The following is a 55,924-nucleotide window of genomic DNA, read 5'->3' as shown; positions in this document are numbered from 1 at the left end:
ATAGTAAAGTTTGAAATAAATGCAAAATTTGATTGTTGTTTAGGCCGCTTAGATATCAAACTGAAAACGTATTGGATTTTATTATGGCGTTCGTCATATGAATATTGTATGATTTAAACTTATTTTTTAATCTGAAATTCTGGCATTCAAAATAGGAATATTTACATAAAGTATTCCAATACGCGAAAATTATAAAAAATCAAATGCAAAACAAACATGAAAACATTTATTTATATCCACAGATAAAATTAAAGATTTTTGTATAAAAACAGAAGGTAAAGGAAAATTGAGTTTTACCTGAACGATTGTTTTACCTAAAAAGTTTTTACCCAAACGTCGACAGCAAAACGACAGATGCCAAAAAGATGCCCCCAACCGCCTTTACCTTGTCCCTAAAGATTTGGACGTTATTTTGACCATTCACATCTTATCAGTCAAATTTAGGATTTATTTGGACAGATGTATGTCTTATATAAACGATTTTGGATGTTATTCCCTCTTGGTTATTACTGCGTATTTGTCTTTACTATGTGTTGGTCTTAACAGCCTATAGCATTATAGAATATTGTGATTTAGATGTTATTTATGGGAAAATCATTAAAGGCCTATATACTTTTTTTTGGTAAAAAAGGTTATGAAACACCGTACTACGTTCTATTGCTGCAGCTAGAATAGTGGCCTTCAGTTGTATGTTTTTATGTTTAGTGTTGCAAAGCTATCATTTGTATTTAGAACACCAAATTAATGAAAAGTTATTGAAAGAATTTACCTTTGGTTAATTAACCTGTTAAAGAGTTAGCCACTTGCTCATCGCATGTTGAACAGTAAAGTGCTTTTATCGTTTACTACGCCGAGTAATGACGACGAGTTTTGTATTTGTTACTTTTCCGAGTATGTATTATTTAATTACTTCAAAAAAAATAACAAGTATTTCATCAGAACCGAACTAGCAGATCGAGATTGATTTTGTCATTAATTAAACAACAGTTTCAATAGCGAGATTAAAACCATACATATATTCAGCCTTGCAACTGATTTCAAATAGATCTACAAATATGGGTCAGCGTTATTAGTAGCAACTAATTCTTTAATGTCGACGCAAATGCCGAGTTTTATAAATCAACGAACAGTGAAGACTGATGGAAGCAAAATCAATAAGAAAAATTCACTTTGAGTAGAATCTGAGCACGACCCAAAATTTAGCTCTATTTTAAACGTAAGACAATGCCCAGCAACATGGACACCGTGTTAAAAAAAGTTATATATTCAACAGTGAACAATTTATTTTTTGAGGTTGCTCTGCTAGATCTATGCGTTTACCGAAAACCAAAAAGTATTTTTTACCTGGCATCATTGCCTTGTAGGCTATAATAAAGCGTAATGGCGATTATTTTACTAATGCTAAATCAGATGTTAAGCATTTATGATTTTAGGCCTGCGTTATGTGTTGAGAACAATTTTCAGTAACGGTACTTGATAAGAAGGTCCTATGAATGTGCATAGTAAATATCGTTGTTAGCTTAATGCCGCGCTTATATAACTGTGGTGATTTGGCAGTACGGTAGTAGTGACCATCGCTTATTATCCACGTCGTGAGCACGTGAGTACGACAACCAATCACAGCGCAGTGTGCGGTCAAGCGGAACGAATCACGTAACTTTGGTACTAACGGCACTTTATGACGAAACAACATTATCGGACGCAAATACGTGTGAAAATGGCGTATATACCTTTTTAAATTACTTGCTGTGACGTCATTTATACGACTTTATTTATTATGACGTCACCGATTTGACAAGCGTTTTCAATAAATTTCAAGCCTCACGCTATTTGTTGTGCTATTGTTGCAGGGAATAATTTATCGTTTGTGTGTGCGTTATTGTTTCTATATTTTTATCGTCTGTTGTTCTTTTTACTCTTTTGTTTCTCACGAAAATGATATCGCTTTTCCACTTGTGCACCTCACCGTTCACGTTTTATCTTAATCGCACCACGTTTTATGTTGGCACCTAAGTTAGTTACCGGCGCTTACACCATTTTCCCCTCGTTGTGGTGGTCGGGTTTTGGTTAGGCTAATGTACGTTTCGAAATTATTGCAATTGACGTTTGGTTTTATTAGATGTTGGCCTTTTATTTTTCATGCCTGCTGTTATTTTATTTAGGTTTCCTCTATTGAATACACTTTTTGTATCGCTTGGCATCCGACAGGCCGTTAAGTAGGGCTCCTGAAATTGAAAAAAAGGGCGTGGTAAGAGACTATCAGTGTGTTCAGGAGGCTTGTGTTAACCTTTCATGATATATAGTTTGCTGTCGGATCGCTAGCCTTTTTCGAGATGCAACAATTCAGCACCGGGGGGAACTCAACGCCCCTGAGGGGAAGTCCAGGACCTCCAGGCCGAAGAGGCCCGAGGGGCTTAGCTGGCCCGATTGGCCCCACAGGACCACAACCAACTGTTCATTGGAACAGAATCGAACAAAAAATTGCCAAAAAATTAAAGGTTAGATTTTTAGTCAAAGTTATTTGGATAATCTAAAATGTATATTAATATAATTTTGCCTCATTAAGTATACCTTTCATGGTTTAGAAATATCGCTGTGTCCTGGCGTAGTATTCAACGGATCTTGCTTCTGGCTTCCACAAACTGTTGTATCCTACAAGTACGGCAAAGTCAAAGTTGCAGCAGAAAATCTTTGTCAGTTTCACAACGGAACTCTGGTTGATATTGAGAGCGAGGAAATGTACGAGGCGCTGTATTCGTACATTCAGCGTGCATGGAACTTGCATGTGGAATACCCAAATCGAAACTTCGTGGACGTTTGGTTGGCGTCAACATACGAGGTGGGTGGCTTTTACTTTGTTCGGCAATACATAAATTTACATTTAACTAGCGCAAAAATACATATCCGTAATGTTTTTGCTTTTCATTTTGTTCTAAAGCAAACAGCAGTTTTAAATACCCTACAACAGTGGTCTCCAACCTTTTTAATTAGCGATCCAAGTTTAACAAAAATAAAATCGGAATTTACATTGCGACCCCATATTGTTTTCAGATATCAATGTAAAAATATTTTAAATAGTTCCAACAAAGTAACACGAGCGAATATGCGTGAATTATTCAATTCCAGAGAACTGTGGGTACACATTTGCAAAAAAAAGATTACTTTGGGGAAGTTATATTTAACAAATGAATTTGTATTTAACACAAGAAAAAATTGTTTCAACAATATATCCACTGATGTTTTGCAAACGCGGCTTCGCTTTGTATAAGCTTAACCGCATGTCATGCTCTACTTCCAAGCGATTACGATGTTTCTTTTTTTAATACGCTTATTGCGTTGAATCCCACTTCACAAACCATGTGGTTAAAAACAGACGGATCAGTATCATTTAATAATCTAATTCAAGGGATGTCCAACGGAAACATGCCGACGTGCCAATTTTTAACTTATTACTTTTTCCAGTGCCAAAGTTTAGCAACTAATTTTTTTCTAATACCAAAAGCGCTTTTATACAAAAAAACAAAACAGTATAATGTTACAATATCAGAAGTAATTGTTTGTTATCGTAATTGCTGGAATTGTTTTATATTTGTGAATAAACAATGACAATTGGCTGTTTAACAAATTTAGCTTTTTTGACAATTTGCCATTTTTTATTAGGTCGCGTGCCTTATGATGGACACCCTTGATCTAATTAGACAGAGTCTGAAGTCGGGACGTTGATTGTATCGAAGTCCAAAAGTAAATATTCGCTGAAACCGTTGAATATTTTACTTTAAACGAGTTATACGAAATGCGTTTTGCTGCATCCACTTTCATAATTAGGAATCTAAAGGCTAATTCTTATATATGCAAACCACGATGCCTAATGTTAATAACAAGATTTGACGATTTGAAAATCCAGTCCTTTTAAAACTCAATACAAGAATGTAGCAATAAAACAATTTGCGAAAGTGTGACACTCGCTGCGCTTAATCTTAGAAACTAATTTTTCTTAAATGTCAAGTTATCTGATTGAGCAGCTCTTAAGAGCCTAAAATCATTTTTATGTAGAAGATGCACTCAGTCACGTTTATTAGTGTGACGTCATTGTAAAGAAATGCGTAAATAGTAAAAGAGCACGAATATGGTGAGTTATGGCGACCCCACAAAAATTTTAGGCGACCCCAACAGGTTGGAGACCACTGCCCTACAATACACTGAATGTAAAAGACACAAGCCATAAAAATCGGAATTCTACATTTTATCTGCACAGAATGGAGAGCTACGAAGTTCAACTGGTGGAAGTGTTTACGTGCGTTGGTATCCGAGTCGTCCATCAGGTTCGGGTCAAGCAATGTTTTGGAGTATTGCAACAAATCCATCACAAGGATCTATCATTGGCATGTTTAATATCGGAGATCTCAACGACAAATGGCCCGTCCCACTTTGTCGCATTAAAACATCAAACTAACACCGACGATCAAAGAACATTATGCTTTGTAACACTATTAAAAATGTGTCATTTATTAGCCACTTGCTCATCGCATGTTGAGCATTGAAGTGTATTGATCATTTTAAGCGTTTGCGTTATTATATGAATTATACAATGTAAATAAACAATTAACGACGTTTGTTTGAGTTGTAGTAATACTAAAGTTCCATCCGCCTAAACATGCTCAGAGCAGTTTAGAATATTACCCTAAGCACAGCTATTGGTTGCGTGGAACCGCATCTCCTCTTAAAATGCTGATTCAAGCTCTTGAAGGTTTGTATACGTTCCTTTCCCTTACGGAACTTCACCCCATGGACATTCGCGCACGTTATTCTATACGAATATTAATAAGAGAAAATTTAAACTTGACGAAATCGTTATGACCTTTACACAATATATGGCGAATCAATTTAGGTACTTCGGTAAATGTTACAAAACATTAAAAAATATTAGCAATTGTGCAGAAAAAATACTTGCACATTAATAACAATGAGTTATACTTCAACAATAAAACTGAAAGTTCAAAAACCAGAGTAAAACCAGGATCAGACTTTTGTGAAAGGAATGTATATTTCAACTCTTTCTGGCATCGTCAGTTCCTATAAGTAAAATACATGGGCTATACAAGAAAATTAGTAGTATAATTATTAAAAAAATCTTTAAAACAAAGTTAATCTAAACAGAGTTATATAAAAAGTCTTAAAATAAAGTTATACTTGTCACATGTTCGAGTATAATCCATTTACTAGACAAGTTACAACTTAAGTAGACAAGTTACAACTTAAGTAGACAAGTTACAACTTAAGTGAAATTTATTTACAAATCTAAAGAAAATTTTTGCAAGTAATAACCTCATACAAATGTTTTTTAAGAAATCACATAATCGGCTGTAAAATAACCTTAAATAAATACTAATTATTCATGTATAAATGTTTATAAAATCGTAATATTAAAAAAAATCGAACTTTAACATGGAATATGTTACTTATAGTTAGAAATGACTTTTAAATAATTCAGTTTGCAATTTTAATATTTTATTTTCAGTAAATTATACTATTGTAGAAAGAATATTATTAAATGCAAATATTTGATGGAAAATTGATTTGTTATTGCCAGTGGTAAATATGGTTACTTTTGGAAATAACATTACCAAGCATTTTGATTTTCCTTACAAAGTCGCATTTGTTGAAAAGGGATGAATGAAGTTCAACTGAGTAAAGTAATTTGATAAGATTGTGATCTTCAATATCCACCAAATTCACGTAGTAAAAATTTGTAAACACTGCAAAACAGAAAACATCTTAAAACAACAAAAAAATAAAAAGCTAAAGTTTTTCAAGAAAATAAAGTTTTTTAATTGAAACAAGCATCACTGAAATGTTTTTTTAACCCAAATAAAACAACTTCTAATTTTCATTTGTGGTGCAAAACATATAGTGGTGGTGTTCTAGAATCCTACAACTCATTCGTCCAGGGGTTTATATTGCTAACAATATTTGTATTGGTTAAGGTGCAAGTTAGCGTTTGGGTTTGGATTGGTCAAGTATTAATATTATATTTATTTCTTCCTTGCAATTTCAATTTTGACAACTTATTTGGTTTCTGTAAAAAAGGGATATAATTTTAGACCAGTGCCAACAGATTAACATAAACTATTTTAACTTGCTACAGAAAATTTTGAGAATACTTGTTTGTACTTAATATGATAACATTTAGACAAGGTGTAAATTATTTGCATACATTAAAAATATGTTAAACAAACAGAGCTAACATTCTTAATATGTTTAAAACTGAAACGTACATATACACAATGTGTTCTATGTGAAGTCCATCTGAAGAAGTATCTGCCAAGAAAACAGCACCCATATATGTAGTACACAAGTTGCCTTTGGAAATGCTCAATAAAATCAGTTATCCTGATCGGGATTGGCAATCTTTCTAAATGAAAAATATGTTTACCTTTAATTTGCAAAATAATAAAAATATTAAAAGTACAATAATAACCTGATTTTTTATATAGTTTTTTACTTGTTATAGTAGAGGCATGGCAACATTCCTGTTTCTTATCAATCTATTGTTTTTCTTATTTTATTGAAAAAACAGCATGGTCGTATTTAATTGTAAAATAGCCATATTTGTCAAATATTATTTATGAAGCTAAACAGTGTTTCTAAATTTGTGTAATACTTACCGTTTGGATGTATTTTTATTACACAAATGACACATGACGCTGGTGTAGAACAGTGCTTTTCAATATGATGCATTGAACACCTCAGGATGCCAATCTACACTCTGTGGAAGGTGCACACCCGATATTTTTCTAAAGGAATTTGTGTGCACGTTTGTTGGATACGGGAAGGTCAAGTGTTGTATTTATTATCTTTATAATTTTAATTTTGATAAAGTAGTTTGTCATACAATCACTATCACTTTGCTGAGTTGTGTTTTTGTTCTTCTTTTACTTGTTTTCCTTTCCACAATTTATAAAAGATTAACGAAAACATTTTCAAAACAGAAACTCTACGAAGCTACAGATCGGTGACTCAGCATTTTGTTTCGGCAGCCATTGTCAATTTTATGGGGATTTCCCATAAACTTTTTTATTTGACGATAACTTTGCAAGATCTAGTTACGGGAGTTATAATGTAAGACAAATCACAAATCAACAAAATTCTCTTTGGACAAATGCAGCAATTTTATTAATGTTACACCCAATAGGCAACACTGAGCGGCAAATTGAAGTACACTTAAGCTTTTAATACTGAATAAACAACACAAGGTAAACAAATTCGTTCGGATATTTGAGCTTCTGAAATAGAGCGACCTCACAACGCAACAATTAAAGTCAGCGCAGCTCTTCATGACATTGTGAAATGCTTGAGCGAGTTAAGTCTTTTTTATTCACATCCCTGTTTTCCTTATTATGTCCGTATATATACCAGGGGCGCTGTGCGGCTTGCAAGAAGAACCCCAACTTGTGACACCTACTAGTTGCCACTTGAATTTGATATCTGATGTAAAATGATATGTTCACCATTCTTTTCATACTAGGGTGGTAGTAATGCCAAATTAACTTGTGTATGTTACCCACGGTTCGCGACCCAATGCAGTCCTTGTAGCGATCTACTTACCCACACCATCTACACATCTCTTAAACGCTAAAGCCTTTTCAATCTAGATAGGATTTTGTATCAAGCATAGAAAAAGGATCGAACAAAACTACAAAAAACACATTTCATTAAGCACAAACAATAAAATTCGCTAGTTACAATTTCAAATATCGTCCAGTTGTTGATACGCGCATTTTGAAGTAATTGATAAATAGACACATATTTTGAGTCAGGAAGTTAGGATAAAAAAGTAAAAATTATACAATCGCTTTAAATAAAAATAATTAAAAAAAAAATCACCCAGAATTAATAAGCCGCAATGGGCAACAACCATACGCAGCTTGACTTTTAAAACGTACTTAAAGTACTTAATTAAAAGGAAATGAGAGAAAACATATTGTTTGTTAAATGCAAATAATGAAAGTGCTGAGAAAGGCATATGTTGGTATTGGGGGAAATTTGTGTTACAGAAGAAAGTTGTTGTATCAGTAATGAGCATGACGACGAAAAACATAATTGACGAAAACATAAAAGCATCAATTTTTGGGAGGAGCCCGTTAAGCGAAGGAGAAGGCTCGTATACAGAAGTGTATCCGCTATAGCTTTGTAGGTGCTCCTAGCAGGTTTTTTTTTATTTTTTGCCTGGCGCGTTTCAGATCGAAACTTTATCTAAAATCTCGCTGCTCACTTTAAACCGTAATGTTTTATATTATTTTTATTAATTTGCTATGCTGGAATAAAATTCTGCGGAACGTTTGATTACTTTTGCTGCTTTTTTGTGATTCTTTCCTAGCGAAAACATAAAGCTACTGATATAAAAGAGGATTTTAGTCCGGGAAAATTGCTTACACAAAATTCGGGATAAATATTGCTTTCTTAAGAGATAACACGAGCAAACAGTTTATCGTTATACAGTAGATAAAGATAGGCCAAAGCACTACACGCGATTGAGTAAATGGAATTGGTACATAGGCGAAGTAGACAAGCATTCACAGATTGAACTTTGGCAACTTCAGAGGATGGCATCAGGACAGAAATAAAGGTGTATTTTAAAAGCAAATGATGCGCGAACACCTTTTCTGTGCAGCCCAAACATGTTATATATGCATAACGATGCTTGTGCAATGTGTATAAATATTTGCGCGCTTTAAAAAAAATGCAAGATTGCCTCAGGTTATATTAAAGCCACAACCTATAGAACTGCAAACAAGCCAACCTGGATGCAAGAATGCGTTTCGACTTACGCAACTGAACATTCCGAAACCTTGTAAGAGAAAGCCGAGTCACATCAGGCGCAATGACCGAGTAGATGGAAGAACCATACAAGGAGAGTTCGCCAAATATGGCTGCGCTTACCAACGGAACGAGTCGTTTCAAATGCTACATAAGAACGACAATTCACAGCATCTACACACAAATTCAAAGGTATCTCAAGAAAGATGATGAACTACAAAAACAGGAAAATGCTTCAAGTTAGCGTTTCAATTTTAGTTTTGCTGCAAGTTTGCAATTCATTCGCCTACGGACAAGTTCAGTCCAACGACTTCTTGGTGTGCAAACCAATTGGAAGCTTGTTCAAGATGCAACAATCCACCACCGGAGGGATTTTAACACCCATGAGGGGAAGTCCAGGACCCCCAGGCCGAAGAGGCCCAAGGGGCTTAACTGGCCCGATTGGCCCAACAGTACCACAACCATCTGTTGATTGGAACAGAATTGAACGAAAAATCGACGAGAAAAATAAAGGTTAGAATTTTTAGTCAAAGTTATTTGGATAAACTAAAATATATATTCATATAATTTTTGCTTTAGCAAGTTTTCTTTTTATGTTTAAGGATTGTCGCAATGCCCTGGCGTTCTTTTCAACGGATCTTGCTTCTGGCTTCCACAAACCGTGGCATCTTACAAGGACGGAAAAGGCAAAGTTGCAGCAGAAAATCTTTGTCAGTTTCACAACGGAACTCTGGTTGATATTGAAAGTGAGGAAATGTACGAGGCGCTGTATTCGTACATTCAGCGTGCATGGAAGTTGTACGTGGACCGCCCAGATATAAACTACGTGGAAGTGTGGTTGGCGTCAAGATACGAGGTGGGTGGCTTTTAACTCGTTGGTTGTAAAATGCGTCATTCATACTAAAAAAATATTTGTTTTTAAAATTGATAAAATGATTGTTGTTTTGTTAAATCAATACAATAAATGTCTTGTTGTTTCAGTTATTTTAAAGAAATAGCTATTTTAGCATAGGTTAAAATCTAATATGCCTAGGCCTAACTGTTTAAAATTTTACAAAAAAATTTCTCACTTAAGAAAAAAAAAACTGTACTACTATTGTTCCTGGTATTTTCGTTGGACGCAGCTTAAATTAATAGTTTGTACAGAATGGAGAGCTACGAAGTTCAACTCGTGGAAGTGTTTATGTGCGTTGGTATCCGGGATTTCCATCAGGTTCGGGTCATGCAGTCTTTCGGTACATTCCAACAAATCCATCAAGAGGATCTAGTATTGGCATGTATAATTATGACAATTTCGACTACAAGGGCCCAATACCGATTTCCCGTATCAAAAGATCAAACTAACAATGTTGAGCCAACCATGCATGACAAACAAATGCAAGCCACCTTTGCCCCAATATTTTCACGGCATTTTTTGTTAACTTTAGTATATTAATTCTAAAAGAAGAGCGTTTTCCAAATAGATAGTTTTTCAGATTACTGCCGTCATGTTTTAATGGCTGTAAAACAATATTTGTATTGTTTGTTTATTTTTAACCAACTCACTTATAGGTTTTGTTAGTACTGGTTTTCTATGAAGCCAATTGCATATTCTAAACGTTCGACCGCCTGGGAAAATTAAAATAATATTATTACGTGTAAACAGTTTTAGTGCATTGTGCTACATTGAGCTTTTATCAGATAACACTTAACGTGAACAAATATTTAAGACATCTTTCCAAGTTGAAAACTAAAACAAATACAAAAGTTTTGCATTATTTTTAAAATTAATGTCTGAAAGCAGATTTCAGCAGTAAAAACAAAACTAGAACAATATTAACGTTGGAATAAGATCGAAAAAGGACCAATAGCTATAAGTTGAAATAAGACCTAAACGACCAAAATAAGACTTTAACAAAAACAACGGTTTACATAATCCCTAGGCCCACCTAACTTTACCACTTACTGCCAAAAAAATTCCACTCTGAACCACCTACATTCCACGCATACCCAGTTCCTACCCACACTCCTGTTAAGGGCAAACAGTCCGGTGTCAAAACCGTCCACGAACGACGCCGTCACATATAGACCTACGTCGACATTAGAACGGCCGCGACGAAAAACATGGCACTTATAAACCTACGTCGAAAAAACCCGAAAAAAACAACGGCAGCGGCGGCGCTTTATTATCCTACATCAATTCCTGGCGAATTTGTTTGTTTTGAGTCACTTATATATAAACTGAAAACGTATTGGGTTTTATTATGGCGCTAGTCGTATTAATATTGTGTGATTTAAACTTATTTTTTAATCTGAAATTCTGGATTTCAAAACGGGTATATTTACACGAACTCTTCCAACACTCGAATAGTTCAAACTTTTCAATGCAGAACAAAAATGAAAACATTTATTCATCACAGATAACGTTAAAGATTTTCGTTAGAAAATAGGGAAAAGGAAAAATCGAGTTTTACTTAACCCAAAAACCCACCCACAACTTTATCTTTAACCCCCCTAATAATTTCAACCCTAACCCACACTTTAATTCTAGCCATTACCTGGGCCCAACTCCAAACAAAGACAAATAATTCGGTGCCAAAACAGCTGCGCCCAAACGTCGACACCAAAATGACAGATGCCAAAAAGATGCCCCCAACCGCCCTTACCCTGTCCCTAAAGATTTGGGCGTTATTTTGACCATTTACATCTTATCCGTCAATTTTAGGACTAATTTCGACAGATTCATGTCTTATTCAAACGATTTTGGATCTTATTCCGTCTTGGTTATTACTGCGTATTTGGCTTTACTATGTGTTGGTCTTAACACTATATGGCATTATAGATTATTCTGATTTAGATGTTGTTGCTTTATGGGTGTTAGTGTGTGTTTCCATCCAGCTCTAACTAACATACTGTGTGTTTTTATAATTTAAATCATTAAAGGGCCATATAAGTTTTTTTGTAATAAATCTTGTTTGCAATCCAGGAGATATAACAAGACACTCAAACAAAGTTTGCGCTCGCTTTGCTAGCCATTTTTAAAGATTTACAAGTGCGACCCTGGGTAAAATTGGTTAAGAAACGCTGTACTAAGTCCTATTGCTACTGCTAGAATAATAGTATTAAGCGACGTGTTCATCGTATGTTGCATAGTAAAGTGCTGATCGTTTTACGTGCTTGCGTTGTCATGTTGATTATACAATGTAAATAAACTATTAATGGCTTCCGATTATTATAGTATTACCAAAGTTCCATCCGCCTAAACATGCTCAGATCAGTTTAGAATCTCACCCTGAACACGGCCATTGGTTGCGTGGAGCCGCATCTTCGCTTGAAGTGCTGATTCAAGCTCTTAAATGTTTGCTGGATGAGCGAGAGGCGGCACCTTTCCACGTGCAGCTGAAGGTCGATGATCTGCGACGTGCGTATACTCTCCGTACCCTTGCGGAACTTCGCACCACGGACCTTTGCGCACGTTATCGTAGATAAATGTTACTAAAGAGAAAATTTGTGGAATTAAACTTGACGAAACCGTTATGACCTTTACACAATATATGGCGAATTACATTACGTGCTTCAATAATTGTTGCAACACATTAAAAATAATAGGCAATTGTGCAGAAAAGAAAACTTGCACAATAATAACAAGGAGTTATACTTCAACAATAAAACTCATAGTTTAAAAACCAGAGGATCAGACATTTGTTAAAGGAATGTATATTTCATCTTTTTCTGGCATTATCAGTTCCTATAAGTAAAATACAAATACAACGAAAATTAGTAACATAAAAAAGTCAAAAACATATAAAATCAGTATAGATTAAGTAAAAAGCTTAAAAACAGAGTTATACTTGTTACATGTTCGAGTATTACCCAGTTACTAGTATGGACATTTAAAAATCAACAATAAATCGTTTAGAACTGAGATAAATAAGGAATATTTTTCTGTCGTGAAATTAGCAGCTGTTTTCAGGGGTAATGTCAAAATCGCACCTAGACAGAGTTATAACTGAAGTGAAATTTATTTACAAATCAAAAGAAAAACAAAAAGAAAAACTTTGAGTAGTAACCTAATAAAGATTGTTTTTAAGAAATCACACAATCGGCTGTGAAATAAAATAAATAACCTTGATAATGTTTATAAAATTCAAATATTAAAAAATCGAACTTTAAAATGAAATATGTTACTTATAGTTAAAATGACTTTTAAATAATTCAGTTTGCAATTTTAATATTTTATTTTCAGTAAATTATACTAGTGTAGAAAGAATATTATTAAATGCAAATATTTGATGGAAAGTTGATTTGTTATTGCCAGTGGTAAAAATATGGTAACTTTTGCTGCTTTTGTAAACAGCATTACCAAGCATTTTGATTTACCTTACAAAGTCGCATTTGTTAAAAAGGATGAATGAATTTCAACTGGGTAAAGTAATTAGATAAGATTGTGATCTTCAAGATCCATCAGAATCAGGAAATGAAAATTTCTATAACCTGCAAAACAGAAAACATCTTAAAACAACCAAAAAAATAAAAAGCTAAAGTATAACAAGAAAATAAAGTTTTTTAATTAAAACGAGCATCAAGAGATGTTTTTTTAACCCAAATAAAACAACTTCAAATTTCATTTGTGGTGCAAAACATATATTGGTGGTGGTCTAGAATCCTACCACTCTTTCGGTCGGGGATTTATATTGCTAACAATATTTGTATTGGTTAGGGTGCAAGTTAGCGTTTGGGTGGGTCAAGTATTATGATAAAATTTATTCTTCCGTATTTATTTATTTATTGAAATTTCAGTTTTGACAACTCATTTTATTACTGTAAAAAAGTGATAGCATTCCAGACCAGCACTAATAGATTAAAGTCGGAAGTTTGGTTGGCGTCAATATACGAGGTGGGTGAGTTTTACGTTCGTTTCGACAGTAGATCAAGTTGCGCTTCGATTAGAAGAAGAATACATATCCGTAGTGCATTTGCTTTTGATTTTATTTTAAAGCAAACAGCAGTTGAAAACCCTACAACACAAAAATCGGAATTTTACTTTTTATCTGCATAGAATGGAGAGCTACGAAGTTCAACTGGTGGAAGTGTTTACGAGCGTTGGTATCCGGGATGGCCATCAGGCTCGGGTCAATTGGTCTATTGCAACAATTCCATCAAGGGGATCTAATATTGGCATGTATAATTATAATGATCCAAACTACAAATGGCCCGTCCCACTTTGTCGTGTTGAAACATCATAACACCGACGATCAAAGGACATTTTGCTTTGTAATATATAACATCACAAAAAATATGGCATTTACCACTTGCTTATCGCATGTTGAGCAGTAAAGTGCTTTGATCGTTTTAAGTGCTTGCGCTGTTGTGTTGATTATATATAAATAAACAATTAACGACGTTCGTTTGGGTTTTAGTAATACCAAAGTTCCATCAGCCTAAACATGCTCGGAGCAGTCTCACGCTTTGCATCAGTTGTGTGTAGTAGGGTGGGGTGTTAGTTCTGTGGGTCGGGCCGCATCTCCTCTTAAAGTGCTGATTTAAGTTCTTGAAGGTTTGCTGGATGAGCGAGAGGCGGCACCTCTCCACGTGCAGCTGAAGGTCGACGGTCTGCGACGTGCGTATACGCTCCGTACCCTTGCGGAACTTCGCCTCAGTAACGCACTCTGTGGCGAATTTCGATTGTATATGTTATAATTATTAATAAAAAATATTTAGCAATACTGCTGGTCAAACATAGAATAAGTACTATGCAGAGTAGTGAAGAGTTTTATATTTCACTTGTGCACGTTATGGTGCACAAATGTTATTCAAGGATAAAATTATACAGTCAAACTGTTTTCCCAATGACTGTTACAATACAATAAAAATATTATGCAATTAAGCAGAAAAAAAATTCGTGTACATTAATAATAATGAGTTATACTTGCTACATGTTTGAGTATTACTCAGTTACGAACATTTAAAAATCAACAATAAATCGATCAGAACTGAGATAAATATGGAATATTTTTCTGTCGTGAAAAGGGCAATGTGAAAATCGTACCTAGACAGGTTTACAACTGAAGTGAAAATTATTTACTAAACGAAAGAAAAAAAGTTGAGTAATAACCTCATACAGATTTTTTTAAGAAATCACATATTCAACTGTAAAATAACCTTGGTTAAATACTAAGTATGCAAGTATAAATATTCATAAAATACAAATAATGAAAAAATCGATCTTTAGCATGAAATATGTTACTTATAGTTAAAAATGACTTAAATAATATAGTTTGCAATTTTAATATTATATGGGCCGAAAATTTATTTTCGGGACATATCTTGTTTTTGCCGCTATCTTTTTTGGTTTCCTATGGTATGTTTCAGACCGATTTTTGTCCGAAGCTTTATAGAAAAAGTATACATCGTAGAACCTTCAAATTTTCAGACATGGCGTAGAGTGGTATGTAGGTGCTTTGTCGAAGTTTATGAGGCTGCACCCCCAGGGGTCTTTGCTTGGGGGGCAAAAACCTGAAATATTGCGTTTTAGCTCTTTCTAGCTAACGACTGCCATCTAGCAGCAGAAAAACTTTCATACAGAATTCGTTCATATTCGCTTGTTTTGTCCAGCTTGTGAAGTGACGAAGCGACTTACCGCCTGCTGCGCTTTATTGTCCCGCGCGTGAGACTTTCATTGTGCGAAGATGCACGTCCAACTGGGCTCGTGCGACTTGCATTTTAAAACGAGGCTTCTCTTTAGTAAAATTACTTAATGCTGTTAAGAAACAACTTATTTTACCGCCGCAAATTTAAATGCGAAATCTGGTGGCAACTCTAATCCAACATATCAACACCAGGCCTACACAACTTAAAATTGTGTGTTGATATGTTGGATTGGAGTAACATACTATACAGGTGCAAATAGCAAATATTCTCCAAATACGATTTTTTCAAATATTCTTCAAATCGTATTTCATCGTATTGTCGCGGTAATACACAAAGAGGTAAGGCCGTGAATAAAGTTTCACCCACCGTACAATTAACGCAGGGAAGCACTTCGAGTAGGGATGTTCAAAGCAGAATATCAGCGACTCATTTATAATGCTTTCTTTCAATGCGGCGTCAGTTTTTTTGGGGGCGACCAATTACTTCGTGATAATCTTCGCCTAATAATTAAGTGTCAATAGGGTGTATTTACCGCCGCAAGTTTAAATGCGAAATCTTAAGGCAGTCTATACGCCTTTCTGTTAGCACCTGTCGTGCATCTTGCTTCAACCAGCATACTACCAACATCAGGCCTAAACAACTAGCAAAACTTTCGATTTAATAGTTTGCGTATTAGGCACATAATAGTGTGTTTCATATTGTTTGAAACTACAGATTTAAAGTCTGTTTTAACAGTGATTGCTCGGACCAAGCCATGGTAAAAATTTACCGAGTAAAAGTTTGCAAAAGTATAGCAAACCATAGGCGTTAAACCATTTTTAGTCTTTAAGAGAATAATAATATTTGCTTTTCAACCACGTAAGCTGGTCAAAATTTAATAAAATGACCATACGCATTATATACGTAAATTCTATTTATCAAATATATGTTTCGATCATTCCCCAAATTCTACGCCATATTTGAACCCCTTTCGCATCAAAAGCATAAGTTAAGGTGGGAAGTTTTCGGCCCATATCTGTTTTTGCTTGCAGAAACAAGTTAAGGAAAATAAAAAACAAAATATATAATATAAAGTACACAATACAAAATATTAAAAAAAAATAAATAAATAAAATAAAAAAAATAAAATAAAGTAAAAATTGAAAATAAACACTAAGCCTTGAAAATATACCCCCTGACAAAATATACAACAACCGCACCCCCGTCTAGTTTTATTTTGTTTTCAATTATACCAGTGTAGAATGAAAATTATTAAATGCAAATATTTGATAGAAATTTAATATGTTATTGACAGGGGTAAATATGGTTATTATTGTTGCTTTTGTAACTAACCTAACAAAGCATTTTGATTTCCCGTACAAAGTAGCATTTGTTAAAAGGGGGTGAAGCCCAACTGAAGAAAGTAGTTAAACAAGATTGTGATCTTCAATGTCCATCAGAATCAGGTAGTGAAAATTTGTATAAACTGCAAAACAGAAAACATCTTGAAATAATTAAAAAAACTATAGTGTACCAGAAAATAAAGCTTTTTAATTAAAACAAGCATCTATGAAATGTTTAAATCTAAATAAAAGATTTGCCAAATTTCACTTGTGGTGTAAAACATAGATTGGTGCTGGTCTAAAATCCTAACACTCTTTCGTCCAGGGGTTTGAATTGCTAACAATATTTGTATTGTACACGTCTGGACAAGTCTGGATATACACAAAGCAAGTGATGTATGATATTATTGGATTGAAGTTGATATCTGATGTAAAATTATATGTTCACTATTCTTTTCATACTAGGGCTGTAGCCTGTAGTAATGCCAAATTAACTTGTGTATGTTACCCACGGTTTGCGATCCACTACTTACTCACACCAACTAGACATCTCTTAGTCGCTAAAGCCTTTTTCAATCTAGGAAGGTTTTTGTATCAAGCATAGAAAAATGATCGAACAAAACTACAAAAAACACATTTCGTTGAGCCCAAAAATAAAATTCACTAGTTACAATTTTAAATATTGTTCAGTTGATACGCGCATTTTGAAGTAACAGATAAATAGACACATATTTTGAGTCCGGAAATTGGGATGAAAAAGTAAAAATTATACAATCGCTTTAAATAAAATTAAAAATAATTTTAAGACAGAAAATCACCCAGAAATTAATAAGACGCAATTGTACAATAACCATACGCTGCTTTACTTAAAAATGTACTTAATTAAATAGAAATGGGAGAAAACATATTGTTTTATTAAATGCAAATAATGAAAGTGCTGAGAAAGGCATGTTGGTTCGGGGGAAATTTGATCTCCAAAAAAATTTGTTGTATCAGTTATGGCAAAGAAAAACATAAAAATCAATTTGGTTTGCAATCTTCGAAATGCAACATGCCCCAAAATACACTAACATTCCGCAATTCAAATTGCACCACCCCACCTCCTCTACTTGTCTGCTCCTTGAACAGTTAAGTGCTTTGAGTCTAGTGTTAGCGTTTTTATGCGGTTCATACAATGTAAATATACAATTAACGACGTTTGTTTGATTTGTAGTAAAACTAAAGTTCCATCCGCCTAGACATGCTCAGAGCACTTTGATCTCACCCTGAGCACAGCCATTGGTTGCGTGGAGCCGCATCTCCTCTTAAAATGCTGATTCAAGCTCTTGAAGGTTTGCATACGCTCCGTTCCCTCGCGGAACTTCACCCCATGGACATTCGCGCACGTTATCCTACACAAATTTTAATAAGAGAAAATTTGTACAATCAAACTTGACGGAATCGTGATGACCTTTACACAATATATTGCGAATTACTTTAGGCATTTAAGTAAATGTTACAACACATTAAAAAATATTAGCAATTGTGCAGAAAAAATACTTTTAATAACAATGAGTTATACTTCAACAATAAAACTCAAAGTTTAAAAACCTGAGTAAAACCAGGATCAGACTTTTGTAAAAGAAATGTATATTTCATCCTTTTCTGGCATTGTCAGTTGCTATAAGTAAAATACATGGGCTATACAAAAAAATTAGTAGTATAATTATTAAAAAAATCTTAAAAACAAAGTTAATCTAAACAGAGTTATATAAAAAGTCTTAAAATAAAGTTATACTTGTCACATGTTCGAGTATAATCCAGTTACTGATACGGGCATTTAAAAAAACAACAATAAATAAGATTAGAACTGAGACAAATATGAAATATTTTGCTGTTGTGAAATTAGCAGCTGTTTTCAGGGGGAATGTCAAAATCGTACCTAGACAAGTTACAACTTAAGTGAAATTTATTTACAAATCTAAAGAAAACTTTTGCAAGTAATAACCTCATACAAATGATTTTTAAGAAATCACATAATCGGCTGTAAAATAACCTTAAATAAATACTAATTATTCATGTATAAATGTTTATAAAATTCTAATATTAAAAAAAATCGAACTTTAACATGGAATATGTTACTTATAGTTAAAAATGACTTTTAAAAAATTCAGTTTGCAATTTTAATATTTTATTTTCAGTAAATAATACTAGTGTAGAAAGAATATTATTAAATGCAAATGTTTGAACGAAAGTTGATTTGTTATTGCCAGTGGTAAATATGGTTACTTTTGGAAATAACATTACCAAGAATTTTGATTTCCCTTACAAAGTCGCGTTCGTTAAAAGGGATGAATGAAGTTCAACTGAGGAAAGTAATTAGATAAAATTGTGATCTTCAACATCCACCAGAATCAGGTAATGAAAATTTGTATAAACTGCAAAACAGAAAACATCTTAAAACAACAAAAAAATAACTAAAATCTATAGTTTTACCAAAAAATAAAGTTTTTTAAATAAAAAAAGCATCTATGAAATGTTTTTTTTAACCCAACTAAACCAACTTTTAAATTTTATTTGGGTGTAAACCAGGGCTTTGGAGAAGGCGTAAATGTTAAATGGCTTCGGCTCCAGCTCCAGAGCTTATTGCTACCACTGCTCCGGCTCCATTAGGTCAACAACTGAGGTTTAAGGATGAACGCTTAATTTGCAATATCTAGCATTTCAAAATATTCCCAAACAAAACACCTAAATAAAAAAAACTCCACTAAACTAGTTAGAAAAAAGAAGCAACAATTCTCAAACTTTTAAAGGATTGCTGTTAAATAATGTAAATTCAGGCATTAGTAGTAGCATAACATCTTAAAAAATAGATCAAAGCCGGAGCAATTTTTTAAACTAACTGCTTCAACTCTGGTAAAAATGCACAGCTCCGGGGCTCCGGCTCCAAATCCCTTGTGTAAACCATAGATTGGAGCTGGTCTAGAAACCTACCACTCTTTCGCTCGGGGATTTATATTGCTAACAATATTTGTATTGGTTAGGGTGCAAGTTAGCGTTTGGGTGGGTCAAGTGTTATGATAAAATTTATTTTTCCGTATTTATTTATTTCTTGGAATTTTAATTTTGACAACTCATTTTATTACTGTAAAAAAGTGATAGCATTCCAGACCAGCACTAATAGATTAAAGTAAACTATTTAACTTGGTATAGAAAGTATTGAAAATATGTGTTTGTACTTAATATGATAAAATTTAGACAATGAATTTAGATATATTTAAGTGTAAAACAGCAAACAATCTTATTTTTTAAATATTATTTATGAAGCTGATCCTAAAACAGTGTTTCTAAATTTGTGTTATACCGGTACTTACTGTCTTGATGTTATTACACAAATGACATAAGGCGCTGGTGTAGAACAGTGCTTTACAATATGGTGCATTGTACATCTCTGGGCGCCAATCTACATTCTGTGGAAGGCGCACACCCGATATTTTTCTACAGGAATTTGTGTGCACGTTTGTTGCGCATACGGAGGCCAAGTAGTAGGCCTACTGTAGGCTATTTATTTTCCCAGTTTACAATTTTAATTTTCACAAAGTAGTTTGTCATGCAATCGCTATCACTTCACTGAGTTGTGTTTTTGTTCATATTTTACTTAGGTTTTCCTTTTCACAATTTTTAAAAGATTCACGAAAACATTTTCAAAACAGAAACTCCATTAAGCTATCGGTGACTCAGCATTTTGTTTCAGCAGCAATTGTCAACTTTATGGGGATTTCCCATAAACTTTGCTGTGTAATTTATTTATCGAGAACTTTGCAAGATCTAGTTACGTTAGTTATAATGTAAGACAAATCACAAGTCAAATAGATTTTTTCAGGACAAATGCAGCAATAATAATAATATTATACCCAATAGTCAACACTGAATGACAAATTAAAGTAGGCTTAAGCTTTTGATACTGAACAAAGAACAGTAAGCTATTTGTCCGGATGCTGTTTTAACTACAACCTCAAGCAATTATCTTAAGATTTATAACAAATACAAATTCGTTCGGATATTTGAGCTTCTAAAAATTGAGCGACAATAAACCTTCAAAAATTGAAGTCCGCGCAGCTCTTTGTGACCTTTTTGTGAAATGCGAGAGCAAGTCATTTTTGTTCGAAATCCCTGTTTTCCTTATTATGTCCGTGAATACGCCAGGGGCGCTGTGAGGTTTACCAGAAGAATCCCAACTTGTGACACCTGCCAGTTGCCTCTGTCGCCTGCCACGCTGCAAGCACATCAGAGGCCCACCACTGTCGCCCTCTGCACAACAAGGAGTTTACTGATTGCTATTCGGACAAATTCAAGTCTAGTTATAGACAAAGCCAGTGACAGGGACGCTGGAGCGATTTCAGGGCAATGGGGGCGAATTTTTTGGTAAAGGCAACATAGACCGCAGGCGAGCGTAGCGAGCCGGAATATAATACAATTATTACTTATAATATTGAACACAACTTTTCACATTTAAGTTTAACAATTTACGTAAAACATAACGACATTTAGCGTTTACAGCCGAAAAGCCTTCAACAGGTGATAAATAATAAGGTGGCGTTTGCCAAAACTATAAACCAACAATTTTCCAACAAAGAGCTTCCCGACGCGCTAACGACGCCCGACGAAGTAGTATTGAATCCTATTTGATCGGGCCGTCGTAGCAAGCACTTAACGCGTCGGGAGAGCCGCAAAAATTCGCTTCTCTCCGTATGCTCTGACGCGGTGTGCAATGTGCATTGGCATACGTGAGCGCTCGTCGGCGTCGCGTCGGAAGGCGCTGACGACATGATAACGACGGCGGTGTGCATTGGGCTTAATTGACTTAAAAATGTTAAGTTATGCCATAGGCGTTGTCAGGATGTCTGTCTGAAGAGCCTGGCAAAAAACGAAAATACCCATAAACAGTAACATTTTAATTCTTTCTGAAAGTTTGGATTAGGGATCTAGGCCCCCAATTGGCTACGCGCATTTTCAAATGCTACATAAGAACTGCAATTCACATCATCTACACACAAGGGGTTCTTTTTAACGGATCTTGTTTCTGGCTTCCACAAACTGTTGCATCTAAGGAGGACGGACAAGGCAAAGCTGCGGCAGAAAGACTTTGTCGGTTTTACAACGGAACTCTGGTTGATATTGAGAGCCAGAAAATGTACGAGGCGCTGTATTCTTACATTCAGCGTGCCTGGAATACATACTTGGACCAACGAACCTACAATGCTGCGAATGTTTGGTTGGCGTCAACTTACGAGGTGGGTGATTCTAACTTAAAACTTAATAAATGTTGCGGTTCATCCTAATACATAAATTCGTTGTATAGTTATACCAATGCGACTTCCAACGGTTACGCAACTGTATTTGTGTAAAATTCCACCGAAGCTTCCATTGAATTTTAAAGGACAGTCAGGAATACTTCGGTTTAAACCACGCATTGTTGTATAAAGAACTGTATTTGTGTTTTGGCGTCGTTATTCACCCGTTCTAGGCGTTTCTGTGCTCTGTGGTTGTAGGCTACATTTTTATCTGTGCTCAAATGCGTCACACCCTCCTATATCTGTGCTCAATGCGTCACAACCATTTTAGTTGTTTAAATTAGTTCATAAAAATACCAAAGAACTATCATTTCATCAAAATAACCAACGCGATAATTGCAAATAACCACCAAATACACGCATCAAATACTGGTTAATAAATGATTAATAACACATTTGTCCAAATCAGAAATTTACAGCTGAAAACTAAAGCAAAATCGAAGTTAGACCAACCTAAGACGTTAAACATGTTTAATAAAGATTATTGCAGTATTTATTAGCACAATTTTTCGGCATTTTTGCATTTTGTAAACGAATTTGATTTTAAATAATTTTGACAAATTTTGACCGTTTAAATTTTAACTAAATTTTGACTTAGTTTTAACAAAAGTTTTGACTTCGCTCAAGGTAATCGCCATAATTATTACACTGTGGTGGGCAAAATAAATTCCCGCTTATTTGCACAGAACGGAGAAATACGAAGTTCAACTGGTGGGAGTGTTTACGTGCGTTGGTATCCGACATATCCAAAAAGTTCGGGCCAAGCAATGATTTGGACTATTGCTACAAATCCATCAAGAGGAACTAAAATAGGCATTTTTAACTATATGCAAATCACAACTACCAATGGCCTGTTGCGTTTTGTCGTATTTCAACATCAAACTAGTATTTTTGGTCAACGACCAAACGAAACGCAAAGTAGATTTCAAATTCAACGAAATGCAAGCAGATTTATAATAAATTGGCCGGCACCAAAGCAATTTCTACTTCGATTTCGAATTATATTAAACCCCAACGTATATCGTCTTTTCAAATAGATTCAATATTTATTTTAAAGGAACAAATCAGCTCCTATATTGAATGAATAAACCAACTTTATTCGATTTTCGTACTCTATTAGTTAGGTTTTAATTGCTTTCTGCATAATTAAACTTTACAGATGATTGACAGGAGGCATGATGTCGCGCGACAATAATATGGCGTTTATTAACCACTTGCTTATCGCATGCTGAGCAGTAAAGTGATTTCTTCGTTTTAAGTGTTTGCGTTGTTATGGTTATTATACAATGAAAATAAACGATTAATTACTTCTGATTGACGTTATAGCAACACCAAAGTTCCATCCGCTCAAGCATGCTCAGAGTAGTTTGATCTCACCCTGAGCACAGCCATTGGTTGCGTGGAGCCGCATATTCTTTTGAAGTGCTGATGTAAGCTCTATAAGGTTTGCTGGATGAGCGAGAGGCGGCACCTCTCCACGTGCAGCTGAAGTTCGACGGTCTGCGACGTGCGTATACACGCTCCGTACCCTTGCGGAACTTCGCCTTAGTAACGTATTCTGTGGCAAATTTCGATTGTAAATGTTATAATTCTTAATAACAAACATTTGGAAATAATGCGGGACAAACACAGAGTAATTACTATGCAGAGTAATGACGACGAGTTATACTTGTTACTTTTCCGAGTAGGCCCTATGTATTATATAATTACTTCAATTATAACGAGTAAATCCAGCAGAACCGAAATAGTAGATGGGGAATGACTTTGAAATGAATTTAGCAACAGTTTTCAATAATGAAATAAAACCGTACCTAGTCAGTCTTGTAAATATTCAAATAATTTACAAATAAGTGACAGTTTTTTCAGCAGCAACCTAATTCTTTAATATCCTCACATACCTTTTAAATGCCCTAACAGTTAAGACTGATGGAAGCAAAATATAAAAAAAAGAAGATTCACTTTGAGTAGGATCTGAACACGACCCAAAATTTAGGGCTAATTTTAACGGAAGACAATTAATGCAGCATAGGCCCCGGGCTAACAAAAATTATGTATTCAAACAGTGAAGAATCTACTTTTAGAGCAGGGGTGGGCAATTATTTTTGACCGCGGGCCGCATGAGAAACTTAAATTGTTGTGGCGGGCCGGGTCAAAAATAGGATCTGAAATACACGCAATATGACGTCAGAAACTCTGATGGTATAAAACGAATAAGGTAACGATTTGTTATTAGTTATTACGTTTGAAGTAATGTGAAACTGTGCAATCTAAAGAAGGTCACAAAACATCGCGCGAAGCGCGAAGTATTTTTGACTATGTTTGTTTTGAACTGCAAAGTTTAATTTAGATTTAGAGGAGGACGTGAAGCATTGAGAACAGACAAAAACGGTACATTGCTTGATATATTGGCGTTTATAAAGTTGTGGGGCGCGTTGACCCAAAAGTTAAGATTAAAATACGAAAAAATTTAATACAAAAAAACTTACAATGTTTTTTTGGCTTTTTAAAGCTTTAAGTTACAGATGTGTTACTTGCGGTACAATATAAATCGGATATGGCATTAACTAAAACACAACATGGCATTAACCTAAATTAGGTTAATAAAATGAGAATTGGTATATTTCAGAGTTTAGAAAACGGTCGATTTTTCGCTCATAATTTAAAGACGGAATACTTTTGATGGGCTTAAAACATATAATAGTATTTATGCTAAGGTTGTTTAACATTTTGGAGAGAGTGTCACGGTGCAGAGGACGCTATTTTGTCTGTAAAGTTGCCGAAAATATACGAGAAAGAGATTCGTGTTTCGTGCAAAAGCGCGAAAACAATTTCCGTTTTAGTATTTCAAACAGGCTAAAAATCAAATTTGGCGGGGTCATGAATCATGACTACATCCGTCCTTGGAAAGAGTGTTTACGACACAACCCAACATGTAGAAACCCGTCCTTATTTTCGCTTAGCCTATGTATTTTAAGGAAAATAGGTCGCAGGCCGGATTAAACTGCTTGGAGGGCCGGATCCGGCCCGAGGGCCGTATGTTTCCCAGGTCTGCTTTAGAGGTTGCTTTGCTAGATCAATACGTATTTTTGAAAACCAAATCGCATTTTTACCTGGTATCATTGCCCTGCATAATACAAACCCTGATGTGGCTTTTTTACGAATGCGAAATCAGATCTTATGCATTTTTGATTGTTAGGCCTGCGTTATGTGTTGATAACAATTTACAGTTCTTGATTAGAAGAGCCTATTAACAAGTAGAGTCAATGTCGCTTTTTAGCTGGATGCCGTGCCATAACGACTTTGTTGATTTTTAGGCTCTGTCATTCTATGACGATAAAAAAAAAATTGGGGCGCGCTTACAACGTTATAAGCGTGAGTAAGCCAGGGCTGCGGAGTCGAACTAGACGGAGTCAGTTTGTTTTGCTGTAGTCGAATTCGGGACTCGAGTAAGACAACTTAAAACTACCCGAGTCCAAAGTCCGAAGGCGGCAAAATGTAAGTTGTAAAAGTGTAATACAAAATGGTGAAATATTTGTAAACCTTGTATTGTCTGTGGATCAATTATGACACCCATATAAGTGAATTGCAGAATATCCTCCCTAATTTAGTTGCGTAAATGGGTAAAATACAAGCTGTAGAGTCGGACTCGGGTTAATTTTGCGGACCGGAGTCGGACTCGGGTTATTTTTACAGACTCCGCAGCCCTGTTCTTGTGCCAACCGACCGGACATATTTTACGTCAACAAGTCGCATTTAATAACGACGCTGAGAAAAACGTATGAAAAGTTTACGACTGAACAGAGGCGTACCTAGGGGGGCTGCGGGGTACATATGTCCCCGGGCGCCAAAATGAGGCTTACAAATTTTGCACAACAGGGCAAAAAACCGTCCACAAGCAAGATAGCACCAGCGGCTGTGGCAGACGTCATCTGATACGCCACCCACGCCCAGACTGGTGCTGCCAAGATAAGATACTGATTCTGCGTGCAGCTAGTTTCATGTAGCTTAGTGCTTCTTAACCTTTATTAAACCGCGCCCCTTCGGTAATTGTCCTGCGCTTTGCGTCCCCTACGTAAAGCAATTCGGTATTTTGGATTTACATATTAGTTGGACAACATAAAAAAGAGTAAATGTGTATCGTTGGTCGCACGTAGCGCAAAAAGTTCTGTTAAAACATGCAATGGCACTCACAGAGACTTTGTGCTAAATACAACGGTCAACAAAACACGAAAAAAAAAAGAAAACTAGCGAGAACTTTTTTGAAGTTTCAATCGTTAAGTTGGGCAAAAAAACAAGTTTATACAGGCGTAATAGTGGTGCCCAACCCAATTGCACAACTATACCGTATAATTGTTTCGACTAAACATAGCCCTAATCGGTCGTAAAAGTAGCAATTATAATCCAGCAACTGAAAAAGTATTAAAAATTAGTAGCAAAGATCGCAAATCCATGAACTATGCCTTCAGTCACCTATACACGTGTAGTTTTATGTAAAGTATAGGACAGGGTTTCTCAACCGTGGCCCTCGGCCCCCCTGGGGGGCCACGGAGCGGTCATTGGGGGGCCACGGAGCGGTCATTGGGGGGCCACGGGCATAACTCTCTAGCTAGATATTGCGAAAACCAAAGCGTCACTATTTTCAAAATTTATCAGTTTAACTTATTTTATTTTTTTTTTTTTTATTCGTATAAAGTTACGCCCCGAATGCTGCTCAGTAACTGAACTGAAGCGCTACCAAAAACTCCTTTGGAGTTTCTTGGTTTTATTGTGTTTTATAGAGATGACGTATTTTCGAATCTGCGAATTTCGCTACAAATTTTGTTAACAATAGCAGTTTCAATTGCAAGCTGTGAGCGGTCGTTCAGCAAATTGAAACTTATTTTGTCTTATCTGCGTGTATCAAAGGGATGGATCAGTAATCTTGCTATTCTTAGCGTTGAACGAGAAACATTGGAAACAACAGATTTCGATGACGTAATTAATCAGTTTGAGACAGTGAAATCAAGAAAAATAATCTATAGTTGTAAATCATTCTTGTTTGACAGTGACTAAGTGAGTCATACGTGTAGTTTGTATAACCAAAACGCTTATTCTTTAAATACATTGTTCTACTAAAATTTGAACTATTTTCCGTATAATTAAGTAAGGTATATTATGTTAATTCAATTCAAATGGTGATTAAACACGTCATGCTCATCCAAGCGTAACTTGGGTTAAGAGACTGCGATCAACTACAAAAGTGAAAAAACGTGAACCGCCAAACTACAAAAACCTTAAACTTTTGACGTAACAGCACTAAACCTCTTAAAAACTAGCCAACTTTAAAGTAAATACACGACAAATGTAGATATGTAATAGTGATTTAGGCCACTGCTTGCAAAGTATTGATATTATATTTACTCAATAAGTACAAAGCTCTGCCAGGCAGCTTAATTGTAAACTAAATAACGTTACAATAATTTAAGCTTTACTTGTCTACGAAATGTGATTTCACCGAATTATCTAAATACTATCGTGGATTAAGATTGATTATGCTGGTTTGACGAATACATCGCGAGGAGCAAGAGACAACAATTAATCTATTGGATTTATATGGCGGAAGAGGTATGGCGTTATTTATCGCAAAATGTATATCCATGCCATTTTATTAAGAGTGGCGACCAAAGAACGAGACGTGATTGAATAAATGGAATTCTTTAGAATTGCGAATGCTTTGACACTATAAAGTTTAGTAATTTTAATGGAATTTGTACAACAAGGCCTGATGTGAATGCCAATGCATGTGCTCATATGTTTGTCAGCATTTCATGCAACTGCAGCAACTTGCCTCAGGCGAAATTGACTCAACAGAACCTTGTGAAATCAACAATGAGGCTCCATGTGTCTAACGACGTTCTGACGTACGCAAATGCATATTCCGTAACCTTATAAGAGCAAACCGCTTCACAACAAAATGCGAGCAAAACAACTTCAGCTGACATGAACCATAAATAGAGTGTTTGCCTAATAAGGCTGCGTATACCAACGAAACCTTTCTTTCCAAAGTCTACAAAAGTTCGGCGAATCACAGCACCGACACACAACCTCGAAGGCAATCTCAAGGAAGATGACAAACTACAACAACGGAAGAATGATTCAATTTCGCGCTGCATTTCTAGTTTTGCTGCAAGCTTGCAGTTCGCTCGCCTACGGACAAGTTCAGTCCAACGATTTCTTGGTGTGCAAACCAATTGGAAGCTTGTTCGAGATGCAACAATCCAGCACCGGAGGGAACTCAACGCCCCTGAGGGGAAGTCCAGGACCTCCAGGCCGAAGAGGCCTGAGGGGCTTAGCTGGCCCGATTGGCCCCACAGGGCCACAACCAACTGTTCATTGGAACAGAATCGAACAAAAAATTGCCAAAAAAATTAAAGGTTAGATTTTTAGTCAAAGTTATTTGGATAAACTGAAATACATATTCACATAATTTTTCCTTATTAAGTATACCTTTCATGGTTTAGAAATATCGCTGTGTCCTGGCGTTGTTTTCAACGGATCTTGCTTCTGGCTTCCACAAACTGTTGCATCTCAAAAGGACGGAAGAGGCAAAGCTGCAGCAGAAAGTCTTTGTCAGTTTCACAACGGAACTCTGGTTGATGTTGAAAGCGAGCAAATGTACGAGGCGCTGTATTTGTACATCCAGCGTGCATGGAACTTGTATGTGGACTACCCAAATAAAAACTTCGTGGACGTTTGGTTGGCGTCAAGATACGAGGTGGGTGGCTTTTTACTTTGTTCGGCAATACATAAATTTACATTTTAACTAGCACAAAAATACATATCCGTAATGTTTTTGCTTTTCATTTTGTTCTAAAGCAAACAGCAGTTTTAAATACCCTACAACAGTGGTCTCTAACCTTTCTAATAAGCGATCCAAGTTTAACAAAAATAAAATCGAAATTTACATTGCGACCCCATATTGTTTTCAGATATCAATATAAAAATATTTTAAATAGTTCCAACAAAGTAACACGAGCGAATATGCGTGAATTATTCACAATTCCAGAAAACTGTGGCTACACATGTGCAAAAAAAGATTGCTTTGGGGAAGTTATATTTAACAAATGAATTTGTATTTAACACACGAAAAAATTGTTTCAACAATACATCACATCCAGTGTGATGGTAGCGCCTGCACACTATCCACTATTGTTTTGCAAACGCGGCTTCACTTTGTATAAGCATAACCGCATGTCATGCTCTACTTCCAAGCGATTACGATGTTTCGTTTTTTAACATGCTTATTGCGTTGAATCCCACTTCACAAATCATGTGGTTAAAAACAGACGGATCAGTATCATTTAATAATCTAATTCAAGGGGTGTCCAACTCAAACATGCCGACATGCCAATTTTTATCTTATTACTTCTTCCCGTGCCCTTTTTCTAATATTAAAAGCGCTTTTATACAAAAAATAAAAAACAGTGTAATGTTGTAATATTAGAGTAATTGTTTGTTATCGTAATTGTTGGGATTATTTTATATTTGTGAATAAACAATGACAATTGGCTGTTTAATAAATTTAACTTTTTTGACAGTTGGCTGTATTTGGGGTGGATTGCGTGCGATTTTTTATTAGGTCGCGTGCCGCATTTGGCACGCGTGCCTTATGATGGACACCCCTGATCTAATTAAACAGAGTCTGAAGTCGGGGCATTGATTGCATCGAAGTCCAAAAGTAAATATTCGCTGAAACCGTGAAATATTTTTCTTTGAACGAGTTATACGAAATGCGTTTTGCTGCATCCACTTTCATAATTAGGAATATAAAGCCTAATTATTATATATGCAAACCACCATGCCTAATGTTAATAACAAGATTTGACTTTTTGAAAATCCAGTCCTTTTAAAACTCAATAAAATAATGTTGCAATAAAATAATTTGCGAAAGTGCGTCACTCGCTGCGCTAATTCTTAGAAACTAATTTTTCTTAAATGTCAAGTTAGCTGATTGAGCAGCTCTTAAGAGCCTAAAATCATTTTTATGTAGAAGATGCACTCAGTCACGTTTATTAGTGTGACGTCATTGTAAAGAAATACGTAAATAGTAAAAGAGCACGAATATGGTGAGTTATGGCGACCCCACAAAAATTTTAGGCGACCCCAACAGGTTTGAGACCACTGCCCTACAATACACTGAATGTAAAAGACACAAGCTATCAAAATCGGAATTCTACATTTTATCTGCACAGAATGGAGAGCTACGAAGTTCAACTGGTGGAAGTGTTTACGTGCGTTGGTATCCGGGATATCCATCAGGATCGGGTCAATTGGTCTATTGGGTTATTGCAACAAATCCATCAAGAGGGTCTCGCATTGGGATGATTAATATCGGAGATCTCAACTACAAATGGCCCGTCCCACTTTGTCGCATTAAAACATCAAACTAACACCGACGATCAAAGAACATTATGTTTTGTAACACTATTAAAAATGTGTCATTTATTAGCCACTTGCTCATCGCATGTTGAGCATTGAAGTGTATTGGTCATTTTAAGCGTTTGCGTTATTATATGAATTATAGAATGTAAATAAACAATTAACGACGCTCGTTTGAGTTGTAGTAATACTAAAGTTCCATCCGCCTAAACATGCTCAGAGCAGTTTAGAATATTACCCTAAGCACAGCTATTGGTTGCGTGGAACCGCATCTCCTCTTAAAATGCTGATTCAAGCTCTTGAAGGTTTGTATACGTTCCTTTCCCTTACGGAACTTCACCCCATGGACATTCGCGCACGTTATTCTATACGAATATTAATAAGAGAAAATTTAAACTTGACGAAATCGTTATGACCTTTACACAATATATGGCGAATCAATTTAGGTACTTCGGTAAATGTTAAAACACATTAAAAAATATTAGCAATTGTGCAGAAAAAATACTTGCACATTAAAAACAATGAGTTATACTTCAACAATAAAACTCTAAGTTCAAAAACCAGAGTAAAACCAGGATCAGACTTTTGTGAAAGAAATGTATATTTCATCCTTTTCTGGCATTGTCAGTTCCTATAAGTAAAATACATAGGCTATACAAAAAAATTAGTAGTACAATTATTAAAAAAATCTTAAAAACAAAGTTAATCTAAACAGAGTTATATAAAAAGTCTTAAAATAAAGTTATACTTGTCACATGTTCGAGTATAATCCATTTACTACACAATTTACAACTTAAGTAGACAAGTTACAACTTAAGTAGACAAGTTACAACTTAAGTGAAATTTATTTACAAATCTAAAGAAAATTTTTGCAAGTAATAACCTCATACAAATGATTTTTTAGAAATCACATAATCGGCTGTAAAATAACCTTGAATAAATGGTAATTATTCATGTATAAATGTTTATAAAATCGTAATATTAAAAAAAATCGAACTTTAACATGGAATATGTTACTTATAGTTAGAAATGACTTTTAAATAATTCAGTTTGCAATTTTAATATTTTATTTTTTGTAAATTATACTACTGTAGAAAGAATAATATTAAATGCAAATATTTGATAGAAAGTTGATTTGTTATTGCCAGTGGTAAATATGGTTACTTTTGGAAATAACATTAACAAGCATTTTGATGTCCCTTACAAAGTCGCATTTGTTAAAAGGGATGAATGAAGTTCAACTGAGGAAAGTAATTAGATAAAATTGTGATCTTCAACATCCATCAGAATAAGGTAATGAAAAGTTGTATAAACTGCAAAACAGAAAACATCTTAAAACAACAAAAAAATAACTAAAATCTATAGTTTTACCAAAAAATAAAGTTTTTAAAATAAAAAAAGCATCTATGAAATGTTTTTTTTAACCCAACTAAACCAACTTCTAAATTTTATTTGGGTGTAAACCAGAGCTTTGGAGCAGGCGTAAATGTTAAATGGCTTCGGCTCTAGCTCCAGAGCTTATTGCTACCACTGCTCCGGCTCCATTAGGTCAACAACTGAGGTTTAAGGATGAACACTTAATTTGCAATATCTAGCATTTCAAAATATTCCCAAACAAAACACCTAAATAAAAAAAACTCCACTAAACTAGTTAGAAAAAAGAAGCAACAATTCTCAAATTTGTAAAGGATTGCTGTTAAATAATGTAAATTCAGGCATTAGTAGTAGCATAACATCTTAAAAAATAGATCAAAGCCGGAGAAATTTTTTAAACTAACTGCTTCAACTCTGGTAAAAATGCACAGCTCCGGGGCTCAGGCTCCAAAGCCCTTGTGTAAACCATAGATTGGAGCTGGTCTAGAATCCTACCACTCTTTTGCTCGGGGATTTATATTGCTAACAATATTTGTATTGGTTAGGGTGCAAGTTAGCGTTTGGGTGGGTCAAGTGTTATGATAAAATTTATTCTTCCGTATTCATTTATTTCTTGGAATTTTAATTTTGACAACTCATTTTATTACTGTAAAAAAGTGATAGCATTCCAGACCAGCACTAATAGATTAAAGTAAACTATTTAACTTGGTATAGAAAGTATTGAAAATATTTGTTTGTACTTAATACGATAAAATTCAGACAATGTGTAAATCATTTGCGTACCAATTAATACGTTAAAAATATGTTAAACAAACACAGCTGAAATATTTAATCCATTTAAAACTGAAACGTACATATACACAATGTGTATTATGTGAAGTCCATTTGAAGAAGTATTGGCCAACGATAACAGCACCCATTTATGTAGTTCACAAGTTGCCTTTGGAAAAGCTCAATAAATTCAGTTATCCTGATCAGGATTGGCAATCTTTCTAAATGAAAAATATGCTTACCTTTAATATAGAAAATAATAAAATAGTAAAATATTAAAAGTACAATAATACCCTGATATGTAATATAGTTAATTATATATATGTGTTATAGTAGAGGTATGGCAACATTTTTTCTGTTTCTTACCCATTTATTGTTTTTCTTATTCGATTGATAAAAACAGCATGATCATATTTAAGTGTAAAACAACCTTATTTTTTAAATGTTATTTATGAAGCTGATCCTAAAACAGTGTTTCTAAATTTGTGTAATACTTACCGCTTGGATGTATTTTTAATACACAAATGACATACGACGCTGGTGGAGAACAGTGCTTTTCAATATGGTGCATTGTACACCTCAGGGTGCCAATCTACATTCTGTGGAAGGTGCACACCGGATATTTTTCCAAAGGAATTTGTGTGAACGTCTGTTGGGTACGGGAAGCACTGAAGCAGGTCTAGGGTTGCCAGATTGGAAACTTCGGATATTGCGCGGGGGAGATGTTTTGCAGCTGAAAAAATGCGCGGCTGAAAAGAAAATTTCGACTTGAACTTGCGCGGCTGTAAATAAACCATCAGGCTACCGAAAGTTGTAAATTGCGAATTTATATTAAACTTACAACGTTCATAGAATACTTGAATCACTGCGCAATTTTTGGTTGGTGTGCGGGCGCAGTGCGCAGGTAAATATTTAAAAAGTTGGATAGTATAGCATTTAATATGCAATATTACTCGAAATTGCCTAATTGACGTCACTAAACACGTGACCGTTGTCCACTGATGCGTGACCAAATCGCCGAACTGTGCGTTTTCAGCGTTTCGCAAGTGATTCTATTTGATGCATTATATTATATACGTCTTATCAACTAGCGTTAAAAAATGTTATGCAACTGCAGTACGCGGCCCGCCAATTTTTTTTGTGCTTGTTAAGTTTCATACAGAAGTTTGCGCGGCTGAAGTTTTGCGCGTTTGCTCGAGTCAGATTTGCGCGGCTGAACACATTTTCTATAAAATGCGCGGCTGTGACCGCGGCTGAAAGTGTTACTGCGTGGGGGATAAATCCCCTGCGCAGGCCAAACTTTCCAACCTGGATACGGATGCCAAGTAGTACTGTAGGCTATTCATTTTCTCAGTTTACAATTTTAATTTTCACAAAGTAGTTTGTCATGCAATCGCTATCACTTCACTTCACTGAGTTGTGTTTTTGTTCATATTTTACTTAGGTTTTGCCTTTTCACAATTTTTAAAAGATTCACGAAAACATTTTCAAAACAGAAACTCCAATAAGCTATACATCGGTGACTCAGCATTTTGTTTCAGCAGCAATTGTTAACTTTGTGGGGATTTCCCATAAACTTTGCTGTGTAATTTATTTGTCAAGAATTTTGCAAGATCTAGTTACGTTAGTTATAATGTAAGACAAATCACAAATCAAATAGATTTTTTTCAGGACAAATGCTGCAATAATAATAATATTATACCCAATAGTCAACACTGAATGACAAATTAAAGTAGGCTTAAGCTTTTGATACTGAACAAAGAACAGTAAGCTATTTGTCCGGATCGCTGTTTTAACTACAACCTCAAGCCATTATCTTTTTTATTCGAAACGTTTACAAAATGCTTTCTACTTCTGTATGGGCTTTTCTATTCATTCTACATATAACTACAACCTCAAGCCATTATCTTAAGATTTATAACAAATACAAATTCGTTCGTATATTTGAGCTTCTAAAAATTGAGCGACAATAAACCTTCAAAAATTGAACTCCGCGCAGCTCTTTGTGACCTTTTTGTGAAATGCGAGAGCAAGTCATTTTTGTTCGAAATCCCTGTTTTCCTTATTATGTCCTTGAATACGCCAGGGGCGCTGTGAGGTTTACCAGAAGAATCCCAACTTGTGACACCTGCCAGTTGCCTCTGTCGCCTGCCACGCTGCAAGCACATCAGAGGCCCACCACTGTCGCCCTGTGCACAACAAGGAGTTTACTGATTGCTATTCGGACAAATTCAAGTCTAGTTATAGACAAAGCCAGTGACAGGGACGCCGGAGCGATTTCAGGGCAATGGGGGCGACTTTTTTGGTAAAGGCAACATAGACCGCAGGCGAGCGTAGCGAGCCGGAATATAATACAATTATTACTTATAATATTGAACACAACTTTTCACATTTAAGTTTAACAATTTACGTAAAACATAACGACATTTAGCGTTTACAGCCGAAAAGCCTTCAACGGGTGATAAATAATAAGGTGGCGTTTGCCAAAACTATAAACCAACAATTTTCCAACAAAGAGCTTCCCGACGCGCTAACGACGCCCGACGAAGTAGTATTGAATCCTATTTGATCGGGCCGTCGTAGCAAGCACTTAACGCGTCGGGAGAGCCGCAAAAATTCGCTTCTCTCCGTATGCTCTGACGCGGTGTGCAATGTGCATTGGCATACGTGAGCGCTCGTCGGCGTCGCGTCGGAAGGCGCTGACGACAAGATAACGACGGTGGTGTGCATTGGGCTTAATTTAAAAATGTTAAGTTATGCCATAGGCGTTGTCAGGATGTCTGTCTGAGGAGCCTGGCAAAAAACGAAAATACCCATAAACAGTAACATTTTAATTCTTTCTGAAAGTTTGGATTAGGGATCTAGGCCCCCAATTGTCTACGCGCATTTTTTTTCATAAGAAACCCTCTATAAGAAACTGAGTACTCGGATTTCATAGATTCTTTTGTTCTATTGTTCTCTTAAATAATAGAAAACAATTGAAAATTTAAGAAACTTTTAGTACTCGTCTTAAGCCAAGTTTCTTATAAAAAATGCGTGTACAACGCTGCTTTATGATTTCCGTCGCATAATATGTAACGTTGTGAAATTTTCATGAAAAGGGCACTTTTGCCCTTTTGCGCGCTTTAAAAAAAAATGCAAAATTGCCCGCAGGTTATATTAAAGCCACAACCTTTGGAATTCGTCAAATACGGCATTATCAATGCAAGAATACGTTTCGACTTACGCAACTGAACATTCCTAAACATTATAAGAGAAAGCCGGGCCACACCAGGCACAATGACCGAGTAGATGGAAGAACCATACAAGGAGAGTTCGCCAAATATGGCTACACTTACCAACGGAACGAGTCGTTTCAAATGCTATATAAGAACGACAATTCACAGCATCTACACACAAATTCAAAGGTATCTCAAGGAAGATGATAAACTACAACAACAGAAGAATGCTTCAAATTGGCGTTTCAATTCTAGTTTTGCTGCAAGCTTGCAATTCGCTTACCTACGGACAAGTTCATTCCAACGACTTCTTGGTGTGCAAACCAATTGGAAGCTTGTTCGAGATGCAACAATCCAACACCGGAGGGAACTCAACAGCCATGAGGGGAGCTCAAGGACCTCCAGGCCGGAGAGGCCCGAGGGGCTTAGCTGGCCCGATTGGCCCCACAGGACCACAACCATCTGTTGATTGGAACAGAATTGAACGAGAAATCGACCAGAAAATTAAAGGTTAGAACTTTTAGTTATTTGGATAAACTGAAATATATATTCATATAATTTTTGCTTTAGCAAGTATTTTTTTATGTTTAAGGATTGTCGCAATGCCCTGGCGTTCTTTTCAACGGATCTTGCTTCTGGCTTCCACAAACTGTTGCTTCTCGAAAAAACGGAAAAGGCAAAGTTGCAGCAGAAAATCTTTGTCATTTTCACAACGGAACTCTGGTTGACATTGAAAGTGAGGGAATGTACGAGGCGCTGTATTTGTACATCCAGCGTGCATGGAAGTTGTACGTGGACCGACAAGATATAAACTACGTTGAAGTGTGGTTGGCGTCAAGATACGAGGTGGGTGGCTTTTAACTCGTTGGTTGTAAAATGCTTCATTCATACTAAAAAAATATTTGTTTTTAAAATTGATAAAAGGATTGTTGTTTTGTTAAATCAATACAATATATGTCTTGCTGTTTCAGTTATTTTAAAGAAATAGCTATTTTAGCATAGGTTAAAATCTAATATGCCTAGGCCTAACTGTTTAAAATTTTACAAAAGAATTTCTCACTTAAGAAAAAAAAAACTGTACTACTATTGTTCCTGGTATTTTCGTTGGACGCAGCTTAAATTAATAGTTTGTACAGAATGGAGAGCTACGAAGTTCAACTCGTGGAAGTGTTTATGTGCGGGTATCCGGGATATCCATCAGGTTCGGGTCATGCAGTCTTTTGGTACATTGCAACAAATCCATCAAGAGGATCTAGTATTGGCAAGTATAATTATGACAATTTCGACTACAAGGGCCCAATACCGATTTGCCGTATCAAAAGATCAAACTAACAATGTTAAGCCAACCATGCTTGGCAAACAAATGCAAGCCACCTCTGCCCCAATAATTTCACGGCATTTTTTGTTAACTTTAGTGTATTAATTCTAAAAGAAAAGCGTTTTCCAAATAGATAGTTTTTCAGCTTTACTGCTGTCATGTTTTAATGGCTGTAAAACAATATTTGTATTGTTTGTTTATTTTTAACCAACTCACTTAGAGGTTTTGTTAATACTGGTTTTCTATGAAGCCAATTGCATATTCTAAACCAGTGTTTCCCAACCTTTTTTACACTAGTGCCCCCTTGGGCTCAGTATTATTTCATATCGCTCCCCTGATCTTTGCTTTTTTTTAAGTATTGTATTAATCGTTGTCTAACATTATATTGTCTTCACTTTCGTTTCGATAAGCTGTGAGTGATATTTTAGGTTGCCTAACATACATTTACTATTGGAATTTATACATACATTATTTCACCAGGTTATGTCATTACCAGGAAAAATTCCTATCTTTCTGCACGAAGACTTTAAATCCTTTTCTAGTCGCGGGCCGCAACCAAACTGATAAATGTCTGTGTGGGCCGCGCAAAATATTAGAAGAACTGTGAATGAGGCGGGCCTCGGATTTTTTTATCCATACTAATAATGAAAAGTGTAATAGTGTTTGTTAATGTTTTGAAGTCCGGGCGCACGTGGCGAGCGAACCGAGCGCGATTTTTTGGGGGTATAACGGCATTTTCTTTTAAATTTCCTGCTAGTTTTTATTACATTGGCGAAAAAATAAAAAATGTTAAAAAATATATGTCTAATATTTTTTAATACGTTTTCCGTTTGTCCGCGACACACTTTGCTGCCTTCCACGTCCCAACGGTAAAGAAGCGCTGATCTAGTCCAAAGACAGCATCAAAACGTAAACAAACTGTACGTAGAAAGTTCATTCGCACAGCGCGAAAAATTTTCGCCCGTACTAAGTTGAAATAGTCTAAAAGTATTTAAAATGGACTCGTGTCTAGTTGTCAAAGAGTCGGCGGGTAGAGGGCCGTAGATTGGCGACCCCTGCTTTAAATATACAAACATTTTGCCGCGTATAAACCGGTGAAACGCAACAACAACCAACAGCTTTACATAAGAAAGCCAATTATTACGTAACAATGGTCGGGAAACTACTACAAGTTCGCAGTACGGAAGTTGCCAAGGTTGAAAGTTACCTACGTCCTACAGTGCTGTTTGTTACTATTTGTATGTGAACTTTTTATAAAATTTTGATATAAGTACTTTCATGTACCGCCCCCTTATGTGCGTTTAGCGCCCCCTAAATCATGAACAGACTCAAAACGCCCCCTTGGAACTCGCCAACGCCCACAGGGGGGCGGTACCGCCCGCGTTGGGAACCTCTGTTCTAAACGTTCGACCGCCTGGGAAAATTAAAATAATATTATTACGTGTAAACAGTTTTAGTGCATTGTACATAGAACTTTCAGCAGATAACACACTTAACGTGCGCACAGAATTAAAACATCTATCTTAAAAAAAAAAAAAAAATTACAAAAGTTTTGCATTATTTTTAGAAATAGTGACTGAAAGTGGATTTCAGCAATATGACAAAAGTAGAATAATATCAAAGTCGGAATAAAGTAAAGTTTGGAATAAATGCAAAATTTGATTGCTGTTTTGGCCGCTTAGATATCAAACTGAAAACGTATTGGATTTTATTATGGCGTTCGTCATATGAATATTGTATGATTTAAACTTATTTTTTAATCTGAAATTCTGGCATTCAACACAGGAATATTTACATAAAGTATTCCAATACGCGAAAATTATAAAAAATCAAATGCAAAACAAACATGAAAACATTTATTCATCCACAGATAAAATTAAAGATTTTTGTATAAAAACAGAAGGTAAAGGAAAATTGAGTTTTACCTAAACAATTGTTTTACCTAAAAAGTTTTTGCCCAAACGTCGACAGCAAAACGACAGATGCCAAAAAGATGCCCCCAACCGCCTTTACCCTGTCCCTAAAGATTTGGACGTTATTTTGACCATTCACATCTTATCAGTCAATATTAGGATTTATTTGGACAGATGTATGTCTTATATAAACGATTTTGGATGTTATTCCCTCTTGGTTATTACTGCGTATTTGTCTTTACTATGTGTTGGTCTTAACAGCCTATGGCATTATAGAATATTGTGATTTAGATGTTATTTATGGGAAAATCATTAAAGGCCTATATACTTTTTTTTGGTAAAAAAGGTTATGAAACACCGTACTACGTCCTATTGCTGCAGCTAGAATAGTGGCCTTCAGTTGTATGTTTTTATGTTTAGTGTTGCAAAGCTATCATTTGTATTTAGAACACCAAATTAATTAAAAGTTATTGAAAGAATTTACCTTTGGTTAATTAACCTGTTAAAGAGTTAGCCACTTGCTCATCGCATGTTGAACAGTAAAGTGCTTTTATCGTTTACTACGCCGAGTAATGACGACGAGTTTTGTATTTGTTACTTTTCCGAGTATGTATTATTTAATTACTTCAAAAAAAATAACAAGTATTTCATCAGAACCGAACTAGCAGATCGAGATTGATTTTGTCATTAATTAAACAACAGTTTCAATAGCGAGATTAAAACCGTACCTATAGTCAGCCTTGCAACTGATTTCAAATAGATCTACAAATATGGGTCAGCGTTATTAGTAGCAACTAATTCTTTAATGTCGACGCAAATGCCGAGTTTTATAAATCAACGAACAGTGAAGACTGATGGAAGCAAAATCGATAAGAAAAATTCACTTTGAGTAGAATCTGAGCACGACCCAAAATTTAGCTCTATTTTAAACGTAAGACAATGCCCAGCAACATGGACACCGGGTTAAAAAAAAGTTATATATTCAAACAGTGAACAATTTATTTTTTGAGGTTGCTCTGCTAGATCTATGCGTTTACCGAAAACCAAAAAGTATTTTTACCTGGCATCATTGCCTTGTAGGCTATAATAAAGCGTAATGGCGATTATTTTACTAATGCTAAATCAGATGTTAAGCATTTATGATTTTAGGCCTGCGTTATGTGTTTAGAACAATTTTCAGTAACGGTACTTGATAAGAAGGTCCTATGAATGTGCATAGTAAATATCGTTGTTAGCTTAATGCCGCGCTTATATAACTGTGGTGATTTGGCAGTACGGTAGTAGTGACCATCGCTTATTATCCACGTCGTGAGCACGTGAGTACGACAACCAATCACAGCGCAGTGTGCGGTCAAGCGGAACGAATCACGTAACTTTGGTACTAACGGCACTTTATGACGAAACAACATTACCGGACGCAAATACGTGTGAAAATGGCGTATATACCTTTTTAAATTACTTGCTGTGACGTCATTTATACGACTTTATTTATTATGACGTCACCGATTTGACAAGCGTTTTCAATAAATTTCAAGCCTCACGCTATTTGTTGTGCTATTGTTGCAGGGAATAATTTATCGTTTGTGTGTGCGTTATTGTTTCTATATTTTTATCGTCTGTTGTTCTTTTTACTCTTTTGTTTCTCACGAAAATGATATCGCTTTTCCACTTGTGCACCTCACCGTTCACGTTTTATCTTAATCGCACCACGTTTTATGTTGGCACCTAAGTTAGTTACCGGCGCTTACACCATTTTCCCCTCGTTGTGGTGGTCGGGTTTTGGTTAGGCTAATGTACGTTTCGAAATTATTGCAATTGACGTTTGGTTTTATTAGACGTTGGCCTTTTATTTTTCATGCCTGCTGTTATTTTATTTAGGTTTTCTCTATTGAATACACTTTGAAGGCACTTTGTGTATCGCTTGGCATCCGACAGGCCGTTAAGTAGGGCTCCTGAAATTGAAAATATTTCGAAGGGCGTGGTAAGAGACTATCAGTGTGTTCAGGAGGCTTGTGCTAACCTTTCATGATATATAGTTTGCTGTCGGATCGCTAGCCTTACAACTGACACTGACCGGGAATATTTTACGTCTCAACAAGCCGTGTTTAATAGCGAGGCTGAGAAAAACGTGTCGAGAAAATCTTACAATTGAATTGGCTCACAAAATTTTATACAGTATTGTTCTTCCTCGGTATTCGTACGGCTTTGCTCGTGTTGGTTTTGCAGAACCGCGCCATGATCATCCAGGCGTAACTGCGGTTAAGGAACTGCGATCAAACACAGATGTGAAAAACCTTTAGCGCCAAACTACAAAACCTAAAACTTTTGACGTGAACACAAAACCTTATCAAACTTAAAAGTCAATAGAACAACAAATGAAAATATGTAGTAGTGAGTTAAGCCACAGCTTGCAAAGTAGGCTATCGATATTATATTTTCTCAGCAATCGTTACAAAGCTTGATTGCAAACTATAAAAGTATAAATACCGTTGCAATGATTTATTTGTCTACAAAATGTTATTCACGATATTACCGGAATACCATCGTGGATTGGCATTATGGTTTGACAAATACATTGTGACGATCAAGAGACAACAATTGACCTATTGGTTTTATATGGTGGAAGGTGTATGCCGTTATTTATCGCAAACATTATATCCATGCCATTTTATTAACAGTGGCGACCAAAGTAGGCCTACGTGACGCGATTGAATTAATGGAATTTCTGTTGAAGGATTACCAATGCACTGACAATAAAACTAAAACTCATAGTTAGAAACATGAGTAAAAACAGGATTAGACTTTTGTTTAGAAGGAAAAAATATTTCGCTAATTGGCATCGTCAGTTCCTTATTTGAATAGATTCAATTCTGTTTCTCATGTTTTTAACTAGGAGTTTTATGGCGTCAGTGGAGCAGTGATCGACTGGATAAAACCTGCCGCCGATGGTATGGAAATCTATAAAGATACACCCTAATGCTGACAATACAAAGTTCGGTTAGTTTTAATGGCATTTGTACGGTACAAAAAAGCCAACGATATACGCTATTTGCGGAACCGATTGATTGTTAAATGGTTCTGCGTGTTAAAAGCAAACAATGCGCAAACGTTTTTGCTGTGAATGTGATCAAATGTTTGTCAGCATTTCATGAAACTGCAGAACATGCCTCCGGTAAAATTGACCCAACAGAACCTTGGGAATTCGACAAATAAGGCCCCACATGTAAAACGACGATCTGACGTATGCAAATGCACATTTCGTAACCTTATAAGGGCAAACACAACGCGAGAAAAACAACTTTCAAATGCGAGCAAAACAACTTCAGCTGGCATGAACCATAAATAGAGATTTCGCCTAATAAGGCTGCGTATATCAACGAAACCCGTCTTTTCAAAGTCTATAAAAGTTCGGCGAATCACAGCACCGACACACAACCTCGAAGGCAATCTCAAGGAGAAACTGCAACAACAAAATAATGCTTCAATTTTGCGCTGCATTTCTAGTTTTGCTGCAAGCTTGCAGTTCGCTCGCCTACGGACAAGTTCAGTCCAACGACTTCTTGGTGTGCAAACCAATTGGAAGCTTGTTCGAGATGCAACAATCCAGCACCGGAGGGAACTCAACACCCATGAGGGGAGCTCAAGGACCTCCAGGCCGGAGAGGCCCGAGGGGCTTAGGTGGCCCGATTGGCCCTACAGGACCACAACCAGCTATTGACTGGAAAAGAATTGAAAAAAAAATTGACGAGAAAATTAAAGGTTAGATTCTTGAGTAAAAATTATTTGAACAGTAAGATCAAAACGTAACCCCTCTTGTAAAGCTTGGAATTAAATATATTACAAAATACTGTGTATGATATAGTAATTTGAACGATAAATGTATTTTCATTTGTTAATCGCTTTAATAATTTTTATAGAACTGTCGCAATGCCCTGGGGTTGTTTTTAACGGATCTTGCTTCTGGCTTCCACAAACTGTTGCATCTAAGGAGTACGGACAAGGCAAAGCTGCGGCAGAAAACCTTTGTCGGTTTCACAACGGAACTCTGGTTGATATTGAAAATGAGGAAATGTACGAGGCGCTGTATTCGTACATTCAGCGTGCCTGGCATATGTACGTGGACGAGCCCACAGACAACGTCGCACGAGTTTGGTTGGCATCAAGATATGAGGTGGGTGGCTTTCAGGGACGTGTAGTCAGTGCATTTATGAGCAGCAACAGTTGATCACAGGCATGCCACACCTTGAATTGTCGTGCATTGTTACGTCATAAACGATGTAGTTATTTTTTACGTTTGCTATACTTAGTAATGTTGTTTCACTACTTTTTAATCATTTTGTTTTTGCTCTTTGAGTGTTTTTTGCGTATTGCGGTAAAACTCAAGTCAATTGCTGCTTGCTAGCATATTTATTTGTATTTGATACGCAGTCCATCCAATGGCAGAAGCTAAACGAAAAAGTTCAAACTTTTTTTGCCGTTTTTGTGGTTGTTAAAGAAAACATTACTTTAAAAAATTAATGCCTTACCATCTAGGAACCTCACCGCACGTCACTGGTGGCTTTTACTTTATTTTTGGCAATACACAAATTTACTTTTTTTTAGAAGAAAACACTTACCTGTAATGAATTTGCTTTTCATTTTATTTTAAAGCAAACAGCAGTTGTAAATACCTTACAAGTTACAATACACTGAATGTAAAAGACACAAGTTATGAAAATCGGAATTCTACATTTTATCTGCACAGAATGGAGAGCTACGAAGTTCAACTGGTGGAAGTGTTTACGTGCGTTGGTTTCCGGGTCGTCCATCAGGTTCGGGTCAATTGGTCTTTTGGGTTATTGCAACAAATCCATCAAGGGGGTCTAGTATTGGCATGTATAATTTTAATAATCCAAACTACAAATCGCCGGTCGCACTTTGTCGCATTGATAAAGCTAACTAACACCGACGATGAAAGGAGATTTTGCTTTGTAATATATGACATCACCAAAAATGTGGCGTTTATTAACCACTTGCTCATCGCATGTTGAACAGTAAAGTGCTTTGAACGTGTTGGCGTTTTTATGTTGATCATACAATGTAAATAAATGATTAATAGCTTCCGAGTGAGGTTATTGTATTACCAAAGTTCCAACCGCCTAAACATGCTTAGAGCAGTTACGAATTTCACCCTGAGTACAGCCATTGGTTTCGTGGAGCCGCATCTCCTCTTAAAGTGCTGATTTAAGTTCTTAAAGGTTTGCTGGATGAGCGAGAGGCGGCACCTCTCCACGTGCAGCTGAAGGTCGACGGTCTGCGTATATGCCCCATACCCTTGCGGAACTTCGCCTTAGTAACGTATTCTGTGGCGAATTTCGATTGTAAATGTTATAATTCTAAATAAAAAATATTTGGAAATAAAGCAAGACAAACACAGAGTAATTACTATGTAAAGTAATGACGACGAGTTATACTTGTTACTTTTCCGAGTAATATTATATAATTACTTAAAATATAGCGAATAAATCCAGCAGAACCGAAATAGTAGATGGGGAATTAGTTGACATGAATTTAGCAACAGTTTTCAATAATGAAATAAAACCGTTCCTTGTCAGTCTTATAAAAATTCAAATAATTTACAAATAAGAGACAAAATGTTATAATTTAGCTATATACTGCAGGACAAACACAGAGTATAATTACTAGTAATAACGACGAGTTCTACACTTGTTACTTGTCCAAGTATGAATTATATCGTTAGGCCTACTTATTCGCACATTTCAATAACAAGTAAATCTTTTAGAACCAAAATAATAGACCGGGATTGATTATGACATTAATTTAGCAGCCATTTTTAATAGTAAGATTTAAACCGTACCTATAGTCAGTCTTGCACCTGAAATAATTACATCTACAAATATGAGGCACCTTTTTAGAAGCAACCTAGTTATTTAGTGTCCTCACATATGCCGAGATTTTAAATACCCTAACAGCTAGGACTGATGGAAATAAAATCAATAAGAAGATTCATTTTGTGTCGGACCTGAACACGACCCAAAATTTAGCGCTAATTTTAACGGAAGACAATTAATGCAGCATAGACCCCGGCTTAACAAAAATTATGTATTCAAACAGTGAAGAACCTACCTTTCGAGGTTACTTTGCTAGATCAATACGTTTAGCGATTATTCCAATTTTTGAAAACCAAATCGCATGTTTACCTGGTATCATTGCCCTGCATAATATAAAACCTGATGTGGCTTCTTTTACGAAGGTGAAACCAGATCTTATACATTTTTGATTGTTAGGCCTGCGTTATGTGTTGATAACAATCTACAGTTCTTGATTAGAAGAGCCTATTAACAAGCAGAATCAATGTCGCTTTTTAGCTGGATGCCGCGCCTTTATGATTTTGTTGATTTTTAGACTCTGTCATTCTATGACGATAACAAAATTCGAGGGGCGCGCTTACAACGTTATAAGTGTGAGTAGGCCACGGCTGTGGAGTCGAACTCGACGGAGTCAATTTGTGTTGCTGTAGTCGAATTCGGGACTCGAGTAAGACAACGTAAAACTACCCGAGTCCAAAGGCGGCAAAATGTAAGTTGTAAAAGTGTAAAACAAAATCGTGAAATATTTGTAAACCTTGTATTGTCTGTGGATCAATTATGACACCCATATGAGTGGTTAACAGAATATAGACCCTAATTTAGTTGCGTAAATGGGTAAAATACAAGCTGTAGAGTCGGACTCGGGTTATTTTTAACAGACTCCACAGCACTGTTATAAGCCTATAGGAGGCTTGTGCCAACAGAAGGGAAATATTTTACCTCAACAAGCCGTAGTTAATAACGACGCTGAGAAAAACGTATCAAGAAAAGTTTACGACTAAAATAGCTCACAAATGTTTATACAATAATGTTCTTCCTCGGTAGTAGCCTAAGTGTGGTTTGCAGAACCGCGTCATGCTCATCCAGGCGTAACTTAGGTTAAGAGGCTTCGATGAACTACAGATGTGAATCAACCTTAACCGCCAAATTACAAAAACCTTAAACTTTTGACGTAACAGCACTAAACCTTTTAAAAATTAGCCAACTTTAAAGTGAATAGAATAAAAATGTAGATATACAATAGTGATTTATGCAACTGCTTGCAAAGTATCGCTATTATATTTACTCAATTAGTAGGGGAAGGTTGCCCATGATGGGACACGTTTTTTCAAATGATTGCAGTTCTCAATTATAACAATAATTTTGAATAATATCATGCCTATTTGATACCTCTGCCCTTTACGCTTAAAAAACGCTTATGACTTTGCCTATAGCGTTCTAACTTTGTTATGAAATCGCCCTAGAAAAAACGTTGTTGTGTCCCGTCTTTAGAAACCAGAGTTTCATATGATGGGACAGTGTGATTCGCAAGATGGGACAGGAAGAATCCATTGTTTTAAATTGATCAATTTGTATCACAAGCATTAAAAACAACTTAAACTCCACCTGCTACACTTACATAAGTTTAAAATTAGCCTGTTTAGAACAATTCACAGAATCTTAGAACGAATTTGCTGTGGTAAGCGAAAATTAATATTTTTAAATTAACAGGACAAGTGCGTGGCAAAGAGTGACTGTCTTGGAACTTTAGTTTTGTTGTGTCTATATTTTTACATTGAATACATTTCTGCAAATATACTGCCTGTGTTGATAGCTCTCTGCACACACGACTTAGGCCAAATCTTGTCTGTTTGCTCATTTGTTTATTAGTGGACTTTTAAACAATAATTTTGTTTTAATTCGAATAGGTATGGTTTTTGTTAAGTGAAGTTTTACCTGTATTTGTAATATTTCTTACAAACATGTTGATACGATAATCCATTTTGACCAGGTGCATTTCTTAAATTATTTTATGGATAGGGAAACCGTATAAAATGTTTTACGTCATACATAAAAAATTTAAAACTAACCATATTCAAATTTGTTAGTTGAAAACTTTTGAACTATAACAAAATGTAAGCCTCTTCAAAAGAGGTAATAGCAAGTCCGTTTTTTTGTCACAATAACCCAAAATGTAGGTTGTAACAAATAGTTCCTCACTTGGGAACGTCCTGTCCCATCTTACGCACCCAACATCACCATATACAGAAGATATACTGGGTGCTTATAGGTACAAGATAATATGAAAAACTTACCTGTATAAGTAAGCCTGGTAAATTACCCATATATTAGTAAAAAATGAATTTTATACAACTTCAACAAATATAAAATAACTCAAATATAAAAATAATAAAACCAGCAAGAAAACACCCCATTATCTTTAGATTGATATGTTGTAAAAACGCCGTCAGCCTACCGAAATGTTTTTGTGTTAAAATGATGGCTACCATTTGGTGCTTCAAAAAATTAATAAGAATTGGGGCTACCTAATGACACGTTGATATAATCCCCAAGTCCCGACTCAGGCAACGTCCCATCTAGGGCAACCTTCCCCTACAAAGCTTGGCCACGCAGCTGAGTGGTAAAATAAAAAGGTATTTTGAAAATCCGAAATATATATTTATATAATTTGGGTTTAGGAAGTAGGCCACTTTTATGGTTTAGAAATATCGCTGTGTCCTGGCGTCCTATTCAACGGATCTTGCTTCTGGCTTCAACAAATTGTTGCATCTAAAAAGGACGGAAAAGGTAAAGTTGCAGCAGAAAGTCTTTGTCGATTTTACAACGGAACTTTGGTTGATATTGAAAGTGAGGAAATGTACGAGGCGCTGTATTTGTACATTCAGCGTGCATGGAATATGTTCGTGGACGACGCCACATCAAACGCCATACGAGTTTGGTTGGCGTCAACTTACGAGGTGGATGGCTTTTACTTTGTTATCGGCTTTACAAAAACTTACATTTCAAATAGAGGAAAAATATAAATCCGTATTGCATTTGCTTATCATTTAATTTTAAAGCAAACAGCAGTTTTAAAAACCCTAAAATACACTGAATGTACAAGACAAAAGTTATCAAAATAGGAATTCTACATTTTATCTGCACAGAATGGAGAGCTACGAAGTTCAACTGGTGGAAGTGTTTACGTGCGTTGGTACCCGGGATATCCATCAGGATCGGGTCAAGCAATGATTTGGCTCATTGCAACAAATCCATCAAGAGGATCTAGTATTGGCATGTATAATGATGGAGATCTCAACAACAAATGGCCCGTCCCACTTTGTCGTAATAAAACATCAAACTAACACCGACGATCAAAGAACATTATGCTTTGTAATATATGACATCACAAAAAATATTGGATTTATTAGCCACTAGTTCATCGCATGTTGACCAGTAACGTGCTTTGAACGTGTTAGCGTTTTTATGTCGATTTTAAATTGTAAATAAATGACCAATGGCTTCCGAGTGAGGTTATAGTAATACCAAAGTTCCAACCGCCTAAACATGCTCAGAGCAGTTAGAATCTTACCCTGGACACAGCCATTGGTTGCGTGGAGCCGCATCTCCTCTTAAAGTGCTGATTGATCTTAAAGGTTTGCTGGATGAGCGAGAGGCGGCACCTCTCCACGTGCAGCTGAAGGTCGACGGTCTGCGACGAGTGTATACTCTCCGTACCCTTGCAGAACTTCACCGCATGGACATTCGAGCACGTTATCCTATACGAATTTTAACAAGAGAAAATTTGTACAATCAAACTTGACAAAATCGTAATGACAAAAATCGTAATCTTTGGTACATGTTACAACACATTAAAAAATAATAGGCAATTGTGCAGAAAAAATACTTGCACATTAATAACAATGAGTTATACTTCAACAATAAAAGTACAAAAACCAGAGTAAAATCAGGACAAAATATTTGTTAAAGGAATGTATATTTAATCCTTTTCTGGCATTGTCAGTTGCTATAAGTAAAATACATATACAAAAAAATTAGTAATAGCCTATAATTATTAAAAAAGTCTTGAAAACATATGAAATCAGTAGAGATTAAAAAAAAGCTTAAAAACAGAGTTATACTTGTTACATGTTTGAGTATTAGCCAGTTGTGAAGTGATACAGGCATTTCAAATTCAACAATAAATTGATCAGAATTGAGACAAATAAGGAATATTTTTCTGTCGTGAAGTTAGCAGCCGTTTTCTGGGGCAATGTGAAAAGCGTACCTAGACAGGTTTACAACTGAAGTAAAATTTATTCACAAATAAAAAAAAACTTTTTTTAAGTAATAACCTCACACAGAATGTTTTTAATAAATCACAGAATCTGCTGTAAAAAAAACTTATTAATGTTTATAAAATACAATATTAAAAAGTTCAAACTTCAAAATGGAATGAGTTACTAATAGCTAAACATGACTTTTAAATAATTCAGTTTGCAATATTAATATTTTATTTTTTGTAAATTATACTACTGTAGAAAGAATAATATTAAATGCAATTATTTGATGGAAAGTTGATTTGTTATTGCCAGTGGGAAACATGGTTACTTTTGGAAATAACATTACCAAGAATTTTGATGTCCCTTACAAAGTCGCATTTGTTAAAAGGGTGAAAGAAGTTCAACTGAGGAAAGTAATTAGATAAAATTGTGATCTTCAACATCCACCAGAATCAGGTAGTGAAAATTTGTATAAACTGCAAAACAGAAAACATCTTAAAACAACCAAAAAAAATAATAAAAAGCTATAGTTTTACCAAAAAAAAGTGTTTTAATTAAAAAAAAGCATCTATGAAATGTTTTTTTTAACCCAAATAAAACTTCATTTGTTGTGTAAACTAAAATTGGTGCTGGTCTAGAATCCTACAACCCTTTTGTCCAGGGGTTTATATTGCTAAAAATATTTGAATTGGTTGTGGTGTGAGTTAGGGTTGGTTGGGTCAAGTATTATTATTATTTTTATTCTTCCGTATTTATTTCTTTCATGAAATTTCAATATTGACAACTGATTTTTTTTATTTTTTTTTATAACTATTTAAATTGCTATAGAAAATATTAAGAATAATTGTTTGTACTTAATATGATAAAATTTAGACAATGTGTAAATTATTTGCATACTTATTACTACATTAAAAATATGTTAAACAAACACAGCTAAAATTCTTAATCTGTTTAGAACTGAAACATACATAATATACACAATGTGTATTAAGTGAAGTCCATCTAGAGTAGTATTGGCCAACGATAACAGCACCCATGTATGTAGAACACAAGATGCCTTCGGAAAAGCTCAATAAATTCAGTTATCCTGATCAGGATTGGCAATCTTTCTAAATGTAAAATATGTTTACCTTTAATTTGTAAAATAATAAAAGGCGCTGATCTAGAATCCTACCACAACGCAAATTATTTGGGTTACGGTGCGGGGTTAGCGTTTGGGTTAGGGTGGGTCAAGTGTTATTATTAAATAATGAATACAATATTACTTGACCCACCCACACCCAAATATTGTGCGTTAATTTAATAATGTGGTAGGGTTCTAGTCTTTAGGCCAGCGCCTAATAAAATAATAAAAGTACAATAATAACCTGATTTGTATTTATAGTTAGTTAATTGTTATTGTAGAGGCATGGCAACATTTATTTTTCTTATCAATATATTATTTATCTTATTTTATTGAAAAAACAACATGATCATATTTAAGTGTAAAACAGCCTTATTTTTTCAATATTATTGATGAAGCTGATCCTTACCGCTTGGATGTGTTTGTATTGCACAAATGACATATATATATATATATATATATATATATATTTTACTTAGTTTTCCTTTCCACAATTTATAAAAGATTTACGAAAAACATTTTCAAAACAGAAACTCTAAATAGCTATAGATCGGTGACTCAGCATTTTGTTTCAGCAGCAATTTTCAATTTTATGGGGATTCCCCATATACTTTGCTGTGAAATTTATTTGTCGACAACGTTGCGAAATCTAGTTACGGGAGTTATACGTAAGACAAATCACAAATCAAAGAGATTCTCCTTGGACAAATGCAGCAATTTTGTTAAAGTTATACCCAATAGGCAACACTGAACGACACATTCAGGGAGACTTAAGCTTTTGATACTGAACAAAAGACACTAGATAAACAAATTTGTTCGGATACTTCTAAAATTAGAACGAACAGAATCGCGACAAATTAATGTTAGCGCAGCTCTTCGTGACCTTTCGTTGAAATGCTAGAGCAAGTCAAGTCATTTTTATTCGAAATCCCTGTTTTCCTTACATGTCTGTGTATATAGTGCAGGGGCGCCGCGCGGCTTGAAAGCCGAACTTCAGTTTGTGACACCTGCCAATTGCCACTGCCGACTGCCAGGTATCAACTATTCAAAGGCCCGCCGTAGTTACCCTGTGCAGAACCAAGGAGTATTCTAATAACACAAATTCAAGTCTGGATATTCACAAAGAAGTGATGTACGATATTATTCTTTTCATACTAAGGCGGTAGTAATACCAAATTAACTTGTGTATGTTACCCACGGTTTGCGATCCAATGCAGTCCTTGTAGTGATCTACTTACCCGTAGCAGCTACACATCTCCTAATCGCTAAAGCCTTTTTCAATCTAGGAAGGTTTTCGTATCAAGCATAGAAAAATGATCCAACAAAACTACAAAAAACACATTTCATTGAGCACAGGCAATTGAATTCACTAGTTACAGTTTCAAATATCGTCCAGTTGTTGATACGCGCATTTTGAAGTAATTGATAAATAGACACATATTTTGAGTCAGGAAGTTAGGATAAAAAAGTGAAAATTATACAATCGCTTTAAATGAAAATAATTTAAAAAAAAATCACCCAGAATTAATAAGCCGCAATGGGCAACAACCATATACGCAGCTTGACTTTTAAAATGTACTTAATTAAAGAGAAATGAGAGAAAACATATTGTTTATTAAATGCAAATAATGAAAGTACTGAGAAAGGCATATGTTGGTATTGGGGGAAATTTGTGTTACAGAAGAAAGTTGTTGTCTCTGTTATGAGCATGATGACGAAAAACATAATTGACGAAAACATGAAAGCATCAATTTTTAGGAGGAGCCCGTCAAGCGAAGGAGAAGGCTCGTATACAGAAGTGCATCCGCTATAGCTTTGTAGGTGCTCCTAGCAGGTTTTTTTTTGCCTGGCGCGTTTCAGATCGAAACTTTATCTAAAATCTCGCTGCTCACTTTAAACCGTAATGTTTTATATTATTTTTATTAATTTGCACTGCTGGAATGAAATTCTGCGGAACGTTTGAACATTTTGTGATTCTTTCCTAGCGAAAACATTAAAGCTGCTGATATAAAAGTGGATTTTAATCCGGGAAAATTGCTTACACAAAATTCGGGATAAATATTGCTTTCTGATGAGATAACACGAGCAAACATTTATTATACAGTAGATAAAGAGAGGCCAAAGTACTACACGCGTTTGAGTAAATGGAATTGGTATATAGGCGAAGTAGACAAACATTCACAGACATTTGGTAACTTCAGAGGGTGGCATCAGAACAGGAATAAAGGTCAACTCTATTTGCAAAGAAGAATTAATTCTTGATTTGTTTTTTTATTTTAAAAGCAAATGATGCGCGAACACCTTTTCTGTGCAGCCCAAACATGTTCTATATGCATACCGATGCTCGTGCAATGTGCAAAAATATTTGCGCCGTTTAAAAAAAAAATGCAAGATTGCCTCAGGTTATATTAAAGCCACAACCTATAGAATTGCAAACAAGCCATCCTGGATGCAAGAATGCGTTTCGACTTACGCAACTGAACATTCCGAAACCTTGTAAGAGAAAACCGAGTCACAGAAGGCGCAATGACCGAGTAGATGGAAGAACCATACAAGGGGAGTTCGCCAAATATGGCTGCGCTTACCAACAGAACGAGTCGTCCCAAATGCTATTTAAGAACGACAATTCACAGCAACGTCACTCAAATTCAAAGGTATCACAAGAAAGATCTACAAAAACAGGAAAATGCTTCAACTTGGCGTTTCAATTCTAGTTTTGCTGCAAGTTTGCAATTCATTCGCCTACGGACAAGTTCAGTCCAACGACTTCTTGGTGTGCAAACCAATTGGAAGCTTGTTCGAGATGCAACAATCCAGCACCGGAGGGAGCTCAACACCCATGAGGGGAAGTCCAGGACCTCCAGGCCGGAGAGGCCCGATTGGCCCAACAGGACCACAACCATCTGTTGATTGGAACAGAATTGAACGAAAAATCGACGAGAAAATTAAAGGTTTCAATTTTCAGTCAAAGTTATTTGAATAAACTGAAATATATATTCATATAATTTTTGCTTTAGCAATTTTTCTTTTTATGTTTAAGGATTGTCGCAATGCCCTGGCTTTGTATTTAACGGATCTTGCTTCTGGCTTCCACAAACTGTTGCTTCTCGAAAAAACGGAAAAGGCAAAGTTGCAGCAGAAAATCTTTGTCAGTTTCACAACGGAACCCTGGTTGACATTGAAAGAGAGGAAATGTACGAAGCGCTGTATTTGTACATCCAGCGTGCATGGAAGTTGTACGTGGACCGCCCAGATACAAACTACGTTGAAGTGTGGTTGGCGTCAAGATACGAGGTGGGTGGCTTTTAACTCGTTGGTTGTAAAATGCTTCATTCATACTAAAAAAATATTTGTTTTTAAAATGGATACAAGGATTGTTGTTTTGTTAAATCAATTCAATATATGTCTTGTTGTTTCAGTTATTTTAAAGAAATAGCTATTTTAGCATAGGTTAAAATCTAATATGCCTAGGCCTAACTGTTTAAAATTTTACAAAAAAATTTCTCACTTGAGAAAAAAAAATGTGCTACTATTGTTCCTGGTATTTTCGTTGGACGCAGCTTAAATTAATAGTTTGTACAGAATGGAGAACTAAGAAGTTCAACTGGTGGAAGTCTTTATGTGCGTTGGTATCCGAGATTTCCATCAGGTTCGGGTCAAGCAGTCTTTTGGTTCGTTGCAACAAATCCATCAAGAGGATCTAGTATTGGCATGTATAATTATGACAATTTCGACTACAAGGGCCCAATACCGATTTGCCGTATCAAAAGATCAAGTTAACATTGTTAAGCCAACTATGCATGACAAACAAATGCAAGCCACCTTTGCCCCAATATTTTCACGGCATTTTTTGTTAACTTTAGTATATTAATTCTAAAAGAAAAGCGTTTTCCAAATAGATAGTTTTTCAGCTTTACTGCCGTCATGTTTTAATGGCTGTAAAACACTATTTGTATTGTTTGTTTATTTTTAACCAACTCACTTAGAGGTTTTGTTAATACTGGTTTTCTATGAAGCCAATTGCATATTCTAAACCAGTGTTTCCCAACCTTTTTTACACTAGTGCCCCCTTGGGCTCAGTATTATTTCATATCGCTCCCCTGATCTTTGCTTTTTTTTTAAGTATTGTATTAATCGTTGTCTAACATTATATTGTCTTCACTTTCGTTTCGATAAGCTGTCAGTGATATTTTAGGTTGCCTAACATACACTTACTATTGGAATTTATACATACATTATTTCACCAGGTTATGTCATTACCAGGAAAAATTCCTATCTTTCTGCACGAAGACTTTAAATCCTTTTCTAGTCGCGGGCCGCAACCAAACTGATAAATGTCTGTGTGGGCCGCGCAAAATGTTAGAAGAACTGTGAATGAGGCGGGCCTCGGATTTTGTTTTATCCGTACTAATAATGAAAAGTGTAATAGTGTTTGTTAATGTTTTGAAGTCCGGGCGCAGCTGGCGAGCGAAGCGAGCGCGATTTTTTTGGGGTATAACGGCATTTTCTTTTAAATTTCCTGCTAGTTTTTATTGCATTGGCAAAAAAATAAAAAATGTTAAAAAATATATGTCTAATATTTTTTAATACGTTTTCCGTGTGTCCGCGACACACTTTGCTGCCTTCCACGTCCCAACGGTAAAGAAGCGCTGATCTAGTGCAAAGACAGCATCAAAACGTAAACAAACTGTAGGTAGAAAGATCATTCGCGCAGCGCGAAAAATTTTCGCCCGTACTAAGTTGAAATAGTCTAAAAGTATTTAAAATGGACTCGTGTCTAGTTGTCAAAGAGTCGGCGGGTAGAGGGCCGTAGATTGGCGACCCCTGCTTTAAATATACAAACATTTTGCCGCGTATAAAACGGTGAAACGCAACAACAACCAACAGCTTTACATAAGAAAGCCAATTATTACGTAACAATGGTCGGGAAACTACTACAAGTTCGCAGTACGGAAGTTGCCAAGGTTAAAAGTTACCTACGTCCTACAGTGCTGTTTGTTACTATTTGTATGTGAACTTTTTATAAAATTTTGATATAAGTACTTTCATGTAACGCCCCCTTATGTGCGTTTAGCGCCCCCTAAATCATGAACAGACTCAAAACGCCCCCTTGGAACTCGCCAACGCCCACAGGGGGGCGGTACCGCCCGCGTTGGGAACCTCTGTTCTAAACGTTCGACCGACTGGGAAAATTAAAATAATATTATTACGTGTAAACAGTTTTAGTGCATTGTACATAGAACTTTCAGCAGATAACACACTTAACGTGCGCACAGAATTAAAACATCTATCTTAAAAAAAAAAAAAATTACAAAAGTTTTGCATTATTTTTAGAAATAGTGACTGAAAGTGGATTTCAGCAATATGACAAAACTAGAATAATATCAAAGTCGGAATATAGTAAAGTTTGAAATAAATGCAAAATTTGATTGTTGTTTAGGCCGCTTAGATATCAAACTGAAAACGTATTGGATTTTATTATGGCGTTCGTCATATGAATATTGTATGATTTAAACTTATTTTTTAATCTGAAATTCTGGCATTCAAAATAGGAA

At 35.6% G+C, this 55,924-nt stretch overlaps 2 protein-coding genes across 2 annotated transcripts; both read left to right on the top strand.

The window, feature by feature from the left end:
* The first annotated feature begins 9,023 nt into the window (after positions 1–9,023).
* On the top strand, positions 9,024–9,688 carry LOC146162635 (uncharacterized). The gene is made up of 2 exons (XM_083385257.1): positions 9,024–9,330; positions 9,420–9,688. The coding sequence occupies exons 1-2, from the start codon at positions 9,024–9,026 to the stop codon at positions 9,686–9,688; spliced, it is 576 nt and encodes a 191-aa protein (XP_083241383.1).
* Positions 9,689–28,204: 18,516 nt separating this feature from the next.
* On the top strand, positions 28,205–30,466 carry LOC146162634 (uncharacterized). Its single transcript, XM_083385256.1, has 3 exons — positions 28,205–28,515; positions 28,603–28,798; positions 30,334–30,466. The coding sequence occupies exons 1-3, from the start codon at positions 28,209–28,211 to the stop codon at positions 30,464–30,466; spliced, it is 636 nt and encodes a 211-aa protein (XP_083241382.1). The 5' UTR covers positions 28,205–28,208.
* The last annotated feature ends 25,458 nt before the right edge of the window (positions 30,467–55,924 follow it).

The sequence above is a fragment of the Ascidiella aspersa genome, chromosome 3, assembly GCF_963924565.1.
Source record: "Ascidiella aspersa chromosome 3, kaAscAspe10.2, whole genome shotgun sequence".
Lineage (NCBI taxonomy): Eukaryota > Metazoa > Chordata > Ascidiacea > Phlebobranchia > Ascidiidae > Ascidiella > Ascidiella aspersa.
Note: the sequence above shows the minus strand (reverse complement) of the source record. Positions and strands in the feature narration are given on the sequence as shown.

Bases quoted from the DNA above. Each gene is read 5' to 3' on its own strand.
- LOC146162635 (XM_083385257.1), top strand. From the start codon at position 9,024: ATGATGAACTACAAAAACAGGAAAATGCTTCAAGTTAGCGTTTCAATT. The intron at 9,331-9,419 runs GTTAGAATTTTT...TTTATGTTTAAG, and splicing joins AATCGACGAGAAAAATAAAG to GATTGTCGCAATGCCCTGGC.
- LOC146162634 (XM_083385256.1), top strand. From the start codon at position 28,209: ATGACAAACTACAACAACGGAAGAATGATTCAATTTCGCGCTGCATTT. The intron at 28,516-28,602 runs GTTAGATTTTTA...TTCATGGTTTAG, and splicing joins AATTGCCAAAAAAATTAAAG to AAATATCGCTGTGTCCTGGC. The intron at 28,799-30,333 runs GTATGTGGACTA...TTATCTGCACAG, and splicing joins ATCCAGCGTGCATGGAACTT to AATGGAGAGCTACGAAGTTC.